The sequence below is a fragment of the Camelus ferus genome, chromosome 15 (genome assembly GCF_009834535.1).
Source record: "Camelus ferus isolate YT-003-E chromosome 15, BCGSAC_Cfer_1.0, whole genome shotgun sequence".
Taxonomy (NCBI): Eukaryota; Metazoa; Chordata; class Mammalia; order Artiodactyla; family Camelidae; genus Camelus; species Camelus ferus.
The window spans coordinates 47,958,081-48,030,169 of record NC_045710.1 but is presented as its reverse complement, the minus strand read 5'-3'; the positions used below and the strand labels follow the sequence as shown (position 1 = coordinate 48,030,169).

General features: G+C 43.6%; 1 long non-coding RNA gene across 4 annotated transcripts; it reads left to right on the top strand.

Moving 5' to 3' along the window:
• The first annotated feature begins 13,891 nt into the window (after positions 1–13,891).
• Positions 13,892–48,683, top strand: LOC116669008. 4 transcript variants are annotated; one of them, XR_004326375.1, is made up of 7 exons: positions 13,892–17,010; positions 24,426–24,560; positions 25,099–25,195; positions 25,713–27,097; positions 46,621–46,756; positions 47,028–47,099; positions 47,949–48,683. It is a non-coding gene; the product is annotated as an uncharacterized LOC116669008 (long non-coding RNA). The 4 variants fall into 4 exon arrangements; XR_004326374.1 differs by having other exon boundaries at positions 47,028–47,221; XR_004326376.1 differs by lacking the exon at positions 13,892–17,010 and adding an exon at positions 17,064–17,154 and having other exon boundaries at positions 47,028–47,221.
• Positions 48,684–72,089: the final 23,406 nt, after the last annotated feature.

Here is a 72,089-nt window from a genome sequence, read left to right as displayed (position 1 = left end):
TCTAATCAAAGCACAGGGTTCCTTTAAAAAAAGAAATTGTGTGACTAAAGAAGTTGGGGGAATATTGAAACACCCTTAATATGAGGAATATTTATTTTGAGAGGCTTGTGTATTGGAATTCCTTTACTTGAAAGCCACCTCCTTCGGCATGAGCATCCTGCCTTGTGTCTTACGTGGGAGAGACCCTGCTCTGGGCCAGTCCGGGTGCGTCCCTCCTCCAAGGAGAGGATTCTGAGCAGTCAGTGGAATGCCCACCTGGAGCTTGCATTACTCCATCTCCCTTCAGGTCCATCGCAGGTCCCAGAGCCCAGGCGTTCCCTGCCCAGAGGGACTGAGCTTCCTTCTAGCACATGTACAGGTCTCAGGCCTCTTCTTGACACCTCTTTCATCTTCCTGGGGCCAACCAGGCTTCCGGTGTGCTCACTGGGAGGCCCCAAGGGTGCCGAGGGATGTCTTGTGGGCTCTGGCTGTGGACCTCATTTGTACTGTATGCTGGGGTTCTCTGTTCATGCATGTGAAGCTTTCCCGGTGCAGGATGGAGCCGGAGTGGGCAGAGATGGGGACAGGCGTCAGGCTGGGGGTGGGGGTAGGGAGTCAGGAGCATCTGTGCCCCAGCCCCAGACCCCCAGACACCAGGGCCAGGCCTGCCTATATAAATGACCCTGTGAGTTTTCAGAAGAAATACATTTCAAGCTCCAACTCAAAATTCACCTTAACGCAAATGAAACAGTCCATTTTTTAACTTGTGTGGTGTGTTTTACATCCTAACAGAGAGACTCTTTCTGACAACCCCTATAATATTTAGTCTGTACCGTGGAGTTGAGAACTTAATTCTATCCTGTCATTTACAGCGAGCTGTTGTTTTATTTGCCTTTTATTTTATTTTGTCTCCAACCAGACTGTAAGTCCCTAGAGATAGAAATTAAGACTTAGGCCTCTGTGGTAGGTACCTACTCAGTCTGGTAGAATTTTGAATATAAAGTAGATAATAAATACTTGTTGCTTGACGGATAAACCTGTAATACCTTATAAATATGTTAAACAAGACTTAGGCTAACAGTTTTAAAACCTGGAATTGTTGAGGAAAGAAGCAGTTTCTCAGGGATGAAAGAACATGCTGTAAAATTAGCAAAGGGAGAGTAAAGGAGAAGAAGTCATTTGAGTGTCTGGCTTCGCTTGGGGACTGAACCTGCACACAGGCCTTGTGCAGCCCGTGCCCCTTCCCCAGGTCCCACCATCACCTGGGAGTCTTTAAAACTGATCCTGGGGAGGGTCTCGAAGACAGGGCCGATTGCAACTGTGAAAAACAGCGGTAAGCGAGGGATCTGAAGAGCTCTGTTGTTTCACAGAAAACAACTTATTTGTGCCCCGATCAACAGTAAATAAACAGAACAGGTCTGCATGTGATTGAGAGGATTACGTGTTAGAGAATCGGCTTTTGCCATTAAGGTACAGTCAGCAGTAACTCCCGCTGCCCTTCTGCTCTGATACTACCACGTTTTCCCATAAAAATATCAACAAAAGTCAGTTCATTCTTCTCCAGATCAGCGTCTCTTATTTTTCTAGGGTCTAGAGCATGGGCTTTGCGACAATTCAAGACATTGATTTGTCTTCTAATGCAGCATGGTTTGATCTGACTGTAGACTAGACTCCTTGCCAGCTGCCTGTACACAGGGGTCTGCTCTGGGAATGGGGCCACGCTGCCCATGGAGCAGGGGTCTCAGGGTGTGGTCCGGGGGCCGTGGGGAGCCGGAAGTCCCTCAGAAGGCTTGCAGAGTCTGTGCTTTTTTTTTTTTTTTTTTTGGATAATACTAATACATTATTTGTTTTCTCATCTCATTCTTTCATGAGCATACAGTGGAGTTTTCCAGGGGCCACAGTGATGGGATGACATTATCGCTATGATGGATAATGGACTGTGTACTTCTGGGGTCTTCAGGATTTCTCAGTCTTAATTTCTAACATAGCCAATACCTATAGATATAACCTACATCAACAGAGGCTCTCTGGGGTCCTTAATTTTTAAGCAACATAAAAAGGATCCCAAGATTAAGAAGTTTGAGGAGCATGGCCTTAAAGACAAAAATAACTACCTATATTTCTAGTCCATCCTCAAGTGGAAAGGAGCCAAAGTTTAGTAGAAAGTCACAGAGATGATTAAAAGTTAGAGATGTGGATTTATAAGAAGTGGAAGGAGTGCGGATTGATAGCTCAGCTCAGAGAAGCTGGAGAGATGCCCCAATAATGATCGTCCGGTATGTGAAGGGTTGATGTACAGAACAAGAAGAAATTGGCTTGAACTGCACTATGCGAGATTTAAACTAGAGATAAAGAGGGATTCTCTGACAGGGGTTGTTAAACAGCAGAGTGGGTGCCTGGCAGGCTTGTGGAATCTCCTGCTCTGGAGGTCTTTAAAAACCGGATAGATTTCTGTCTGTCTGGGATGATTTAAATGTGACCATGCCAGAAAGCTCAGGGCATGGAACAGATGATGTCTTGGGCTCCCCTTCCAGCCCCTTGGTTCTATAATTAACTTGATGAAAGGAGCCTTAGCGATTTGCAGTGAAGGGTTGAGACAGGAATGTGCTTGCTGATCCTGGGATAGGTCATGAGTGGGAAAGCCAGTGGCTTGCTTCATGGCTGGTGGTGATCCCAAATCCCCCAGGACATGATTGATGTCTGGAGAAGTCCATTTCAGGTCAGATTGGGGACGGGGCCCCCAGCTCCCTGCCCAGTCCTCCTCATTATCATTTGCTAGGTTGATTTCAGTCAGCTCGAGTGGGACCTGCAAATTTTCAAATAGTAGACAGAGGTATTTAGAATGCTTATGATTCTAAAGGGAAAAATACAATCCTTAATTTTTTAGAAGGACAGTGTGAGAGAGAGTAAAGCTATTCACAGACATACTCTCAATTTTACTGTGTGTGGGGTGCTTTTTTTTTTTCTTACAGAAGTAGCAGAACTTTATTGCTTCCAGTTTTCAAAGACTTTTTGCATTTTAGAGATTAGAGTTTGAAGTTTACCTGTACTGGGTCAGTGATCGAGAGAATCAACCAGATTCCAAGGCAGTTTGTTTCCTTTGCTTATCACTTGAATTTCCGTGAACAATGCACCTGGGTCAGAACAAGGGGAAGGAAAGAATGCAGATTTGCTGGGGTTACTGTGGGATTCTGACATCAGGGACAACACAGCAGAAATTAGTAGAGCCATCTGGGATAATGAGCTGGATTAGAGAATATAAATGAGATTTTATCTAAATGTAGACCTCCACTCACCGTGGTCTATGTTGATACTTAAAAAATATTCGGATCACGCATTATCTTGGCTTGGGTTGATTGATTGAAAGCAGAGAAAGAAGACAGAGCTGGGAAGACCCCCTTGGGTACTTGGAGAGACTGTGGGGGTAGTTTGATCAGATACCTTTAAGGAAAACAACGCTGGCAGATAGCAGATAACCCCATTGTGGGAAATGATTACCAGGCTCTGTCTATCTCCCAGAGATTCTAAGAGGCTACTGACCTCTCCTCTGACAAAGCCTTCCAGTGTTGAATGAGGTGGGAAGACCAGGCCTGGGGCAACAGGGTAAATACGCATGCTGTCCCAGACAAGAGGAAATGGGACAGTATCACGGAGCCTGTGAGACAGTAAACCTCTTTGAATGTTAAGACCCATCATGCAAATTCTCAATTAAAAGAAGGTATCTTCCAACCTTATTTTATGCCTCACATCTGTGCCCCTTGATGTTGAAAGAAAGGTAGGGGGTAAGGGGGAAGGAGGAAAGAAATTCCTGTTTTCAGAAGGCATAGAATTAGCGTAGGTAAAGTATTATTCCAAAAGATATCTAGTGAAATATCACAGATGAGAATTTTAAACAAGCTTGTTAATGTTCTCATTCGTCCAACTTCCTTTGCAGCTAAGCTAGCTAAAATAAAGAAGGTAAGGTCAATGTAACATTGCAAATCAACTATACTTCAATTAAAAAACAAAGGCAAGGGCATGCCCCTGGGTAAAAGTTTATCACCTTTGTGGATTAAGAAAGAAAAATTTTCTTTTCAAACCCGGGAAACTTGTGACCATGAAAGATCTAAATAAGACTAGAAAAGGGAAATGTTACTGCTTTGCTTGCTTTTCTTCTTTCTTTTTCTTCCTTCCTTTCTTTTTTTTAAAGCCCCATGCTAAGGCAGTCAAAAACAGCCCCCAGTAGAGGCTGTGTGTGTTTAATGCGTTTGGTGCATCATAGTTTGACGCTTTGACCTTCCCTTCATTTATCCGAGCTGTTGTTCAAGCAGTTGCATCTGCCTGCTGCGCTCTTCACTCTGCTTTTCCCATCTGTCTTCCAGCCAGAGTTATACTCGTTTTCTAAGACTCAGTTCTCATCTACCGTGGCCTCCATTCCTGCGCAGAGCCCAAGATGGTACCCGCTCCCTCACAGCTGTATCCTAAGACTAAGTACTATCACCTTGCACCAGCATCATTTGTGTGCATGTCCATGTTTGTCACTTAACTGTGTGCTCCCACAGAGCGGGGGCCAGGTTAGTTTCAAATCGGAGTCTTAACACCTAGTAGTTGCTCAGTTAATGTTTCCTCCTGCGTCAGATTTGACTGAACACATCTTTTCCAGAAAAGAAACAAGATCCAGATGCTACTAATAGATTTCACTTCTGGAAGTAGATTTATTAGACCATTCAGCCAAACGACATAACGTGTACATTCAAAAACAGAAGTAACGGGAAAACCTATTTCTACATACATATTTATTCAATGTATTGTAATTCAGTCGTACAGCAGCTAAAAAAATGCATGTACATGCTTGCACATGTATGTGTATATATTTACATGCAAATGCAGACAATTCATTTCCACATTTTAGTTTTTCAGCCATAAACCACATAAAATCAAGAAGAACTAGAATAAAACATTTTAAAATGTCAGATTAAAACCCTTGGTGAATAACAGTCTGAGTTTCTTACGGGAAACAAACTAAGGAAGAATAGAAAAACAAGTGAAATGATTACTCTGTGTCTTCCTAACACAATTTCTTATTTTTGTAAAAATACTGTGCTTTGAAAGGCTGATATATTTTCTAACATTTTATACTAACGGTTTCCTGCTGAAAAAATGTGCAAAGATGACATCTAAAAAGTAATATATTCCCTGTTTTTATTTTTCCTCTGTCCTTATGCGGGGAAAGTTAACAAATTATTTTCAAGGGAGGAACATGACATTTCCACAGATGGTTACTTTCTAGTACAAATGCAAATTACAGAGAAAATAACTTTTTTTCCCCATGGAAAATAGTCTCTGTAGTTGTACAAAGCCTACTTTAAAATGATAAGAAACATGAAAAACGTGAATAATTATTGTTGGAGGAGATACAATTGTGTTTAATACAATTGTGTTTAAGTTTCTGCATTTGCCTTATATTTATTCTCTGCTTCTCTGATTCCACCACCAAATTTCTTTTTCAAATCAGGTTTCAAACTTGAATTAATTTTTGCTCAGTGTGAATTTAGATGTGGGAGAGTGTGTGCAAGTGTGTTTTACACCACATTTTTTTAAAGCTTCCTTTGAGAGATTTGTTTTTGAAAAGTTCACTGTACTTGATTACATAGGTTTTTTTTTTTCCTTGTTGAGGGCAGAAATCAGCCATCCCAATTCCTGTTTTAATATACGGAACCAGAAACCCAGAGTAAGTCTCAAGCTGGCAGTGACAGAACTCAGACTGCATCTTGAGGTTATTTCTTGTATTCCACTTTTAAAAATCTGACATTGATTTGCTTATTTTTCAGCAAAATCATGCCCTATGTAGAAACCGTATTGATCACAATGTTAGTGAAAAGTGCAGAACCTGTGATCTAAAAAACATAGGCTCTAGAAAGATTGGCTTAAAAGCATTTCTGTTTTATCCTTCAGTTTTCTAGAAGGTCTTGGAAAGAAGCACTGTCAACCTTGGTAGGAGCAGGATTCTTAGTGTAGAACAGACTCCAAGTTTGGTTAGACCACAGTGAAGGGTGTTGAAACCCATTAGCAATTAAGAGCATGGCTCTGTGCTGATGTGCTTTATGGTATATTTCATGCTGCTCATGCACAGTAGGTAATACACATGGATTCAGCATAAATTTAATTTTGCACATTAAGTAAAGTGCAAAAGATAAATTATGCCTGAAGAGGAGCCACCAGCTGCTGTAGCCACTTCAACTAATGTACCCCGGAGGTGCCTGAGCACATCAGTTGTGTTGAACCACTAATGCATCCTGGATATCTGCGTGGATACATTTGCTGTGTGAGAGCCTCCTGGCTCTCCAGGAGGGGCCGGGGAAGGGAACTGGTCCAGTGTCCTGGGGCTGAGCTGCCCCCTACCCCAGCTCTGGGCTCCTGAGCGTGCTTTGCCATGCCTGGCCTCGTTCAAGGGCTCAGTGGAAGGGATCTTCCCACGACCTGGGGAAGTGAGACGGTACAGGAGGGACCCCCAGGCATCCCTCCCCTGGCTTAGCTGAAGGACCCAGAGTCCATGTGAAATGGGCATTCCACCGAGGATTCAGAAACCGGAAAGGATGCTTTACTGCAAAGGTGGCTGAATCAGAGCTGCTGGGGGAACACTTACTTCGGAATTTCTTGGCATCCTTGGACCTCATTTCTCAACCTTAACGTTCACTTTATGGTCCTTTTTTTTTTTTCATATTTAATATATCTACATCCCATACGGGGACTTGAAACAGAACACTCCGAGGGCTTTAAGGAAGAAAACAGATCTCCACTCACTCTGTGGCAGGATTCATTCCTGTGGCCGCGAGTGTCGATGACATACTTTAAGTTATTTGAGATGAGTAAGCAGCTACGAGTTCCACTGGAAATGGGGCTCCGATGGTTTTCAGCCAAACCCTGATAATGGAAGTTTCATCCTCTTGGCCGTCCCCTCCCGGGGCCCCCGTGACTGCACCTGTTCCAGGCTCGCGCTGTTTCCCACAAGGTGGGGAGGACGGCGGCGGCGGTGGCTGTCCTCGTGTCCTCTTGCCCATAGAAAGCACCCTGCTAGGACTGGCTTTCTCTTAACAGTCTGTTTACCATACCCTTTCCTGGGCTGCATGGACTTGGTGGGCGGCAGCTTAGAAGAGGAAACTGGAACTCACGGAGCCCTGGGACTAGGGCAGCCTACCACCAGGCCGACCCCAGGCTAAGTCTTTTACCTGCATCATCTAAGTTCTCATGGAAACCCTCTTATTTTCATTTTACAGAGGACCAACCCTGTCATTTTACAGAGGACCAACCCTGACCTTTTGAAACTGACTTACTTACCCAAGGGCAGTTGCTACGGATAAAAGGCAGAGCCAGTGTTCAAAGGCAGATAGCTGGGTTTAGAACCTGTGTGCTTTAGGCATTTTAATACACAGCCTCTGTGTGGTGATTTTTTTTCTTTTCCTTGCCAGATAGCATAGGGTTTCTTCAATTTATTTGTTTGTTTTTAAAAACAACGTAGATCACTCTGCCTTTAAATGGAAATTTTCTCTTGAAAGGAAACTAAAGATGTTCTTCATGTAGGAAGTCAATTCATGGTGCATGATCTCATGCTCCAGGGGAAGATTCTGAGATAGGCGGAGAGAGACGCTCCTGTTACTGCTAGTGAGCTGACTGATTTACGGAGATCAGCCTCACTTTGGAGGCTTTGATGCTCCTTCCAGAAGAACAGAAGTCTCAAGAAGAATGGATTGTTGCGCCTTCTTCGAGATCCTTCCTTGGACCCAGTTAGAGGGGAGGGACCTAGGAGGGACCCTTCTGCTACTGACCAGGGTCCTCGGACACTTTAATCAATAGAAATTGATAAGAGGCCAGACAAGGAATTCAGGGAAGGCTTTCCTGGGACTCGTGCTGCAGCACAAGGGAGTGAAAACAAGTAATGGTCTCCCTTGCTCCCTTCCTGGGGAGGTGAGCTGGTCCTTTAAATGAGGTGAGGGTGGGGGGTGGATGGGTGGGTCAGGCCAGAGGGGTGGCTTAGGTGAGGTGGTCTGCCCGCCCCCTTGGTGGTGCAGCATGCAGGGATCACACACGGGACCCTGCTTTTGCTCCCAGCACCTCAGAAGTGTTGGTCATTTCGTGCCCATTTTGTATCTTACTGTTCATAACTGCCCCGACTGCACATGCGTCTATTATTTTTAGCCCCTTATGGTTTCTTTGTATTCTGTTGCTGGAGGAGATGTTCGTTCTGGTGCAAGTGGCAGCGCTCTGGTAGAGGGGCCCGGGGCCCGGCCTGTCTCGCTTCTAGTGGTGCACAGGAGTCTGTCTGCTCCGGCTGTGAGAGACTTTTGTAAACTTCTCTTCCCATTTCTACAGGCAATGACATCACATTGGTAGCCTGAAACTGCCCATGGTAGGAGCCTTCATACCACAGAAATTTTTTAGCTTTTTTATTTTTTCACTTTTTTAGAGAATAAGTTATGAGACATTTACCAGGACACCGCTGAGCACATGCCCAATGGCCTCATGGGCCTTTATAAAGGACTGTTCCGGATACCTGGTAATTCTTCTTCCACTAGGTCTATAGTCCAGAACTGTTTTTTGTTTGTTTTGTTTTGTTTTATTGAGTTACAGTCATTTTACAATATTGTGTCAAATTCCAGTGTAGAGCACAATTTTTCAGTAATACATGAACATACGTATATTCATTGTCACTTTTTTTGTTTTGTTTTGTTTTATTGAGTTACAGTCATTTTACAATATTGTGTCAAATTCCAGTGTAGAGCACAATTTTTCAGTAATACATGAACATACGTATATTCATTGTCACTTTTTTTTCCCTGTGAGCAGTCCAGAACTGTTAATGAGAGAAACAATTTTCATCAGCAGCACAAAACTCTTTGTAACATATAAAGCATTATTCACGTGTTCAGTTTTGGCAATGTTGAAATTAGACATTATTTACCAGGGCAAACAGAAGATGTTGCGATATTAATAACACGATTTACAGCTAACCCGGAAGTGGATCTATAGTAGTAGAATGCTCCAGTCCTTTTCCTAAGTGCATCTGCGTCCTACACAGGAAAGAGAAGATACTAAGAACTTTAATGAAAAAAGATACATATCCTTTGGCAGAGATTACTGCTGTGGACAGAAATGCTCTTCACTATTGACTATTTCTACTTTGGATCTAGTTTGCATCCAGTAGGGTCACAGTGGCTGTGAACTGGGCCTTAGATTCTTAGGGTTCCACTTAACTTCACCTAAAATTACCTCATGGGGCCCAGATACATCATTCAACCCATCCGCTTTTGAGCCGGTCCTACCTGTATTTTATTTAGTGTTCTGTAGTTGCAGGCAGCAGATCCTAATTTAAACAGAAAAGAAATTTACTGGATGATTCTTAAATGGTTCGAAGAACTGATGGGGAGGTAGGAGAACTGGGCTCTGAGAAGAATGGGAACCAAGGCGGTACCACGCACCAGCCAGTTTCCTGGCGGTGCACGAGCACTGGAAAGGAACCAGGCACAGCCACTTCCCTTTCCTAGGACTGCACCCTCTGCCCAAGAGCCAGTGTTGCAGGCAGCTCGGAGGGAGAGGCACAGAGCACCTGCACGCAAACGGGCTAGGCGATTCCCCGGGGATGAATCAGGATGCATTCCCAAAGTGCCGAAAAGCAGGTGCAGTGTGGTCAACCTCTGCCTACCCCCGTGATCACACAGCAGTCAATGGAGAAGATTAGAAACCACTGTCTACTTCACAGACGATTAATTTACAAAAGGTTTTGAACTTCTGTGATGAAGTTCTGAGAACCTGCCACTCATGAGTCATATCATCTTGAACAGGCTGTTTGCTTTTACCTTGAAACTTAAGAGTCTCAGAGTCAAATCTGCGCTGCTTTTATGGAAGTCTCGAGCTTATGTTCGATCCATTCCTGGCTCCACTGATGTCTTTACCCTAAAGCGTTTTCTTTTCTGCTTTCTGCCTATTTCTAATTTATGTTCTGTAGCTATATTTTATATATGCTCCGAAGCTGCCTAGAATTCTTTTTTTTGCAACAAGGCAGTGTATCAGTAAATAGATTAATGCAGTCAGTTCTTAGGAGTCTTTCCTAATTTTAATATCTTATTGTTCTCATTCAGAAAGTTGGATATTCAAGTAAACAGAATATGTCCTCTTAAAATCAAATATAAAAAAATCAAATACAATATCAGAGTCACCTTGTCTTGATTGGTACTTACTCAAAACACAGAGTTGCTTTTTAAATCTCTTCCTTAAATTCCACACGCAGAGCAAAGCAATACCGTCGAAGTAAGAGGAATGGTAATTATTTCCCCGGAGAATAATAATTTTGCAATAAATTTCAAAAACAGCACGATTTAGCAAATTAAGCTTAGAGCCAAGGATATTAAATAGAGTTAACTTTGTAGAAGTAAATTCTGATACCACAGGCTTCAAACATGGGTTTGTGTTCATTTTGAAAACAGCTCGTGGAGGGGCCCTTGCTGTTTTGGTGTGGGATGCTGGACTTTGTTTTTAAAGGCTGGAGGAGTGAAGCCTTTTTCACACCAGGCAGGACAGTTGCTCTGTCTACACGCGCACTTTGTTCTGCTGTGGCTAGACCGCTGAGCCAGCGATATTGACAGCAGCATCCCCTTCAAAGGAGACTTGTACTTGGCAGCCACGAGTCTGTGCTTGGGCAACTCCACATGGAAACACGACTTCTTTGATCCTATATTTAGTATTGATATTGTTTATGTTTAAATGTTAAAAATAACTGTTTAAAGCCACATGCTGTATAGTTAATAATAAAAGTACATTCTCTCAACTTCTAGAAGCGTTCGCAAGAAATCTTGGGCCACCTTCCCACCTTCTGTAGCCATACACCAAGCTACATCGTCTGAGAGGGCTTGAGCTGAGTGATCATTTGTTATGAAGACCTTTCCTTTTAACTCTCTCCTCAACGTATGTGCTCGAGCCCACTGAATTGCTACTTGGGCGTTCCTTTTTTTCTTGGACCAGTCTTTTCTGAAGAGAATCAAAGCATCAATCTTAAAAAAAAAGAAAAAAGAGAGAAAAAAGAAAAGAAAAACACACACACATACCCTATCTATCTATCTATCCTCTGTCTACCTGTCCATCCATCCAGCTAATAAATACTGTCTTTTTCTCTGCTTTCATTTGGAGGAACAGTTCACAAATGGAAACACAGAAGCTGGGCCTCTCTTGCTTGAGTTAGAAGCATTCCTCCCAAAGTGCTGGGGCTGATCTGTTGTCAGACGGCACTGCACTCTCTCATTAATATTAACCATTTCCTCCAAAAGGTCGTACTCTTTGACTCACTCTGTTTTAAGAAGCCATTATTTTTTACAGTGGTTGCTAAGTCACCATCAAAGAATTCCGAGATCTTTGAAACACGAACAGATAGGGAATCGACATTCTCAGTTCCTTGGTCTTTGCAGGTAGTGTGCAGTCATTTTTGAAAGAAGTGGAGAAATTGCGGTTGGGTCCATCTATCTAAGTTGAAATACATTCTACCCTAGAAATTAAATGCATTTTGCTGAAGAGTTAACCATGCCGTTATCAACGTTGCTCTGCTACAGCGCAGGTGATTACTATTGAAGCCTATCTAAATAACTAAGTGTATCTGTGTGCGTGTGTGTGTTGATAAAGAAAGCATGTGTTCTAATTATAGCTAAGATATTTCTATAGAAGAAAACTGAAACTATATGTTACCACCTCAGTCTAATCAAGTTGAGAACTTAAGTTTCTTCTCAATCTGTTTACTGGTTGATAGGCTAGCTGGCTGCTAGATAAGGATGGAAAAATCTCTTACTGCTTTGTGTTTGTTTTGGTTTGTTTTTTTTGTTTGTTTTTTGGGTTTTTTTTGTGAAGTCAAAAAGGTGACTGTATAGCTTAGTAATTGGAGTTGAACTACTCAAAAAAGTGTCTGGTCAACTGCTTTCTTTGATTGCTACTGGTGAATCAGATCTCTTCAGTCTAACCTTGGCTTCCAAATCCAAAATCACTCCAAACTTGCTTCCACAGTGCCACGTGTGGCAAATCTGTGGTCTTGCAAACCACCTGAAAAGAATTATTTTCCCTGCACACAAAAAATAATTGTCAGTTCTTTAAAGTTCAGATTGTAGAGGTTTTGAATAATTAAAACTTTTTCTATGCCTCGGTAGCACTCCCAAAGGTTAAATACGTTTCTGTTCTTGCATCTACAGGATAATTATGGGAAAGCGAGTGAGTTTCTTCTCTGAAAATACATGGAAACCAAGTAGTTATTTGTGCCTGCAAATCCTTTTGGGTAAAGAACCAGCAAGATAATAAATTGTTTTTGCTAAAAACAGGAAGTTTGGCAAAGATGCAAAAGTACAGCTAAACTTTGGCCAGGCAACCCAAAACATTGTGTTCTTCTTTGGAAGTATTTCCAGCAAGAAAAAAAGTGTGGAGTGCCTTGAATACATAGTTTCAGAAACAGTGAAGGCATCTGGCAATAGGAACTGCTTGCCAAGCTTGTGGTTGTGCTGTGCTTGCGGATGCGAGGATGTGCCAGTTTTCAATGACTTATGTCATGTGCAGCTGGAAACCCACGCATCGATAAGACCTTGAATGCTGCAAAGTCCAAAAAGATTCTAGAAACGGTGCCCCCTTCTCGCTCTCTTCATCCAAGCTGTAGAAAATCTCAAAGAAAAGAAATTTCTTGGAGTTTAGATAGAAAAAAAGCCAACCTTCAATTTCTCAGGGAAACCTGATCAAGGCAGGAGTGTTCAATCCGTTGAAACATTCTGGAAGTTGTTAGTTTTTTTTTTTTTTTTTAATTCCCCCTCCCTTTCCTCAAATTCCTCATCCTCACACTTGCCAGCTTTATTAATATGACTGTGATTATGTGGCATCTGTTTTGGACAGACCCGATAGGATTGTAATTTCTACTTTAGATCATCAGTCTGGAAAGACTTCAAAATGTGGGCCAGAAAAAATAAAGAAATTAACCCAAGACGTCTGGAAAGGAGAGCATTGTGCTCTGTCAGCTGGAGCCGCAGGGGACCCTGGGGCGTCCTGACTGGAGGAGGATGGGCTGCAGAAACGGCGCCCCGGGCGGACGGGTTGGCGGGGCCCCTTCCAGCTGGCAGCGACAATGGGAGCCTTTTGTTCTACACTGGGTGATTTGGCTTGTGGTTCTGATTTTAGGATTCTAGGAGAGGAACTCCGCACTTGAGTTCTTACCACTTATTTGGGACTGGAGGCAATGATCCAGCTCCCTTAGTTGCTTATGTGAGTGGTGGGAGCAGGAGGCAGAGTGTCCCATGAGGGTCCGCAAATGGAGCCTGTGCCTCAGGCTCGGGACCTTGGGGACGCCTGTGCTGGGGCAGCCGGGGCAGGCCCGAGGCAAATAGCCCCTGCCTTCTTTCTTCTGAGATGGGCTTGCTCTGGTCCCTGTTCTCTCTGTGATGGCTGGTTTTACCTTTGAGGCACCTATTGATTTTAATTGGAAACTGTTATCACATCTGTATCTATATGTGATCAACACATGTTGGCCGACAGTGTGATTCCTCTACCCAGGAGCCAGGTGGAAATGCCTTTGGTTTTCTCAGCATGAATTTATTCTTTTTAGGGACAAGTGCTACCAGCTCTGAGATTGTTATATTAAAAAAAAATCTATTTTTAAAATTTTAGTATAACAACTTACTATAACAAATAAAGGCTGTATATTTATATATAATATAAATAATATAATAATAAAGTCTTCACCATATATTTATATTTACCTATTCATAGATATACTGTATATAAATACATAATCTTTGTTTGTTGAATATAAAATAATTGGATTTTTTTAGGGATCTTGGAGACAGAAAAAGAAACAAATAAGAACACCCTTTAATTTACTGCTTAGACATAACCTTTATTTGCATTTTGATGTAATTCTTTTCCATCTTTTTTCTATGATTTTGTTTCGAATTATAAAATTGGGATGCTATTACACACTGCAAGCATTTTACCGTACATTATTTTTAAATATTTTCCCACTTCATTAAGCATAAAGATTTTATTTTAAAGGGCTTCATAACGTTCCATTCTATGAATATTCTCATTGGAGTTAAAGTTTTCCCTTTTTTTTTTTTTTTTCAACATCATGATGAATATCTTTGTCTGCATTTGTATTTTCTTAGGATAGAATTATTGGATTTTAAGGAAGTCTTTTTGAGAATTCTTGAGAGGTGATGGTTATTCTTTGAAATTATGAGGGATTTGCTTTTCTTAGAAAGGGAGAGATCTTACCACAACCAGGGAATACTGGCGAGAGCAGACTGGGTGCTGAAGTGACTTCTGGCAGAACTAGTGAGTCAAACAAACCACAAACAAAACAAACACACACACAAACAAATAAAATAAACACACTGTATATACACACTAGCTATACTATACATCAGTGATATAGTATGTATGTATATGTGTGTGTATATGTATACGTTTATGTATTTGTGTATACTAAACAAGGAGAGGGAGGAAGAAAACTCTGCTTCTCTCCCACCCTACTCACCTTGGATTGCTTTTGATCTCTAAGAGGGAGGGAGGGAGGGAGGTGGGAAGACAGGGGAACAGCTTTAGGGCAAGCTTGGTGATTCTTTGGGCACAAGGAACACTGCATGGGAGACCTGAGGAGCAGAGCGGAGGAGATGGCCTTTCTCCCCACTTCTGCATGGGCCCTGGCTCCATGCTGGCCCTCGAGGACTGAGAGCTTGGGTGGCTCCAGCAGGCAGCACCCTGCCTACACATGACTGCTTTCTTGGGTAGTACACGGTGAAAACTTTGAAGCTCCCTCGGGTGGAGTTCCTAGAAAGAAGGGTGCGTGAGCGGCAGGGAGCACGTGGAACAGATGCCCGCGGTCATGCTCCTGGCGGACGGGCTCGCCAGCGCTTGTGAGATGCCCCTGGGGCGGTGGGGGTCTTGGAACCGAAATCTGTTCGAGTGGCTGCAGGGATTGGACTTCGTATTTGAGCAACCAGGGCTTTTTTTTTTTTTGGCCAGTGAGAGGTGTGTTTAACTGCTGCTCCTGTGACTTTATCTGTGTCCACAACTTGGCCAAGCTGAGGGTTGTTGGCTTTCATATATGGAATACTCCATTCATCAAGATGAAGAAAATAGAGTGGAAACCGAAAAAAGAGGGGAAATGGTGATTAAAGGGGAAAACATGAAGCCGTGCAAATCTCAAGTTTTCAGAAACTGGAGCTTAGAGCTGAGAAGGAGGCTCAGACTTGCAGAACGTACAGGCTGGAAGGAACAGCAAGGTCCTCTTCCACTTCAACGCCCTCATTTTACAGAGGAGGCATCCGAGGCCCTGGGGGAGTTGCCACTTCCTCCAAGTCACGCAGCGAGTCTGTTGTGAGCCAGCGCACAGGTCTGCTGACACTTCACCCGGAGCCCCGTCCTCTGCCTGCCGCTGCCTCTCTGGTCAAGGACCTGCAGCCTGTAGGTGCTGTTAACGAGGGGGCAGTGCTCACGAGTTGTTGGTCCGTTTGGGCTCCTCTGACAGAGCACCATGGAGTGGGGAGCTTTATTTCTCACAGTTCCGGAGGATGGAAGTCCAAGATCAGGCACCAGCGTGGTTCCGGTGAAGGCCCTCTTCCCGCTGGCAGAGTGCCAACGTCTCCTCGTATCCCCGCTGGCAGAGTGAGAGATGGTGGATGCAAGCTCTCTCTACAGTCTTCTTATCAGGGCACTAATCCCATTCGTGAAGGTGCGTCTTCACGACCTTATTTACTCCTGGTCACTCCCAGAGGCCTCCCCTCCAAATACCGTCACACCGTGAGTTTGCGGTGGGCGCGGAGGGTAGCATCGCACACAGAAGGCACACAGGTGTTGGGACAGTGTTCTCCGGTCCTGGCTGCTTTAGAATCTCCTGGGAGCTTTGTGCAGCCCCGATGCCCAGGCTGCCGCTCAGATTGGTGACATGAGCATCTCTGACAGTGAGACCCTGGCATCAGTATCCCCCGGGGTCCAGCTCCCCCGGGGATGGCAGGCAGGGTCAGGGCCCCTGTGCGAGAGGGGTGGCACGTCGCCGTGTCACCACAGGGCCGGGGTCCTGGTGTTCACCTGGCATCAGGAGCCGTACTGCCCGCACCCCTGGCCCGCTTGTTACCTGGTGACGACTGGATGTGAAGTCAGGGTCTAGCCTGGCCGGTTTCTGAAGCTCCTCCCAGTTTGAGAACCTGAGAGTCTAAGTAAAAGGAAATAGACATCGTGCTTGAATAGCCTTAACGAAGCCCACCATTTCAATTCCTTGCGATTCTTCTTGGCTCTTTATTGCCTCCCACAGAGATTCCCATGAGCTCTTCATAATTTCTTAAAGAAAAAGAGATGAAAACGCATCAGGTTGCCTTGAAATCACTGGAGAGCTGCACAGGGCCCCGGTGTTTGGGGTGATGACTGAGGAGGCTGCGGGGACTGACTCAGGCTGTGTGCTCCTGCGCCCCGTTCCCCGCCCCCACCCCTCGGGGCCCCTTCACACTCCCCACAACCTCCCAGGACCTAGCGGTGGAAACACCAGCGTAATGCTTATGAAGTCACGCCCCACGAGGTTTGGTCTTGGAGCAGCGTTACGGCTGAAAGAACACAGTCCATGCAATCAGAAGTCATTTCGAAATAAATCAAGTCCTCTACTTAACTCCTCAGATGCCCCGGGGTGAACAGCAAGAGGGCCCCCAAGGCTCCCCGACTCCCCTTTCTTCCCTGAATATGCCCCCCGCCCCCACGCAGGCCGCCAGGCTTTCCAAAGTCTCCGCCAAGGCCCCCCGGCCTCTGCCTCCCACACTCCTTTTCTCCTGCTCGTTTTCACCCAGATCTCCATCTGGAAGCCCCAGAGTCTCCCCTCTCGTCTCCCAGAGGCAGGGCTGACCTCAGAGGGCGGAAGGAGGCGAACACTGAAGCTTAGAACGCTGGATGCAGAATGAGAGCAAAGGGGAGAGAAAGGCGGGGACCCCCCCCCCCCCGGGCTGGCAGCGGTGACCGAGGCTGCTGGAGCTGGAACAGGCTGTTGCTGGGAGTCAGGTGCCCGCTGCCGGGATGGGGGTTGCGGAGGGAGCGAGGGAGTGTGGGCCTGGGCTGCTGGAAGCCAAGACCGGCTTGGGTCACCTCTTGAGGCTCTTCCCTTGCGCTTTTCACGGACGGAGGGGATACCGGGCAGCGTCTCAGGTCGGGCTCTCTCCTCGTGGAGCGTGCGGGTCGCAAACGCGGCGGGTGTGAACTGTGAAACCCGAGCTCCATCAGGCCCGCCGACTGCGGCACTTTGAGAACATGTCAGAAACAGGCCGAGGGAACTTGATTAAGGTTTCCTTGGAGTTTTCCTGAACGCAGGGCAGAGAACTCTCTTCTAGGGGGTTTATTTATTGCCCCAGTTTTCTTCTTCTTTGTCTGGAGCCCGTGGGGTCAAGGCTGAGGGACTGGAGGGAAAGCCCTGGCCACGTGATGTCATTTTACGGGCAGGGTGTCCCAGTCTCCTCCTCTGTGGATGTGGAGGAGATTCTGTAGTGTGAGGGGAGGCCAGGCTCTGAAGACAGCCTGGAGCCCTCTTTGGGGTCACACAGCACGTGGGGAGCTGGGTGGAGAGTCATGAAACAGACTTTACATAGAGGAGAAGGAACTACTGACTCGTGGGCAGGAGGGTACATACCCTATTCTGATGCGGAAAAGGGGAACGGAGCCATCACTGCCGACTGCATCCACCGTGTGTTTGTACCAGTTTTGCTCTGCCCAGGATTCGTTTTCTCTCCACCCCACTGACAGCAGCCTCGGCATCAGGGCAGAAATTCCAAAGCTTGGAAAGCCACTCACGGAGGCCCCAAGCCAGTGACCACAGGGACTTAGGGGAACGGGAAAAAAATTTCTCCTACAAAAACCTGTTCTCTACTTGGCAAGTCGCTGAGTGAAATCGGGGAAGAGACGGGTTTTGGAGCCAGATTTCCTTGGGCTTACATGATGCATTAACTTTGTGAGTTCAAGCCTCTACGTTTTTGCATCTGTACAAAATGCGTATTAATAATTTTCCCTACTTCATCCAGTCATTGGAGGATTAAATGAGATCACATTTGTGGCGTCTCTGGCACGGTGCCTGGCTTGTAGTAGATGCATAATAAATGCCACGTTTCTCTCCTTCCTCAGGTGCACAAACCCAGAATAATACTTCAAGGGAGTTTTTTCAAAGGATCAATTACTTTTGTTCTGCAGGACCGGTTCCTAGCTGGCAAAAATGAGTGTACAGGGTTGAGTTCTTTTTAAAATATGGGTGAATGTGTAACCTCTAAGCAAATAAAGTGGTGTTGGGTGTCTTCATGGTAGAGAGCTAAGGAAGTGGAAAGCTCGCTCCTGCCCTCTCCACATCTACAGTGAGGCTGGGAAGACAAGGTACATGCAACTGTCAACATTCCCAGATGAGGAATTAAGACATTCGTCCTGTCCCTGGCTTGCTTGGTTATTAAGGCTTCTAAACACACCGCCAGCCACCCTCAGGCAGCTGGTTCCCACAGTCCTCTTGCGTGGGACCGAGTGCAGCCTCTGTGTCCCCGGGTGACTCACCGCTGTAGCTCTGCTCTGGGCACCCCACACCACCACCGCTGTGGGCTCTGCTCTGGGCCCCCGTCTGCTCGCAAGTTTGCTAGAGCTGATCCCTGAGGAAGCTGGGGCTGAGGACGCCATCCAGCCTGGGCGCCAGCTCTTCCCCAGAGAGCTGCCATTTCCCTCCTGCCCCAAGTAGATCCATGGGGCACCTGTTTCCAGCCACCTTAGACAGTAACGTTCGTGATGACCAGCGTGGACTTTGGAGCCAGAATGCGTGGGTTCACGTTCTATTTCCACTGCCTTCTAACTATGACTTTGTGAAAATTCCTAGTGAAGTTTCAGTTTCTATGTCTGGAAAGTTAGTACCCATCTCGTTCTGAGGACTAATGAGAGGACTTAAATTTAGCATGCTCATAGCGGGCCACCAGGAAGTGTTTGCTGTTCTTAGCTCACGATGGCAGTTTTAGGTGGGAAATGTGTGCTGCACTTACCTTTTCTTTGTCGTATTTCCCCCAAGGCTGGGCCACTGGTCCTCTCTCACCTCCTCCTCAACTCTCTCTTTGGGTCCCAGGATGGGACACACAATCTTCAGTTCAGCCCTGCATTTGAGAAGGCAGCTTCCCTCCTCGTGGGATTTCTGTCTTTCATACCAAGACTTTGCCATAGTTTTCAAATCCCTGTGCTAGTCTGAGACTCTTAATCCTGGCCTCTAGTAAGACACTCCAACTGCGCAGAAGCGGTTCTTCAAATAGCCTGGGGCCTTTCACACAGCTCAGGGGCCAGGGGTCTGCTCGACACCTTTGAAGTCCAAGAAAGGATGTTAAGATCAGGCACCCTTGAGATCCTTATTAAAACCAACAGTGGAAGCCATTTTCACAAGAATGATGCAAATGATAAATTCTCCTTGGCATCCAGAGAAGGGACTTCCAATTCTGCGCAAGGAGGGTACCCTCGTAACAGTACTAGGGTTTGAACTTCATCAGTGATGGTCTCAAAGGAGTCACTCTCGGTTTTTCCAACCATAAAATGGTGATGCTCTGGAAGGGTCATCCTGACTAGAGAAATCAAATACAGGCTTCAGGGCAGCCCCAGATGGGGAAGAAGAGGGGGTGGGGGTAGGTAGAGCCTGGGTATTCCACGGGGGGCTAGAAATGTCTTGTCAGTCAGAGAAAGGGAGGAGAGCCCTGGGCAAACAAAGAGGGCAAAGTGGAGAAGATGGTGAGGAAATCAGAGGAGTAAGAGGAGAGAGGGGAAGAGGGAAGGAACATGAGAAACCGAGGCGGCCATTTAAGATAGTGAAGGCAGGTGCACACAGACTGCAGAAGAAAACACGCTCAGGTCTCTAAGATTATGCACCTTCAACTGCAAAGCACAGTGAGCATCTTGAAAGCATCTTGTCTCAAGTGTGTGATACTTAGAAGTAGATTTTAACACTAAACAAGAAAATGTAAGTGAGAGATGGTGGGGCCTGGAAATGACCTCACAGGCATGCAGTCTAGACCCTTTCTCTCCGGACACACAGACTTGAATTTGATGAAAATGAGAGTTTGTTTGATTCTCTACTATGATCTCATCCTTGACCCATGGTGGCACTTCTTGGAATGACTTCCAAAGGTTTCCCTCTGCCATATTGTAAGGTAACACCGATTTGCTTTAGGAAAGTGATTTAAAAATATATCATTGATCTAGGGAAATCTTTTAAGGTCTATGACATTCTGTGGCTCAGCAAGGTCAATTTTTGTTCCAAAGTCTTCAAAGAAAACCCTTCTTGCTATAGGTTTGATTGATTTATTTTAAATAGCAGTATTATTCCTTCTTGTACTCTGTAAGCCATCTTGGTTTTAAATTTAATTCTCTAAGATCTCCAAACTCATTTGACTCATAAGAAAGAGCATCAGTCTCTCTTCTGTAATTCCTTTTCATGGCCTAAGTCCTTCCGGTGCTCCAACAGTCCTGTTAATAAGGTGGCACTGCAGCAGGGTGTGATCGGGCACTTGCGTGGGGCCTTGTAAGAGGCTACCCTGAAACTCAGCCTAGTATCTGGCCTCTGGGATGATCTTAAACCTAATGGATAAATATTGAATACAAACAACTAAGAAATCATTAGACCACTTGCTTAAGCAACAGCAGATTAGTAAATTGAGGACAGTGATGCTAAGTGATGGATTTGATACTCTAGAGTTCGACCTCCGTCAGGGTTCCTGGGCCTGGGCCTGAACAGCCCTCCGTGGTCCCTCTTCATGTTCCCTCGTTCATCTCTGCCCACAAACTGGGCATCTTGCACGCAGGGAGCTCCTCACAGACGTCTGTCCTGTACCAGTTGTGTGAGAGACCAAAGCTCCAGCCCCTACGATGATGACCTTGTCATCTTGACTTACTTACCCCATAACCGGAGCTCCTCCTGACTAGAAGAGGTAAAACCAACACTGTATATTGTCCACGTGGTTCTGGATCTGTCATCAGACCTGCGGGGATTCAGTGTGTGTGTTTGTTACTGTGAGCTGAGGTGATGGGGAGGATTGGATGACATCGTGTGTGAAAGGGCTTGAAAAGCTGTAAAATGCAAAATCAGGGTAAGAACTGCCTCTAAGCTGAATGGAGTTAGAGGCATGAGTGCTACCAGAGGCCCATACACCACCTTTCTGCTTTCGTAACGACTTGAAAGGCCTGGTTTGAATTGAGAATATTGGGGTTCTTTGGACTTCCTTGGCCCCTTCCCACACCTCTTCCCTTCTTTTTCCAGCCCGTCTCCCCGTCCTACCGCCAAGGACTTTGTGTGGGCATCTTAGTTCACTGGCTCAAGCTCTCAACCTCCCCTCCAAGCAGCTGTGCCCTGGCTAACTCCACGGCCCAGGGATGTGCCAGGACTCAGAAGAGGGAATCAGAGTGGTTCTGTGTTTTGATGCTTTTGCTGAACCATGGGGGTTTTTTTCCTTTCCTTTTCTCTTTTTTCCCTCCTCCCCCTCTCTCCTTTCCCCTCTCTTTCCTTTGAAAGTGATTGAAATTTGTCAAAATGCAAGAGCCACTGGTCTGGGTTCCAAGAATTCGATCATTGTCCTTATAGCATTTTTCCTAGCACAGATGACCATGTACCAAAAATATTTAATGGCTGAAGAATGGATTTTTGTCCTTGTGATTTTTTTTTTTTATATTTCTGGAATTCCCCAAACAAGTTTCTATCCTCTGACCCTTTCCTTCTTTTCCTGGGTTTTGTTTCTATTTTAAACAAGCTGCAGTTGAGTAATACAGTTGAGACTTGTTTTAGTCTCAATGCAAAATACTATCCACTGGTGTGTGAGTAACAGTACTCCTGCTATCAGTGATTATATTTAGTTAATAAAGGGCCCTGAGAATACACACAAGATCTTGGGGATGCAATTTTAAATTTACCTGGAGACTGCTTATTCCCTTATCAAATATTTAAGTGGCTTCCTCTCCATAGCGTGATGGCTTAAGATCCAAAAGGTACAGGAAGACATTAGTGTAAGAAAGTATTGATCTAATGCAGTTGAACCGTTGACGACTACAGAGGAAATTACCACCACCGTTAGCGAGAGTTGGAAGACTGGTTTTAAACTGGAGGTCACAACTTCAAAAATGAAAGATCATTTGGAATTGATGCTTTTAGAGGTTTTGCCCTAGTCATAACAGTCCCTTGCCTCCTTACACGGTATTTGGATATACATACTATAAAAATAAGGCCTAACTTGGAATAGCACAAGCCTCCCGAGGCATGACTCTCCAGGTCTCCTATGGAAGCTCTGTGCAGATTCATGCCCGTGGTTCTGAGTGGGTGAGTGTGGAGCATCGTGGGTCTGAGGAGGAGCATCGGGGGCCAGGCTCACCCAGGACTAGATGAGATCCTATGTGAGAGTCACTGGATCCCTAGATGATGATGTTTAAAAGGAGGAGCTGTCGTATCTCTCAGCAAATATTGTGGTCCAGCCTTACAAGAGTCAAAAAAGGCCAACATGAAATCAGAGCTGGCTTACAGGTTTACTCACCCAGGCTCCCCACCAACTGATTGATGTTAGAAGTTCCACCAACAGGGCTCAATCCACTAAACTTAAGGCTTTAATATCTATCAGTTCCATTTATCTTTTCTGGTCGAAAGTCTGGGAACCAAGATGGACATTTTGATGCCACTCCTTTGTTGCAGCTGTTTGTCACCAAGGGCCGCTCATGACACCGATACTAAGCGCTGACTCTTACAGAGTAATTACTATGTTTGACCCTATGCTAAGTCCTCCACAGGCATTTCCTCATTTAATCCTTACAGTTTATAGTAACCCTATGAGATACTGTTATTATATTTATTACACGAGAGAGAAAGTCGAGGACAGAGATGTTAAATAATTTACCCAAGATGACAAAGCTGTGAGATGGTGAGGCCAGGATTCAATGTGGACAGTGGGGTCCAACAAAACTCCCCCTCCGCCGTCTTCATCCCTCTGAACATCTAATTTACAGAATTCTTAGTGAGGACTTTAATTTCTACATGTTTGGGAGTATAGATCTGAGCTGATCTTCTGTAGACGCTGTGGGATCAGAGACCCAGCTAACATCTGTTTTACACGCCTTAATAAAGAGCCAGAAAAGAGTGAGAATTCTATTGACTTCTGGGAGGCAATATAACAGAGTTCTGGGGGCCCTGAGTTTGAGATCCTAGGGAACAAAAGGATCCCCCAAATTGTCTGTACTCCAAAGAGTGTGAGAAAAGGAAACAATTGCCCCATCTGTGTAAGAATTCAGAACCCCACTGCCGGGCTGGTAAAAGGCAGTGATTGATGCAGGCAGAGATGTCTGTCCTTTACCAATGACCATGGCTGTTGGTTGCATCAGGGCCTGGAACAGCTCCAGAAGCAGGCTGGTCCTTGGCGCTGATCCGCCAGCTCACCCCCACCTCCCCTACAACCTGGAGCTTTTGGATTGAATGTCCCAGGAACCGCCGTCATATTGGCCTGAAGTTTCCAGTTCTACAAATCTGATCTCTCCCCAAGGCTTACCTTGATGTTGATTCCAAGTCTAGTGTACGGGGCTGACGATGATGTAAGAGACAAATGCTTGAAAACTGAACTTGGATCCTTTTCAGGGCTGTGGCAGAGTCTTAGGGGCTGAGTGGGTGGTGAGGGGAAAACTCAAGCCAGGAATATACCAGATTCTCTGGGACGTGTTCCTGCAAACTTGAATGCGCACACTGCCGCAATGGAGCGTCATAAGCTCCCCTTCCAAAATCATTGCCGAATGCAAACTGTGGTTTCCCCAAATGCAAAATGTGGGATAATGACCTTAAATGCTTTGCTGAACCTTAGAGGGACAGTGGTAACAAACATGTTTGCAAACTCTGATTATTCATGATATATTGCAACCGTGAGTTTCAAAGAATTAAAATGTAATTCATTTAAATGATGTAAATAAAAATCATTGTATTGCACTTAAAATACTGAACTAGATTTTACACCATCTTTTAAAAATGTATGACTATCATGGTAATGCTTATTAAAAATGATCTTTTTCATGCTTTTTATGATGTTCATTGACCCTTTGCCTTGACTCTAGCCCAAGGGTGCCCAGATTTTGACTTTCACAGGCTGGTCAAACAAAATGTGAATAACAACAAAAACGAAAACAACAGGTACAGTAAATATAGTAATAACAAGAGGGGACTGACATAAGATTTGGAACTTTAAAACTTTTAATTTATTTTCTAATTGCATCAGTAGTAGCTAAGTGCATTCTTTTTATTTAAAAAATGTAAACAATGTTGCGTTATTTTCAGGTGTACAGCATAGTGATTCTGTTATTGTAAATCAACTATACTTCCATTTAAAAAAGAGGCAAAATTAGGGTTTAAAAAGGCAAATCTACAAGAAAGGATAAATGGAAACCTTATCATGTTTTTACTACAGGTCAGTGAAAATTTCATCAAGGATGAGCCTGGTGCCAGAATCTGATTTGGAGAACCTGTGCCTGAATCTAACCTCAAAAACAAAAGAACTCTTCTTCCGAATCGCTCTTCTGAAGGAAACAAGGGAAGATGGCAGGTCAGGGTGGCGGATTTCTCTTGTCTGCTGAGGTGCTTGCTGGCCCCACCTCCTGCTCCCATAGGAGGCGCCAAAGGGGAGAGTTAGCTGTGGGCCAGTCTGCGTACACTGCCTGGGACTGCCTGCTGGCACCAGCGAGCTCTGGCTGCTTGTTGCTCTCAAGAACTGCTGGCTTCTGAGTGTGGGGCTGCTTCCTAAATTGTGGCTGGTGTCCCTGGGAGTGTAGCAGATGAACTTATGAGGTGGCAAACAGACAAACCTTCTTCATTTGTATGTATGTCCAATATAATATATATAATATTCAGTATAAACTTCTTCAATATATAATACTACATGTTAGTTTAATATTCATTACAGAAAAAGAAAATCCAAAGATATTTAATATCTAATGGAAGAGACATGGGTTGATTGAAAGAAAAATATTTGAAATTGGATCTGCACATACCGACATAGAAAAAAAATCAACCAAGTCAAAGTAAAGGAGGTTCTCTCATGATTTCCTCAGCCTTTTTTGAATCCCAGTCTCCTCATCTTTCAGACGGACTCGGTAATACCTCCCTCACTGGAATGTCACGACGAGCAGATGATGCAGACCTTAGAAAGGGCCGGGCACACACAGGATGTGAATAAATGAGGTTTTTCACCTTCTTCTCTTCTACCCCAAGAGTCCCTTCTCTAGGTCCTAATCCAGAGTCACATTCTCACAGAGTTAAAAAATTCTGTTAATCAGACCCTAAGGTATTAACTGCCAACAATTCTATCTGCATTAAAATTGTGCAAGTTCTAAAAACTCTTGAATCTTCTACAGGAAAACCAATGAATCTTTTAGTGATGGAATTTCAGGCCCAGAGATGAAATTCTTGAGGAGGGAGATATTTCTAGAGGCAGAAAAAGAACACTATGCAGATTTTTTGTTAGGCCTGAATGGAGCACAGGAGAATCCATGCTTGCAGTATTTCAATGAACAGTTGTCACTTCCTCTGGGCCCAGGTATTTACTCTCTGACCTACAAGGCCAAGGCAGAAATCTATTAAGATCTGAAAAGAAGTATTTGTTGGAAAAAAATGAAACCAGCTATAGCTACTCATCTAGAAATAATCCAGGGGCTGTGCGAGCTCCTGGTTCAGTTTTGAACTGGGCTTTATTTTCCAGTGGACTGGAATGTGCAAAGAAGCCTGGCTTGCAGGAATCTCCCACGGGCCTCCCCGAGATCCTTTGTGAAAATGTAAGTTATACTCATTCTCACTTGGAGTGAGAGCGTTGTATATTGTCTGGAAACAATTAGAGGTATTTTTCCATTTTGATCTGACAACCTCAGACACATAGGCAATTGTGGGGGTGGGGTGGGGGTGGTTCGAAGTTCTACTGTTAACTATTTAAACAGTTAAAGTATTAAAACTGATTAAGTCGAATATGCTTGGAGCCCCAAAGGGTGGGTGCTGATGGAACAGGGAGGCTCAGAAAGGTTTAAAAGTCACCAGGAAGAAAAATCTTGGAGCTCTGGAAAATATTTTGTCACTGCTAATGATTTTCCAAGACCCTCCAGGAAAATAGTGTGACAATACAAGGCCATTGGGGGGAAGGCTTGAGCTGACATCAGAGGCTGCCTGGGGACCTGGGAGACTGCAGGTGAGCCCGGCATCACCTGGTTTAAGGTGTGACACCAGTACTATGACCCTGGACCAGACTGCAAAGAAAGAGGCTGCAGAGTGATAGGTCTTTTTGTCAAGGTGTGCCAGTCTCCTGGAGACTGCATTTGGATTGTTAAAAAGAGAATTTATGGTGGTTTACCTGTTGCTTTGTTTTGAAAGAAGGCTGGAGTGGAAAGAGGTCAGGGAGGGGTCAGGGCAGCCCGAAAAGTTGCTTGAGGGACGTGGCCAGTGTGGACAAGGGATCGGTAGAACCCGGGGCTACCTCAGCAGGCCAGGTTTGTGAAAACCCTTTTCAACTTTATTTCAAAACTGAAGTTAGAGGCAAATGTTCCCACCTCTCGGCTATTTGTCAATGAAGTCCAAATTGCCAGGTGCCATGGAGGACGACTGTGTCAACAGAACAAGGCTTTGCATCTGCCAAATGGTAGTCAGCAAAGGACCTCTCACGTTTGTGTTTTCACATCTCTGGTCTAGTGGATCCTTGCGGCAAACCTGGAGGGAAGTGGAAAGGTGTCGCCATTTCAAAGGTGGAAACATGGGGGCGCAGAGAGGATGGGGTGCAGAGCTGGTGAGCGGTAGAGTGAGGGTGCACGGCTGGTCCTCCGACTGCACTCGGTCCCTGTGCCCACACTGCGTGTGGCTGCCAGGCTGCCTCAGCGGAGAGCCTGGGCTGTGCAGTGAGCTCGTGGGGGCAGGGCGAGGTGGGGCCCGTAGGACACAGCCGTCCCTTCCTTTCCCTGCCTGCCTTTCTTCTTTCCCTTCTTCCTCTGCATGTGTCTGCAGCCTCCCGATTATAAAGGAGCAAGAAGGACAAGCGATCAGGGAGCAGAAGCAGAATACAAAAGCTATGGTGTGAGATGCCCAGGGTCCTAAAGTTCATACTGGGTAAGACAGCTCTTCAGAACACACTTTCTAAAATAGTAAAATTCAACAGAACATCCCTGCAGATCCATCAGTAGATCAGGTCAGGAAGAGGAAGGCATCTCATTTTTCCCCACTGAGCATCACTTAAGACCTTAAGGATCCTTGAAAATATACCCTCTTCTTTAAAAATACCAGCTTTTTTTTTTTCAAGGAGAGGTTGAATATTTTTCTTATGCAATAAGAAGCCAAGTAGCATTAAAGACTTGAACTGTTTCTGTGCTGAAGAAAGCTGGTTAGTCTTTTCTTAGAAGATGAATTTATGTCTAATCACAAATCTCTTAACTTTGATCAGAGACGAACCTTACCGTCGATAATATTTGTGCCTGTGGTTTGGGGGTCAGGTTGACAATAGACCGCTCCCATCCGTGATTCTGGAGCTGGCAGCCCCACCCCCGCCGGCCTCTGTGGAAAGCGGGGCAGTGGTAAGCAGAGTGGGCTTCCAAGGAGAGGAAAAGCAGGAGTGCCCGAGACCAGGTGCTGGAGCTCGGTGATTAGCAGGACCTTTTGGTCCCTGATTCTGCATCTCTTTATCCTCATCTCATGTACAACTTGAATTATTGTGTTTAACACATTTTCTCATTTCCTTGACAAATTTAGAGGAGGTAAGAGACTGGCTCACAGAAAAGAAGTAAGAGTTGAGAGACTAACAACAAAAGCAGCATAAAACCCCCAGGACACAGGCATGAGAACTACAGATATTCATCATCCAGGGCCGTTTGTCTAGCCGCAAATACTACCACCCACCCCAATAGGCTTTGAAGTCAACACAGTCCTCCTACCCTGTGTAATATTTGAACTTCCAAAGGAGGAGTCAGATTCGATTCAGCACACACTACTTGAGAAAACGGGAAACATATAGTATTACTGAAAATTATTTTTATCTAAATGACAATGAATCTGTTTAACAATAAGCAATAGGCTCTATTGTTTTTTAAATTGTGAAAAATACATATAAAATTTACCCTTTTAACTGTTTATAAGTGCACAGTTCAGTAGCATTAGGCATTTTCCCATTGTTGTGCAGCAGATCACCAGAACTTTTTCAGCTTGCACAACTGAAACTCTTAAACTCCGTAAACAACTTCTCATTTTCCCTTCCCCCCAGGCCCTAGTAACCACCATTATATTTTCTGCTTCTCTGAATTGGACTGCTCTAGCTACCTCATATAAGTGTTTTCATACTGTATTTGTCTTTTGTGACTAGCATTTCACATAGCAGAATGTCCTCGGGTTCATCCATGTTGTAGCATGTGACAAAGTTTCCTTCCTTTTTAAGGCTGAGTAATATTCCACTCTGTGTACAGAGCACATTTTCTTTATCCATTCATCTGCCGATGGACACTTGGGTTGTTTCTTGGCTCTTGTGAACAGCTCTGCTATGAATGTGGGTGTGTGGGTATCTCTTTGAGATCCTACTTCATTGTTTTTCAAAGAAGTAATCCTTCTGCTACTCAGAAAATAGGACTTAGCAAAAATAACTTTAAAACGAGTGCCTTTTTATTTAAATTATTTACAGAGAGCTGAGTTTTCTTTACAATAAGTGCTTCTGTGCAGGACCCTAGTAGCTGGGTTCGGGATGTTCCAGGACTGCCCATCTTCATCTCCGTCTCTGAACGAGCATCTCATTCTCAACCAGGGCTGATCCGTTTTTTTCCTCCAGAAGTTTTGCGGGCATTCTTTCCTTTCCACGTGCCTCTGCTTCCACCCCATGACCTTCTTTTCCCTAAACAGAGAAAAGTCCTGACCTGTCCGGGGCCCACCCCCGTCCTCACCTGGAGGGGATCCACCCCCCACCTCACCTCATTGGTTATCATTATTATGTCATCCAGATCAATCGATGGGCACTCGCGCTGTTGTAACTGTCGCTTTGATCATTCGTTACACTTTGTTAGTCCTCATCAGACCCAGGCCCCACTAATCGGAAACAGCGGCCTTCCAAAAGCAAGGCAACCCGGTGACCAGGGGCAATTACCACATTGTTTGGTTTTTAAATTAGTCCCTTCTTGATGCTCTGATCACCGTCGGGGGCTGGGGACTCAGAGACCCAGGGGGTGCCTGCTGCTCGTGCCTCCCGCAGCCGGCCCGGAGTCCTGCAACACCCTGCCGCTGGTTCCCCATGGAGGGCGACCCCAGTGAGCTGAAGAACACGGTCCATGATGGAGAGGCTCAGCCTCCTCAGGAAAGGGAGTCCCTGCCGGGCTTTCTCACCCACGGGTGTTGACACAGAGGGCGGTCCCTGCCACACTGCCTTCCTCTGGAAGGAGCTCTGGGACCTGATCGTCAGGACCCAGCCACACAACAGCAGGGCTCATGGCTCAGCAGAAGCCCATTCCCTTCTGGCCTCCACCCAGCAGGGGTGCCAGATCGGGGTGAGGAGGGCAGAGGCAGCCCTTCCTTGGGTTTCCACAGAACCGAGGAGGAGCTCCAGCCTCCAGCTCAAATGCCTGGCCCAGCCCTACAGAGGGGTGTGAGAGGGCCATTTGGCAGGACATTAAAGGTCAACCTATGCATTTTCCAGCACATCATTGTCTTTAATATCAGTGTTTTCCCAAACTTCATGCATTTCAGTACTACTTCTATGTTTTGCCGTGCACAATGCCTCTTTTTTATTTTAAAAGAATTATTTAAAAGGAACTATTTATACTTTGAACAGAAAGCAAGCATTTAAAATTTTTTTTAATTGAATTGTAGTCGGTTTACAATGTTGTGTTAGTTTCTGGTGTACAGCATAGGGATTCAGTTATACATATATATATATGTATGACTGTATATATAGATATTCTTTTCATATTCTTTTTCATTGTAGGCTATTCCAAGGTATTGAACATAGTTCCCTGTGCTATACAGTAGAACCTTGCTGTTCATTGAAAAGCAAGTATTTCTTGTCTACTTTTCAGCAATGATGTTTAAAAATGTCATTTATTCCCACACCGATGAACACCTGCCCCACCGGTTAGCCCACAGATGAATACCCCTCACCCCCCTGCTGGTCCAGCTATAGCTTCTGTCATGACTGGGGTAGGGCAGCTTGGTGGCCTCTGAACAGTACAAGTTGGATCTGGCGGATTACTATTGCTAATGAGCAATGGCAGTGTATCCCTTTTAAGTTAAGGGTTTCTGTTATGTAGGTATGGGAATGCCTCGTCTTGGAGGAATGACTCTGATGGTTCACTGACAGGCTGTGTGGAACAGAATGGGAGTGCTGGGCGCCGGGCATTTACTGAACTCCTCTTGGCCCATATGGGGCAATGTCCTGTCTTCTCATGCCTGCTGGGTACCCACCAGACCTGATGTCCTTTCTGCTCATCCTCTCCCTATAGACTCCACCCACTCTCTTCTGGGACACGCATCAACTCTTAAACTTTTATATTGGCCAGAAGATTGGCATTCTTCTGTAATAAAGCTTCTACTCCCAAGAGGTCCACTTGGGGAACTTCCACCTGTGTCCCAGCACATCCCAAGTCTGCTGTCTTAGATTTCACGTGGTGCAAGTGTGGCCCAAATTGGAGCATTTCTTAAGCTCGTAGGTGGAGAGATTTAAGTTCCTTAAGGGCACATTTCATAGGCAGTGCGTACGAAGAAATACATCAAGCTCCTGCTTTCCGTCTTCCCTCTCAAAAGCTGCAGTTATCAGGAGGGACACAGCTCAAGCATGCCTTTTGATTTAAGGTAAAAAGGAGATATTTTGCTTTTCAGTAGGGCAGAATATATCTTAATGTAGTAATTGAATTTAGTTCTATTTAGTCTAGTTTGATGGGGGTAGGTCCAGAGTGGGGAGGGAGGAATTGACATCGTTTAATACTTAACAGATGGACAGAAAACATAAAGTTTAGGAGATAAGAATGTCAGAAGGTTACCAGCGGCTGTGGGTATATAGTATAATGGAATTTATTGGAAAAGTTAGGCCTATGTTTGTTAATACATGTCTCTTTTTTATATTTTAGATTTACAAATTATTAAGAGGGAGAGCTGTCTTTTTGGCTAAATCTTGAGTAGACTGCTGTGTTCCAAAAAGGTATCTTTGTGTTTCATGTGAGCTGTGCCTTATCATGCAAGAAGATGCTTCTGCTGTTGAATGGTAGAGAGTTCGTGGCAGTGTGGTAGTAAGTCGCTAGCATATTAACTCTGTGAAGTAGCAGTCCTTGCCTTCTATTCTCAAATTTGGCTTTCTGAAGATCATTAAACAATTATAGGAGGGAGAGTAAACTCCTGGACGTGTGCGTTAATTTTCATGTCATGAGACATGAAACTCTACTTCTAAGGGAGCTCATTAGGCAAGGGCTACCTTTATACTCTGGAAAGCATACATTGCCACTGCAAGTAGAGGAAATTACCCCGCTGGAAGTTTCTAATAGAAGCCTCTTGGTACCAGCTCCTCTTGCATTGTATCTTTTACCTAATGTGGAATCAGGTCAAAATGACTGCAGGTGTTGAGGGATGATGTGAGCCTGACAGGAGGAGCTTAGCATTTGGAACCTTCACAGAGTCTGATGCAGTGACTTCCTCAGGGATGCTGGTCAGCGCTTAACCCAGGGATTCAGCCTCCCCAACTTCCCGGTGGAGATTCAATTGCTTAACTGTTTAGCAGGGGTTCTTTTAAAAGCAGCGAGTTAGTTATTGCCTGAAAAGAGGACTGAAGATATACTAGGTGTGATTACAGGTAAACTTAGGAAGCCTACTTCTATGCACACCTCCTGTAAAAACCATTAGATAATTCTTTGGGTCAAAAGGACAATGCATTAGGATAAATAAGGAGGAAATAAGAGAAGTCACCGAATAGAAAGTGGAACTCTTGACAGGAACTCCATGTGAGGTAGGATGGATTGGTTCTAAGGTTACATGGGGTTGCCAAAGGAAAATAGATTTGTGGGGAGGGCAGTAGGAGGGGAAGGATGGTAGGCTATTGATGAGAACCTGGCTAAACAATTGAAGCTCCAGGAACTTAAATATAAAACCAAACATGATATTTCCTTAAAGCATCAGCTTTTTCTGTCTTGGAAGCAAGTCATATTCAATCAACAATTATTTGTTCGGAGTCTGATACCCATTTATTAACTACATTACAGTTTGGGAGACAAACTAAAGGGTGAGAAGTAAGGCGTCCCAGACCGCAAGGAATTCGTAAACTCATCAGGGGAGCCAAGGGTTAGACAGAGCACGAGACTTGAAGAGAGAAATACAATCAAGCAATGTAATCAAGGGCAAGTGCTAAGTTTTGTGGGAAAGGGCGCATCTGCGAAGGCCGGGGCTCTTACTAACAGAAACTTTGCGGCTAATTGTCAAAGGTTTTACAGGGAGGTGCTGTCTGACTGAGGTCTTGAAGGCTTTTATTGCTCACCAGTTTCAGATGGAAAATTCTTCCACTGTAAGCCATTTCCGTCTCAGGTCAAGATTGTTATTTCTCACTCTTTCTTTGCAGATTCTTCAATGACTTTCCCCTTAAATACTGGTATCCTTCAAGTTTTGTACGTGACTGTCCTTTTCTACTCACAAAACCGAACACTAACAATGTGATGGGTTGAAAACTCAAATGAGACCCAGAAGTGAAAAGGTGCCACAAAAAATATGAGTCCGGTAGATAGGAGACAGTAAGGAGAAAAATGTAAAAGAAGAGTTTTTGCCTGCATAAAGGCATTCAAATTTAAGTTAAAAAATATATATATAATATAAATATATATAAATATATATATATATATATATGTATATATGTACAGAGTTCTTGCTCAGTCACCTCTACTCGCTGGAATTTGGTTTGTCAGTGCGTGCTCTATGATCCATTTACTGACTTCTAAACTTTGCTAAGCCTGAGCTCTTCTGAGTTTCAGTTTGATTGCTCTGAGTAGATCATAGTCACCTGCATGGGAGTCACCATGCATGGAATATCTTAAAACAGGGGTTGACCCTTTTGGGCCAAACCCAACCCCTGCTTCCACCCCATTCCGCTGGAACACAGCCACATTCCTTTACACACTGTCCATGGCGGCCTTGACCCTGTAGAGGCAGAGCTGAGCAGCAGTGACAGAGAGCACTCAGCCAGCGAAGCCTCACATATTTACTGCTTGACCTTTTATAGGAAAAGTTTGCCAAACCCTGCCTCATACCAACATGTTCCCTAATGAACTCATCCTTTTCTCCTCCACACCAAGCATCTATTTGCTCTGGAGTCCTCTGGTTCCTTCCTCTCCCTTATCTCCTTCATCTAAGATGTCCTGAGACCTTACGTTATTCGTACCTCCTGCCGCTCTGCATTTCTCCCACTCCCATTTCTCCCGCTCAGCCCTCCCCCATTCTCACCCCTCTTAGAGCTTGCATCTCTGCATGAACGCCAGATTACTTTGATCATGTTACTTCCTTGCCTAGAATCCTCCAGTGATGCCCGTTTCCTCCTGGATAAAACACTTCTTCCCAGTGATGCAACGATGCAATCCCCTGTCTCATTTATGTCCCCTCCTACATGTTTAGCATCATCTCTTCCATTCTCTCACTTGCTCAAGTCTGTCTGGCTAATAGATTTATCATTGCTTTGAATGAGCTATCCTCTCCCTCCTGCCTCTGAGAGATGCACATCCTGTTTTCCTTTCATCTCTTGGCTTCATAGCTAAGAAACTTAATTGTCAAAATTCAACTTCAGCATCAGTTCCTTTGTAGCACTGTCCCATCCCTGGCCTTTCCTCCCTCTGCGCTGCACCCTGGGCCCATCAGAGTTAGGGCCCCCTTCTTCTGAGTCTGTAGTGTGTCCCGAATAACTGTGTTAGAATACACATCAAACTGCGTGTAGTTCTAGTTGTGTTTGGCTCGCTCTCTCTTTACTCTAGGTGTGAACTCCCTGAGGGGCGCTATCTTATCCATTTCTATCCTTAGCAGCTATCATAATGCTTGCCAAATATTAGGTGCTCAGTGAGTGTTCAGTGAAGCAGATTACAAGTCAGTAAGTCTTTAATAAACAATGACTAATCCCTTGCTGGTACACAGAACATTTGCTGGAGGACCACCAGCCTTGGGCATAGGTTGTAAATACAGGTCTATGGTTGATTAAATGATGGGTTAACTCAGAAGCGCAGAGAGCCTTTTGAAATGCAAATCACACCATGTTATTGCCATTCTTAAGACATCCCATGGCTTCCTGCTGCACTTAGAATAAAACTCAAGCTGTCTGATTTGGCGGTCTAACCTCTCACTACCGACCTATCTCCAGTTTCTCTAGAGCACCACTCTTTTTTGCCTTGGGGTCTTTGCTCCGGCTTCCCATTTTCCTGGAAGGCTCCTTTCCTCTTCCTCTGCCCAAGTCTTATTCCTCCTGCCTGTCACAGCCCTGAGGTGACATCCTCTGAGGGGCTTCTCTGATCTAGGGTTTTCTGTTCCTTGAGCCTGGTGGATGCTCAATAAATATTTAGTGCATAAGTGAAAGTTATAAATGACTTTATTTATGAAGTCTTTGAGTATAGTTTTTTCTTCCAGTTTTATTGAGATATAATTGCCATACAGCACTGCGTAAATTTAATACATGCAGCATAATGATTTGACTCACATATGTCATGAAATGATTATCACCATAAATTTAGTGAACATCCATCATCTCATACAGACACAACATTAAAGAAATAGAAAAAAATATTTTCCTGGTGATGAGAGCTCTTAGGATTTACTTTCTTAGCAGCTTTCATAGATAACATACAGCAGTGTTAATTGTATTTTTCCTGTTGTACATTACATCCCTAGAACTTACTTATCTTACAACCGGAAGTTTGTGCCTTTTAACTGCCCTCATCCAATTCTCCCTTCCCCCACCCCTCGCCTCTGGTGACCACAAATCTGATCTCTTTTTCTGGGTATAGCTTTCATTTGCGGAGAAAAAGTTTTCTAGAAGTGGGACTTACGATTCAAAAAGCTTATACTTTTTATATATGTTTGCAGGATTTTGACATGTACTAGGGAAGTTTTGGCAATTTATATCACCCCCAGCAGTAATAATGGATGTGAATTTATCCTTTAATGTTAATTTTGTCAGGTTAAGTGGGTGAAAGCTGCATCTTGCTATTGATGTTATTTGTACTTCTTTGATAACTAGTGAATTTTTCTTATGCCATGAGGCATCTGTACTTCTTTTCTCGTATGTGTGTATGTGTGTATATATCCATTGCCTGTTCCTAGTATCCACTGTTGAGAAACTTAGCCATTTGAAATTTTTAACCTTAATATTGTTTTCTAACAAAGATACTTAACATGTGTATGTAGTTCAATATATTATTTTTTTCCTGTGAAATTTCTGCCTTTAATGTCATTATGAAATGTACTTTCCCCTAAAGATTATATGGATATTTTCTTATAATATCTTAATGGTTTCATATATATATAATATTTAGCATATGTGATATACTATATTATATATATTTAAATACTTTCAAAAATGATTTTTAGTATAGGTAGAGATGTCATTTTAATTTTTCCACTGTTTTTACAGTGTATCAAAATTGTTTATTGAATAATTAATCCTTGCCTTAGTGATTGGAAATATCTTGTTTCTGACATAACAAGTATGTTTTCATAAATACAAGTATATTCAGGCTATCTCCCTCCCTCAGCCCCCATGACCTGAAAGCCAAGGAGACGGCAGAGGCTAACTCTGTTTGCAGCACCATCCTCTCCAGAGACACAGCCAACAAAGGCATCATCCAGCTCAGGTCATGGTCAATGAAACAGAGGGAGTGACTTGTGTTTTTGCCATCTAGAGACTGTGAGTGAAATTAATACACAGGATTACATTTGAAACCCACATTTGGCATTAGATTTATTTTCCAATCAGAAAGGGGAACCGCACTTGCAAAATATTTGGGCCAGTTAGTACGCGTGAGTCCAAAGACAGCACAGAAAACTTGGTGCTGAGGCACATAATAGTAATGGAGCTCACAGAAGGAGGTTGGCTAAATTGTGGGAAAAGTGACTTCTGCAAGGCCAAGTCTTACTGTGTAAAATCCATGCTGCTCAATCCCATCTCCCACCCTCAGCCCCAAACCTCTCTTTTGAACACTCACATTAGTGTTCTGGCTTCTTGCCCGAGAACTTGAAAATGAAAGGATGAAAAGTGAGCTTGATGTTCCTTGCTCGGCACGAGTAAGTCCCCTTTCTCCTTCAACACAGGCCGAGGAGTTCCGTTGGGGATTAAAGAGTAAGAACCCAGTGTTTGTAACAGAGTGACTTGAGGGCAGCATCACAAGGATTTAGTGGGCGCCATAACAAGAGGGGCCCCCTTTGGCCCCCGGGGTCTGTTCCCCAGACTTCAGCCATGCTGTTTTCACATATGGGAAAATCAGGTAGAGTTTTCTTTCCAACCTTAACATCCTCTGGTTAAACCATATGCTTGCATTTCTCAGCCACTTCTGTCCAAATATGTTTTCCTAATGAGGCATTATATTCCTATGAAGTCAAGCTGTTTTTCCTCAAAAAGAGTATTTTGTTTAAAAAAAAAAACCCACAAACTATTAGTGTGTGGACAATAACATCATTATTATTTTTTTTTTTAGTCTGTGATGATACTTTCAAATATTGGCAGCCACCAATTATAAATTTATTTGTGTTCCCCAAACACATTTTTTGGAACATGTTTCCCCATAGAATTGATTACATGCAATAGGTTTCCAGGCTAGCTCCTACAATTGTGCCTAATTAAGTGAAAAAAAAAAGTTTATAATAATACTGTTGCAATGGTCCAAGAAAAATAAAACTGAAAGCTTTAGAAATTACTAAGATGAAATGAGTGTGACAGAAGAAACAAAGCCCAAAAAGATTACAGGGGGAAAAAAAAACCCAGTAATTAAATACATGGGGAAAAAACCCCAAAAGTCACGGATACAGAGAACAGATTGGTGGTTGCCAGAGGAGATGGGGGTTGGGTAAAATGGGTGAAGAGGATTAAGAAGGACAAAATTCCACTTATAAAATAAATAAGTCACACAGATGTAATGTACAGCATGGGGAGTATGGTCAATAATATTGTATTAACTTTGTAAGGTGACAGGTGACAACTAAGCTTATTGGGGTGACCACTTCACCATGTACACCCACGTGGACTCACTATGTTGGACACCCAAAACTCAAATAGTACTGAATGTCAATTTTGCCGGTATTAAAACAAGCAAAAACAAAAATTCAAGGAGTTATCTCACATATGGATAGTAAAGAAAAAGTGAGTAAATTGGAGAAAAAGTTTTCATATTGAGTTATAGGGAAAATCCATAGGGGGTTATGGGGAAAATCTGAGGGGGTTTCCAGGCACTTTATGGGACTGAGAAATAAGCGGCGAGGTTCTTTATTAGATTACATTCCTCTCAAAATGAACAGATTTTCTTTTCCTTGGTGCTGCTCATTGCTAATGTTGGGCTTCCTTTGGAGGCTGGCAAAGGCCAAGCTGATAGGAAGGAAAAAACTGCAGAGCAGTGGTTTCCCTGAGACAAGAGGAGAGAGTGGGTTTCTCGCAGTCTCATCTCACTAAAGGGAGAACAGTGTCCCTTCCCATTCCCTCTACACATTTCCCCCAGGTGGCCTCTTCCGCACCCATAGCTTTACTTACGACTGTAAACCGGTAACTCCCAAACTTCTCCCTCGAGCTCACATCATCTTTCTGCACTTCAGATCCACCTGCTGCCTCCCCTCCAGTCGTCACACAGATGAACTAAATGATGTTTGTCCAACAGCGCACACCCACTCCCCTAGGAGTTCTTTCCCAATCCCACTCACCCCTAGAAAACAAAACAGGGCCCTCCTCTTAATCCGTAGCACCCCTCCCATCACCTCCCCAGACACGTGGGCAGGAAGTGCTGTATGGGATCACTTCTCCCCGGACCCTACATGTAATCAGCCCTCACATCCTCTCCAATGTTTTCACCCGTGTGTCCCAGCTTTGCTCCCTCAGTCCCATCCCCAGCGCTACGGCAGAACTTCAGTCATTATAACTGCTCTCTCCGCCTGCTGTCTTGCCCCTGCAGTCCATTTTCCAGACTGCCAACCAAGGGATCATTGCTCTGCTCCAAATCCTTCAGAGCTGCTCGCAGGGAGACCACCTGCCTCAAAAGCAGTGCAGGGGTCAGGGGCGGTGGTGCAAGAGCTTGCTGGTTGAAATGCAGATTCCTGGGTCCTGGCCTGGGCCAACGGAATCTGAATCTTTGGAGGAAGAGGAGCAGGCAAGTCCTAGAAATCTGCATTTTGAGCAAGTTGGGGTGATTTTTCAAAGGCACTTGTGTTTGAAAGCCACTGGTTTCAGAGGAGACATCAGTTCCCTTAAGCAGGGTGAGAGCCATCTGCGCTCTTGGCCTGCCCCCCTTTGAGCCTCAGCCCTTCCACCCGGCCGGCCCTCTCTCCTGCACACGGTGCTGACTCTGAGATTCCTCTGCCCGTGGCTTTGCGCGGCCTGGAATGCCCCTCTGGCCCCCCCTTTCCCTGGCGAGCATCGTTCACCTTTCAAATCCCAGCAGAAGCTGGCAGACCGAAGGAGAAGAAGGGTAATAACTTGTCCCACGGTTTCTGAGCGTGCTCATGGCAATTCTTAGGGTGCATTTTAATAGCCATTTTCTTCGTCTCCTTTGGTTACCATGAAAGGAATCACCAAGAAATCCTCTCTTTCTCGATCCTCATTTAAGAATAGAACCAACTGTCCCATTAAAAAAATAGGACATAAAAATAACACGTGCCCCCACTGACATTTACACCAGGCCCACATCTGAGCTGCATGGAAACAGGCTTTAAAAAAAAAAAAAAAAAGGCTTCATAAAGGAAAGACCCTCAAAAAGCAAGAATAATCATTATTATTTGTTCTAAAACCCAAATGTATATTTTCCATCCTTTTTATTTACAATATAAAGTGCTTTTCTCAGTAAATCAACAAATATGAGTATTCATGTCACCAAGTGCTCATGATTAAAAATAATTACTTTAATGGTAGCTGGCCCGATGCCAAACACGATCAGGTTTTGCATTTCAAGCATGATCATGGATAATTTACATCTCCTTTTGCACCAATACCCCACTACTCTTAATGGATTCTATTTTAGTTTTTATGAATTAATAGAAATTTAGTGCCTAATTCCCTGTATTATAGCCCACTGTTAGCTTTTAGAATCCACAGAACTATCTTTTTTTTTTTTAAAGCAGGATGGCTCAACATCACATAATTCTTCAAGTTACTTATTTAAAATGTTTAGCTGTCTACTTTCCATGAATTCAGAGTGGAGGGACAGGAATGGGACAAAACAGAGGAAACAGAAGAGCGGGGCTCATGCCTCCCAGGGGGGCCCTTACTTACTCAGGAGAATCTCTGTGGCTAAGTCGGCAGGTCGTCTGTCTCCTTCACAAACAAAGCACAGGAGCCCACGAACGTCCCGGTCACAGCCTGAGGGGCCTGGAGTCTTGACCACACTGGAGGCTACCTCTCAGTGTGACAGAAGACAGGGCCATCTCTTTCCTGTTCTTGCTTTTTCTCATTCCTTCGAGGTTTCATAGGTTATGAAGATCTGTCAAAACAGGGTTACAAAGCACTGTAGCAAGTTTTTAAATGTTTACATTTAACAAATTAACATTTTGACCAAAAAGTAATATGATTGTATTATTCAGAAGATAATTATAGAATTTATTAACAATATATGTATCAATACATGGTACCCTAAAGGCAGTGTGGCCCAGTAATAGGAAACCAGTTTCAATTTGTATAATTTTTTTCCAATCCTATGTCTCTCTGTGACACTATATGGACAAATGACAGTATAGACTCATCTGAAGATAACGTCAAAAGGAAAGACTTGATGCCCCAGGTGAATGCGAGGCCTTTTGGTCTCCCTGCTAGACAGGCGTAAATATGTGTCGCGCACGTGCACTTTAAGATGTATTCACTGTTGATGAGATCGGGGGGAAAGAGCTGACTGAGCCCAGGGCTTGGCTCAAAAGATGTGGCCGCAGTAAACAAAGAAGATTCAGAAATGTCACCAGGTCAAGAAGAGGCTCTACTGGTGCTGAGGACAGGGAGCAGAAGGGTTAAAAGAGCAAAGATGCTCCAGGCATCTACAAACCTGGGGAGCCCTGTGCTAAACATTCTTGCCATAGCTGGAGTCCCTCTAGCCAATGGCGAGCATGGAGAAGACAGGGCTTTATTTGCTTATTCTGATTTATGTGCTACTTGCACCAGTCTCTTTGACAGTGGGGAGTTGCAACTGGAGCTTGGATAGTGCCTTCATTTGTAATATCTCCTTTGATGATCCTCGTGAAAATTCAAGATAACCTTGGGGGAAAGAACACTGGCACCATTTTGCAGGAAGACCCGATTGCAATTCAAAACATTTTATATAGTAGGAAGAAATGACTGAAGTTGTTCCATCTGCTCTGGGAAGAAAACCAATGCATGTTAGGTCATGACACAGTCATTACAAAAAAAAAAGTTACTCTCTCCCTGAGGATCAGTGGGCTCTCCCACTTTGCCTGGCCTAGAGTGTATCCCTTGGTACGAATAACGGCCTTGAGTAGTGACACTCCTTATTCCCCAGCCTGGCCAAACTGCAGGGGCTGGTGCCCTCCATGCAGTCGGACGGTCGGTACATAGGAAAGAAGCCTGTAGGCATTTGTATAGTTGAAGTGAGATGGATGTGGAGCTCCAAGTCAAAGCCCACCTCCTGTACCTTCTACCAAGTCATCCATACCTTCTACAGAAACCTCTCCACTTTCTGGAAAAGTGACAACACACACAGAAAAGAAAAGAAAGAGAAGAAGGAAGAGAAAGAATTGGGGAGATGTTGGAGAAAGAGAGAGGAAGATACACAGCTACGAGTACAGTATTATCTGGTTACTTTCCTGTGGATTCTCAGACGACCCCTGACCAAGGCATCAGGATGCACATAAGCCACCCATGAAAATAGCCTAAGAAACGTATCTTATGCAATAATAGGACTTAATTTTTATTTATTTACATTTCACCCAATAAACATTTATTTACCATTTACAATGCTATGGGCACCATGCTAGGTGTCAGAGAGACAGCTGGTCCATAAAATAGTCTTTACTTTTTTTTTTCTCTTTTTTCCTTTTTTATTGAGGTATAGTCAGTTTACAATGTTGTGTCAGTTTCTGGTGTACAGCATAATGTTTCAGTCTTATATAGACATACATATATTCCTTTTCATATTCTTTTTCACTATAGGTTACTACAAGATATTGAATATAGTTCCCTGTGCTATACAGAATAAACTTGTTGTTTATCTATTTTATATATAGTAGTTACTATCTGCAAATCTCGATCCTAATTTATCCCTTCCCACCCCCTTTCCCTCCAGTAACCAGAAGTTTGTTTTCTCTGTCTGTGAATCTGTTTCTGTTTTGTAAATGAGTTCATTTGTCTTTTTTTCAGATTCCACATATAAGTGATAGCATATGGTATTTTTCTTTCTCCTTCTGGCTTGCTTCACTTAGAATGACATTCTCTAGGTCCATCCATGTTGCTGCAAATGGCGTTATTTTATTCCTTTTTATGACTGAGTAGTATTCCATAGTATAAATATACCACAACTTCTTTATCCAGTCATCTATCAATGGACATTTAGGTTGCTTCCATGTCTTGGCTATTGTAAATAGTGCTGCTATGAACATTGGAAAGCACTCTTTACTCTTTAAAGAGATGGCAGTTCACTGGGGAAACAGACAGAAAAACAGACCAGGACAGCATAAGTATGGAAAATGTTAGATGTCCAGGTCTGTGCGGGGCAGGGAAAAAGGGATACTGTAGGAGGGGTGGAGCTGTGCAGGGAGGAAGTGGTCCAGCAGAGGCAAAACTCATAACCTTTGTCCAGGAAGACATCACAATCCTACTGGGAGAAGGACTTAATTAATTGATGAGTAAAGCAGTGTTAGATAAGTATATCCTGTGCTCACAAAGTGAAACTGTAATTGAAATGGTCCAGGCAATGAGAAAAGTGGGCTTTAGTCAAAAACCATGACAGGGACATTCAGCGAGGGCCCCTAACCACCACTGCTTTCTCAACAGAGATCCCTGCACTTTTTTCTTCATAGTAATAATGACAACAGTGAAGATGAATGAATGTTACTGGCCTACCACTTTAAATTTATTATCCCATTTAATCCCTACAATTGAAATTTAAGATAGCATAATTGCACCCACTTCAGGAATGTCCTAGCGAGGTCTGCTGCTCTGCCTTACAGCAGAAGTGATGGAGCTGGGACCTGAACACAGGCAGTCAGACACCAGAACCCACAAGCCCTTTTCTCTGGCCTCATCTGATCCTACCCCTGGTGGCTTTTCAGCTAGTCCCTGAAGTCATGAAATAGCACCTGACTCGGTGGCCCGGGGATGAGGACGGAGACAGTGACCATCCCTCCTGCACATGCGCACAGGCGGGTCCTGAGCTCGCTGCTCCTTCGGAGGGGAAGAGTGGCCCTGGGTGACCTGACGGTGCATGGACAATAATTCTACTCTCCGGCCCCCTTCCCTGTCACCCCAAACAAGGGTGGTTTTATGGTTTATACAGTGTGCAAGTGTGTGTGCGCGCGAGCGTGTGTGTGTGAATGGGGGACGCAGGGGGTGAGCCCACAATGGGACGTGCTCTCAGAGCCGGTTCAGCTGCTGCCTACACACCCCTCCCCGCTCACACTGGGCTGGAGAGCCCGGCTGTCCGTAGTCCTCGAGCTCTGCCTACTCAGAGCACCTTTCCCTGGTTTACCACAATTCAGCTTCACATTCCCCACACACCTCTGCCTCCTTCTCTCCCCTGCCTTTTGGCCTGGTTGCTTCAAAGCTGGTGGTGCATTGCTGATCCAAAGCTCAGCTTTCAGCTTACTTTGGAGAATGAAAAACAAAAGAAACAAAGAGAAACCACAAACTCACTTTGTAAGTGAGGCCCTTCTGAATATCCAGTTGGGTTGTGAGCAACCTAGAACGTATTATTCAGATCTATGACTTACGTAGGCCAGTGTCAATAGCCTCGGGCGTAAAACGGTTAACTTTTATGATGAGTGAGGCATCCCATTTAAGGTGATGGTTCAACATGCTTTCTTGTGGTTCGGGTCAATTTTCGATTGAGAAAAAGACACAAAGATTGGGGTAGCAACTGAACCTCATTCCTCTGGGGTAAAAGAAGCCCGTGGGATCACGCAGACTTTGGAGGTGTGCCAATGCTGCCAATTTCCGCAGAATTTCAATGTCCCTTTGGGTCCTTTGCAACTTGGAGAAGGTGCTCTGGTGCCTTGCTTAGGGCTCTGTGGTCTGAAGAGGCAAGTATATCGAATATAGGGTTAATTGGAAGAGACTGATCATGCTTCATTTTTCATAGTCTTACTAACCTATTAGTAACTACAATCATTAATCTCTTTTAAAGTGTATTTAATTAGAATAAGATTCAAAGATACAGTAAGTTCTACTGATTGGTAAGCTATTTGCTGATTGTTCATTTGCTCTTATTCATTGTTGATAGTATTAATTGTTGTTTTCTATAAACCAATGTAGAGAATGTCTTTCAACCCATCATTCATACCTAAACAGAATCAAAAGCTTTTCCAGAGGTATTTCTCTTAAACTCCAATTGATGGCAACTGCTTCTTACAGGTTCAGACACTACTTCCTGACCCTGGTCGTATAAAAGGAATCTAAAGTCCATATATTGTCTTGCTCAAAGTCATACTGCATTTGGCGTTGGCTGTTGCCTTGCTTCTATGACTTTTCCTGAACAACTCATATGTGGCTACCCAACCCTAATCCCTATCCTCAGGTCTCCTGTTTGTCTGACAGTTCCTGACAAGGGTCACCTGCTGACCTTTGGCTCTGGTTGTGGATCTGGCATCTGGACCCCTCCCCTCTCCTGCAGAGATGGTAACTGATTATCTGAGGGGCTCTGGCCATGGTCATCTGGAAGCTTACACCCTTGATGGACTGTCATCTGTTACAGTTTCCCTTCTCCCATCCTGAGAATTCCAGGTTTCCTGATGTCCACACTGGGTGTGACAGAGATAGAAAATACATCAGTGACGTGATGTGACTGATCGGCTTGGACTTGTGCTGTCTGTTTGTGAATTAAAATGGAGTGATTCTCCACCTGCCCACCTCATCTTTTGCCCTTGGAAAAATCTAACTTAATTACACTGATGAATATACATTACATGTTCCTGGAGTAATCATTTTTACAGCCTTCTTTGGGAAGTCTCTTTACCCTGCTTTAATTTTCTTGATAACATTTACAACTACCTGACACTGAGTTTTATATTTATTTATCTGTTTATTCTCTGTTCCTACCATTAGAAGTGAGTTCCATGAGGGCAGGCATTATACCTTTGGTGCTTAGCAGTGTCTGGCACATTAGCTGAAAGGCTACACACACACACATGTGCATTTGTGTGCACGCACACACGTATATATTTATGTATAATGGGATTCTGTGGCATAGTGGTTAAGGGCATGGATTCTGGATTCAGACCGCCCAGGCTTGACCCTGGTTTTAACTCTTACCATCTGTTCAAAATTTCTTGCAAGTTACTTAATTTGTGACTCAAATTTCGCCTCTTTACAATGGGGATGGTAGCAGTGCCCTTTAAGAGCATTCAAAGGATCATTGTGAAGATGAAGTAAATAGTAGCTCTGTGACAGTAGTGATCTGCTGATAGTAAGCACACCGCCAGTGCTGTGTATTACTAGTCAGAATGTGGTTACAGATGACAGAGAACTCAGCTCAAGTTGACTTAAAGGATAAAGGAAGTTTATCAGCTCACGTAACTGGTTCATAATTGGTTCAGAGGCAAAATGTGATCCAAGTGTATACTGGTGAAGACTCTGCTCGTGTTTTTCTATAGTTCACTCCATTCTACTCTCCTCCCTTTGGAGACTTCATTCTTCAGGGCAAGAAGGTGTTGTAGTAATTTTTGACTTTACAGACACATTAAGCATTACCAAAAGGAAGAGAGATTCTCTTTAGGCAGCGTCTATGGAAGAAGGCTAGGAGGTTCTTGCCTACAAGCAGTAACTCTGACAGTCTCCTGACACCTCCCTGGGAAAACTGTGCCACAAGCCCATCCTGACCCAATCACTGTGGCCTCTGGGACTGAATACACTGATTGGCATAAACTAATCACCTATAACTTCTTGGACTGGAGGTGGGGTCCGCTTGCACTGAAGGAATACATATTGGAGCACTACTGATAAAAGGAATGGAAAATGGATGCCAAAAATAGCAAACACATTTTACTGATGAATAAACTACAGAGAACTTCTTCAATCCCACTGATGCTATAAAACAGGTATCAGAAGAAATTTCATCAACATCACCATCACCTTCCCAAAACATTTATTTGGTGAAACGGGTTACCTGATGTGCTGCAATGGGCAGAGTGTTCTTCCGAGCTCCTGGTTTGCTAAAAAATCTTTTTCACTCCAATCCCTCCCTATTTAACAGTCCCTCCGCCAAAAAATATATTCTGTTGTTTTATATTTTCTGGAATCTTTTGGATGTATTTGTGCACAATATGAATGAGAAGCCTGAATCCCTTAGAATCTTGGATTGTAGTCTTGATTTTGTAAAATAAAAGCATCTTTTACAGTCACATTGTCTCACATAAAATAAACAATAGTAGTGAGTGAATGTAAAGTGGGAAGATAACTGTTACGTGATTTTTTTTTCTTGTAAATCTTATGTGACTGTCAGTTGGCAGAGGATATTGTAATATAACCCTCACTTAATCAGGGCAACAAAGGTTCCTGAGACAGTATCAAGCATCTTGCTTTGGAGTATGTCCAGGCTATTTCTTCTTCTTGCTTTTCGTGGTGGTTGTTTTAATGATTTGCACAAAAGACACTACTTGCATTGTAACCTTCTGTGTAAAACACTATTATTGACAGCTGAGGATTAAGTTTTAATTGAAGTAAGATTTCGAATGGTCTATTATCTGGGATGCCTATGTAAAGATCACAGACATCCTCGAGCAGGCAATGAAACAGATAAATATGTTGAAAAGACAGCTAACAGCTCCATTTCGCTCACCCACGGTTGCCAAACTTGACACACACAATTTCTCCCAGACTGATGGAAAAGGGAACACAAAATGTAGCCAGATTGAGGTACTGTATGTTTCTCAGATGGTGTTTCCTTGGGCTAAAAATCAGGTATCTCATATGCCCAGATACGGTTCTCAGAGAGCTGTGGATGGGCTTTTTGCCCAAACTCATCATATTTTTAATGTTTTAGTTTGGAACTTCCTTGAGAACAAGGCTAATGGTGAGTCTTCCATCTCTATAACATCTCGGATGAAATGAGCACTGATTTTTCTCCAGCACAAAGACAGAGTGGACAGTACCCGTAATGAAACCCAAACTAACCCTTATGGGAGGAGTGAGAAGGGAATACAACAAGTATTTAACAAACAATAACAATTTGAGGCTGTTATTGTAAAGAATAGGAGGTAGAAGTTTTGCTGTAAACATGACTCCAGTGATTTTTTTTTTTTTTTTTTAGTCTCTAGATTTTTAAAGGTCTTCACTGAACAGTTTTGCCAGGAGAACATGCCAAAGGGCTGATGACTCTGAATTTGAGTTGGTTCTCAAAAGTGATTCAATAACCTGGATTCCAACGGCCTGAATACAAAACCCAGGTAAGCGTTCAATTGCCATTTCAGGCAGGGTGGGGACTAGACCACAGCCGCGGTGCGGTCCATTTGTATTGGAAGCCACCCCCCTTTTCCACGTGTGTCCCACTTCCTGATCCTTGTTCAGCCAGCCGCCTGCTTCGTCTGGGCTAAACTGAACCCAAAACATACAGAGAGGCCGTGTCAGAAAGAGAAGCCAACGAGGGAAACCTCTAGTGGACATGGACTGAGCTGGAAGTAACCTGCTGCTTCTCAACACCGTTCTTTTTTTATTTAGGACACAGGAAACGCACAGGAGTTGAGAATACGGAGGAGGAGGTGGGAGCGTGTGGTGCCTCTCGGCTCCAGGGTGGGTTTCAGTGGAATCACCCCGGCAGCCAGGGATGCTCTTGTTGCTGTCATCATCCCCGTGCTCCTTCCCTGGTCCAGACCTTTTGTTTCCCACCCTCGCCCAGATGAGCCGCGCTGGAGGTAAAGTTTGGTGTATCAAAACACAGCCATTTCCAAACAGCCTCTGCCAGTGAGTGAAGCCAGCGACAGACCTCCACTTTTACTTTCCAGAGGAGGGCACGGTGAAAAGGGTAGTAGACAAAGAGATGTTATAAATAGGCACCCTCTCATGCTAAAATGCTATGAACCACAAGTGACAAGGAAAAGTCTCCACTTGGCATCATTTTCAAAGAGCTCTGATTATCTGGTAGGAGGGCTGGCAGCAGGGCTGGGATACACCGCTTTGCCCAGGGGCGGTGGGACTGGGTGTGTAGACATAAGAGAGAGAAAAAATGTTTCATTTTCTTTTTTTCTATTTGCTCTCTTGGAGGAAGCTTACCCAGCCTCTAATGCAATCGGTTTCACCACTTTCTTGGGAAGACACCACTGCCTCTCCCCCTCTCTAGGCCACACCACCCTCGCTGGGAATGTGGCTCTGCTCCCCGAGCTCAGCAGTGCCCCGGGAGGCCCCCAGGAAAGTTCTCAAGGACTTAGTTGACTAGAAGAGTCCGAATCTTGCAGCCAAGAGTCAGTGCAGAGCAGAGAAAGGCTTCAAATGAACAGAGGGAGTGAGGCCAACACCAGGACTACAAACCAGAGAGGCACTTCCTTCAGCCCAGGCCCCCTCTCCAGACTCTCCTAATCCGAGTTGGTGGCACTTTTCCCCATTACAGCAACTCTCTCCTCCTTTTGTACTGTTTACCTGCAGGCTTTCTCTAGCCAGACTGTGCACCTTTGGAGGAAGGAGGTCCAGTCCTATTTATTGTATGTTCTCCAAACCTGGAATCACAACAGTACTGGTGATGATGGTGATGGTGATGGTGACGATGGACGTGAACACTCGTAGAGCGCTAACCACGTGCCAGCCATTGTTCTAAGCAGTTCACATGTTTTCACTTGTTAATCTTTACAACAATCCTATGAGGCAGCTTCTGTTATTTCACTCATTTCACAAATGATAAAACCAAGACCTATGATGGTTAAATAGTGCTCGAAAGACTGAGTAACAAGAACACACAGTCTTGGAATGCTGGGACCGCTGGTGGACAAACTCAGCATTTTGACTCTGTCCTTTCTCTGGCAGGGAGTCAACAATTTTTTTCATGAATGAATGAATGCATGGACTGGGGAAGGAATCTGAAACAAATGCCATCTACAAATGGTATAGATAGTTTTTTTTTTTTTGTCCCTGAAATAAACAGAGACCATATCTTGTTCTCAAATCTTAGTCTAACAAAAAATTGATTTCTTGATTAATGACTTTGTTGAACTTTTTAACAAGTGTGTCCCCCACATATGATTTTGATGCAGATGGCTTTTGGCTCAGGCTTCAGGAAACATTGCCTGGAATGAGTAAGTTAAGTGGAAACACTGGTTTTCTACAGAGCTCATCATTCTTAATCATCAGCCTGAAGGATGTCAACTGAATGGGGAGCATATTTTGTAGGGGTTGGTAACGAAGACCCAGAGTCAAACTGGTTGGTCAGACTACTGTCTCACAGCCACAAGGACATGCCCCAAGAGAGCCTCCTTGACTGGAGAATCTAGTCCACGTGCTTTTGGTACCAGAAAAGTTCAATACGTAAAAGTATTCAGAGAGCAGATGAACACTATTGATGATCAAACTCGCTCGGTCAAGGTGCCATTGGTCTGGGTTCTGCCTCTTCACAAATGGCGTCTCCGTACAATGAAATGGCGCTCCAAGGCTTCTGCCAGCTGAGCAGCGCTCGTGCTTTAGTCTGAGTGGTTAGATAATCATCCAGCTCCCAGAGGGCCCAGAAGAAAATTAGCCACATTTGAAAAGCACCCAAGACTTCAGACTCACAGCTCTGTTTTTCCTATTTGTTTTCTTCCCAGAGGATGTGCAGGGAACACATCAGTGAGGTCAGTGTTCTTCACCGAGGCCTGGAAACAAACCAGCCAAGGGTTGTCAGTCAGGAGCAGGGAGAACTGGGAGAGAAGGGTTGGTGAGCTATGTGAGCTCTGCATAAAGAAGCTGAGACCAAGGAAATTTGCACGTTGATTTCTTGAGATGCTGGGAGGTGGGTAGGATTTCTGGTGTAAATATTTCCTAGAAAACCAAGAGTGCAATTTGCTTCCTGCTCAAACAGACAAAATGCCACTGAGCTCCAGTGTGTATGAGGTAAAGCAAACAAGCAGAATGTGAGCTTTCTTATTCTTATTCCATGTGTGCATCACCAGCGCTCTTGGCCCATTCACACACGCTCCTACAGTTATTCCTAAATGACCCTGTTGTGTTGAAAGCTTGCTAAGGTTCTGGTAAGATGTTGAAATGAAATCTGTGCTGCCTAGGGGAAAAACACTGAGTGTGAGTTTTGAAACCCAAATTTTAAATGTGGATGGTGTGTGTGCGTGCAGTTCTGTGCTGATGGGTTGGAACAACAGCAATATCTGAGCTATGGAATCGCCAGGGGGATTATTGCAAAATGCAGATGTGTGTGTGGGAATCTTTGGTGAACGACACGCACATCTACACATCAGCAGAATTTGTCCTCTTCTCACTCCCAAGTCCTCACCCACGAGGTGGGCTGACTGGATATGGTGATAGAGGATCAAAGGAGTTTGAGGGGTGGCCATCCTCTGACCTCACCGAGGCAGACAAACACAGAGACAGAACAACATGCAGTGGGTGACAGGCAGACTTTTCTAACAAGACACAGATGTAAACAACTGAAATTGTGCCCAACTTTGCCCCCTTGATTAGTGGTGGCTTCATCCTTTTTTTCCTGCAAAACTGATATTCCTACATCTTATGAAAATCAGTAGGCTTCTTAACAAAGGATTTCCACATCGTTGACATTTGGGGACCAGAGAGTCCAGCCCCTCTAGTTAGGAATGCTAAAAGGTGAGGCTGGGTGGCCTGTTCAGAAATCACACTCAGTTAGTTGATTGCAGAACCAGAAAGTTGAGAATAAGGTCCTAGACTGACACCTTCTACACATGGCTCTTGCCCTGCTCATCATCTAATCACAGAAATACGCAGGATCTGCGTCCCCGGTTACTTACCCATGACGTGTTTATTGGGATGATGTGACTTCTGACTTGCAGCTCCTACATCCTCAGCCTCTGGCCTGGAAGAGAGCAAACGGTCAGAAAACATTTCTTACAGTATTTGCTGCATGTGATGAATGAGTGAGTGAGAGAGTCTTGTCTATCAATGATCTTTTCAGACTTGCAGTATATTTTTACATCAGTGTGTTCTTTTTTCATCTCAACTGTGATTTTTAAAAAATACAAACTGTCATTTAAGGTTCTGTTTTTTTACACAGACTGCAATCAGCAACAGCATTGCCAGTGACACCACCATGGGGACTCATCCTTAATGCCAGCAGAGCCACCATTCAAAGCTATTCACATCCCGTTTTCCATTCCAAGGGTCAGCTTCTCAGGAGGGCCAACTACAAATGGCAAATAAATATAAATATTTATACAGAGACCTTAGAATCCACTTCCTCCAAAGGCAGTCTTTCTGATTGGATTCTTATTTGTGGCGGTGGCTAAAATCAACCACCACAAATGGTGTGAGATCTTCTGTCCTTCTCGTGCTATACACACACACGTGCACACACAGCACAAAACACGCCTGTGTGCTGTCTATTCCTTCTGCTTTCCGTTTCCTCTCTCCTTAAAACCGATGCATTACGTGAACAGTTGTTTCCAGCTGCTGCTTCAGCATCTCCGGCTGATGGTTACATGCCAGCGCTGGCCACCCACCATCCAGGGCCTGCCCTGTTCTCCTCACTAGTGGATGGGTGTGCAAAGGCACGGATTTAAGACAGAAAGCTAATGAATGCAGTGTTTCTTCCTTTGAGCTCAGAGAAGTCCCACCAGGACGGTGGACTGGCGGGAACGGAGGTGCGCCCCATCACTCCCTCACTCTCTTCCTGGTTAATCCAGCTGATTCTGAATTGAACTGGGAAGTCTTTAGCTGCCCCGGTAACTCTCTTTTGATTTGCTATTGGCCCAGGGCATGGGATGTGCTGCTCCCAAGCGAGCGAAATAAAATTGTGGAGAAAACTGTATGGAGGGTGGGCCCAAGGAGAGGAGGATTGCCCTCTCCCCTCTCCTCCCACCAGCCCACGTGCTGCTCTGTGCTGGCAGCATGTGTGCCGGGGTGTCTGGGGGGGGCACTGATGCAAAAGGGAGGGAGACCTGAGCTTACCTTTAATTTGTCGATATTTGTTAATACCGTTTTGGTCAGAATTGCGTGATTGTTGGAAAGTAATTTTGTGGCCTCCTTTACTAAGACGATGCCTTTTGTCTAATCTGAGTTAGGCGGACTATCTGATGATGCCCTTGTAAATCCTCCACGATGTTGATCAGAAAATCCAACAGAACCAAACCAAACCAAACCCACAATCCCTATGGATACCAAGAAAAGTAACCCGAGAGTTGTTTGAAATGCTAGAAATATTTTCAAACAACTCAGTCTCTGTATCTATATGTAATATACTGTACGATTATACGTGTGTCTGCAACCCTGAAAAGATCTGCTCATCCCTGTGGTGATACCACATCAGTTGTTACTTATCTGTCAACAACCGAGTGTTCTCAATATCCCAGCGCAGGTTCTGATATAGAAAGCAGAGTGCAGAAAGGGAGAAATATGTGGTCAGGGGCCCGGCAGGTCTGATGTGGTGCAGCTCGGAATGCAGGGCTGCTGAGGCCTCGTGAAATCTGAGAGCTGTTTCTACCCAGCTTCCTTGAAGTGCTTCCTCTGAATCATCTCATGGGATCCTTGGCCCAAAAAGAGATGGCCTTGACTCCCACCTACCTCTGCTTTGAAAATGTAAACCTAAGGGGTCCCGGACGGCCCGGCTCTGGGAGCCTGCTTTTGGGTTTTCTTACTTTCTTTCGATGCCAGGCGTGATAAAAGAAACGGTAAGAGGACTCCGGGTGCTTCGATAGGCTGGCACGTTCAGGCTGGGACAGGCACTTTGTGAAACCCTCCACCCGCCCCTCTGAAGCACCATCTCCGCCCTCAGCAGAGGCCTCAGTTCGGCTCCAGGTGCACGACTTGAGCTTATTTCATTTCTGGTCTTGGCTCCTTCTTGGCCCACAGAGTATATATGAGGCAATCGTCGCGCCCTGTCAGGATGAGCCAGTGCCCTAGAGAACATTTCCTAACCCAGCTCCACCCTCCCTGAGAATGAGTCTAACCCTAGAAAGTTCCGTGAAGAGGCCCCAAAGGAGTCTTGTAAAACTGCTCAGAGAGAAGGGACGCTAACCTGCTGATGGAAGGCCACAAGGAAAGACGTGATAGAGGGGAGACACTCCCTCCTCTATCTTGATGGAGGATGTAAACATACTGAGTGCCTTTTAAATAAAAATACATATTCTCCACGCCTCCTTTCCTAGCCCCCGCCCCAGGCACGCACATTCTTTTACACACACACATACACACCCCAACTACCATGACCACCACCGTAACCACATGCAGCCTAATCAGACAGAACCAGACTAGAACCCTGCTGTGCCATTTCAGAGCTGGTGGCCCTAGGTGTGTTATTTGACTTCACATCCCTCAGATGATAAGAAATTGAAACAGCTCCCCGCTTTGGGAGGTTGTAGGGGTGAGGAAAGGAGGTTTCTCACCTGGGATCTTGCCCAGCGCCTGGCGCTCTGTAAAGGTATCAGTCCACCTCCCCTGCTTCTCCTCGAGTGAGTCCTGGACCCCGTCTTCACAACCTCTCAGTTTTGGGGGCCTTCACACTCATAAACCATCCTCATTTCCGCACATCGGAGGGCATCGCGCCTTCTGGGACCATGATACTCACCCTACACCCCTCAAATGCCAGCTAGACGTTCTGCCCCTGACAGCTAGACACCTGAGAAGTGTTCCTCCCTTCTCCCCGCCATCTCTCCTGCTTCATTTAAAAAATTCCCAGATGAAAATGGCACGTAGCTGGAAGCACTTTCCTCTGCAAGACAGCTTTCCCTCTGGATCTCTGCACAGCCAGTCTAAACGGAGTCTTCACAGATTGAAACTGAGGGCCACCGAGAAGCCCTCCCAGCCACCGCTCAGCTGCTTTTCTCGTTGGGGATCTAGGGTCTGTGTTCCCTGAACGAAGATCCTTTTGACTTCCACAAATTAGAATAACACCTATTTCAAATATATTATTTGATGAAAGCAGATGTCAGCAGATACTGCCTATGTAATTGATATTTGATTTATTCAAGATTTATGCATGCTGTGCCTTAGATTTATTAATGATAATCCCCGGCTCTTGTGTTTAATATAGTGGAACCAAAACATAATTTGCTGGGATCAGTCAGAAATGCATCAAAGTGATTAACTCTACATGCAAACCATTATCCAGTGACATCCCTACTGTGCACAGTGCAAAAGGAGGCAATAATACAGTAATTGGCTTCACTTATGCAAGTGAGATATTTGCTGTGATTGCTAGTAAAATTTGGTCCCTTTAATCTCTGCTTCTGCATCTCTATATCCCTTGTCATCCTTTGATGCTCTTTTTTTCAGGCAGGATTCTCCTGAACCGAGCAGGCGTGCGCGCACACGCATACGTGACATCCCACCCCAGCAATTATGTGTGAAGGAAGGCACAGACTCTCACTAAATCAGACAGGAGAGTAGCTGCCCTTCTTAGGAGGCCTCCTGGTGGGGCACTGCATCCAGCGGGTATGTGGAGCCACCTGGTCTCCCCTGGGGAAAAGCCAGAAATCATATCCCGGCAGGCATTGCTCTCCATCCACATCAGTCACCTTTATCAACACCCGGTCAGGCTGCAAATCTGTTGCTATCTTGGAGTGGACATTTGGTGCTATGCAAACAATCACTAAGATAACTTTTTTAGTGGGGAGATGCCTATTCACTTATGTTTGTTCCCTTTTTTTGTTTTGTTTCAGCTAATTAAAACATAGTTGGATGGGCAACCCTTTATTATAAGACTATACCCTTCCCATTTTTTTTTGTTTGTTTTAAAATACCTACCCTATTGTGAATTGCTAGTGATAGTAGATGAGAGCAGTTTTTATTTAAAAAAACTCAAAAGTAAAAACAATACACACATGGCAAAATGTTCAAAATCTATGAAAATGTGTGACCTGAAAAACAGACATCTCCCTTCTCTGTTCTGTTCTGTCTCCAGTCCCTCTCCCCAAGGTAATCATTGTAATAGAATCTAGGGCAGCCTCTAGAAAATGCAAACCCAGTATACCTACATGTTCACGCACCACGTGGTTTTCATTTAGCACTGTGTCTCAGGGATGTGTTCCGGTTTGCACCTGGAGAGCTACCTGATCATTTTCTGTGGCTACCTATGATCATTTTTAATTGTTTAAAGAGCTGCCTGGCTTGGCAGTGCTCTACAGTAAGCCTGCTACTTGGAAATCGTTGGAAAAAAAAAAATTCCACCCTCGGAACTGGGGCTGCAGTTTAGAATGAACTAGCATCTTGTGAGGCTCTACAGCGAGATGGAAACACACACCACATCCCACATGTTACAGCAAAACTTGTAAATGGCCCTTGATTGCTCTGCTGCCCGAAATGTGCCGTCTGTCTTCAGGGCGTCTGGTGGAACGTATCAGTGCATCAGCCTGGCATCTTGATGGGCGAGGGCACTTCTGACTCCTGCACCTCATACCAGGTTTCTGTCAGGGTTTCAGCCTGTTCACTAACACACTGGCGAACACTGCTTACACCACCTTCTTCCCGACTCTAACGTGATTCACAGCTAATTTGAAATGAAGTCCCAGGATGCTTTTTTTTTTTTTCTCTTGGCTCTTTCATGGAACACCACCAATCATTTTGTTTCAGTTTCTCTTTTGCTCCCTAAGCAATATTAGGGGTATCTTTAGAATACACAGGGACAGCTCACAAGGGGCATTCTTTTGCATTTTTAATGCCATTAGGGAATTTCTCCAAGAATCAAATGGGTATCTTTTGACGTTTTCTAGCTCAGCTTTTTCAATCATTGTCAACAATACCCCGAGTTCTGAATGGCGTTCTGCGTGGGCTAGGCCAGCCGACACACTTCCCGGGCCTTGGTCACTAAGAGCACTCTGCTCAGCAAACTCGCCTCGCTCCCGAGTGTGGACACAGCGGTCGCCTGTCTGGACTCACTTCTCTCAGCTGCTGCAGAAGCTATTCCTGCTTCAGCAATGCAAGTGATCTATATTTCCTGTCCTCAAAGTGCATTGATTCCTGCTTCCGAGTGCCGTGGACAATGACGAGCTATGTCCTTGCTGGGCAGCAGGCACCAGACACGGTTCAGCTGGACTCACTTCCAAAGGCTGCCACGGCTCAGCCCAGCCCGAAGGCCCTACGCCTGAAGTCTGAGTAAAATCAGCACAGGGTTAAAAGAAGCCTGAGGGAGTGATTTCCAAATGTGAAGTATGGCTGCCAGTCTTCAGAGTGTAAATCTTCAGATTCTCAGGAGATGAGGGGACCGTCACTGGCACAGACTAGTGGGCAGTTGGAAAGCTGATAACTATCATGGTGAGCTGATTCTTGAGCAAGGCTCATCTGGGTGCAAATCCCAACTACATTTGCTTCTTCTAGCTAAGAGGCCACAGGAATGACACTGAACCACTCTGGCCCTCAGTTTCTTCTTCTGGGGGAAAAAATCTACCTTGGGTGTTACAGAGAGAACTAGGAAAATGTGGATGAGCAAATGTATGCTGGGAAAGGACACGTGATGCTAGCAGAGTGCTTGGAGCCAATATATGATGGACAGTAATATCAATAATAGTAATATTTATTACTATTCAACAAAGTCCCAACAATCAGGCCACTAGCAACTCTCCCTGGGAAAAGCTATGAGGACTTCAAAAAGCTAAACAATGCTCTGAAGGACATCTGAAGTCTCCCAGGTCATCACCTGCTCACCATCTACTGATGTGATCTTTAGGCTCGCTACCCCCAGACTCTCCTATGCCTCCTGTGAGCCACTGATAGTGACAATCCCAAAGGGGTTGTTTTGCTAGTGTTTATTAAATGCAGGCCCAACGCCTAGACCCAAGGAGTATAATAAGAAGGAGATGCATGGAGACCCTGAAGCAGCAAATGTTTAATTAACTTCAGAGTACCACGGCGAAGGCTGGCCAAGGCTACTTGAATTTTGAAAAGCATTAGCTCCCCTCCTGGGAGTGAGTCCTTCTCTTCCAGATAGCACTGTTCATGTTCAAGTCATTGAAATGACACATGCTGCTGAATGTGGGTGCTTTAGGCTCATGAAACCTCCTTTACCTCTGAGCCACTCTTAAACTTCAGGCAAGCTGGTAATTTGGGGATTATTCGTAACATTCTATTGCATCTGCACAATACCAGGATATCAGGATAAAAGGATGCTCAAGGTTCTTCTGGGCCACCAACTCACAGATATTTGTAGAAGGGATCTTAGAAATCCTTAGTGTCTTGGCTGTCAAACTTATTTGGGGTGGGTGCAGGACAGGTTTTAGCAAATAAATTCCTGTGCATGATACCAAAAACTGCAACTGATAAATGTACAGCTACTCTCATTGGAGGGGGAGAAGAGAATTCCCCTTTGGGCAACGCTGGGACCTGGAATACCTCTGAAAACCTCATCTGCTTAATTTAATTTTCACACAATAGAAGAGGACAATAAGGCAGTGCTATCTTAAAGCCTGGTTTCCTGAGCTCAGCATCTGCCCCACCTGGGAACCTGTTAGTAATTCAGATTCTCAGGTCCATCTGAGACTTACTGGTGGTGGAGACCAGGCATTTGTGCTTTTATAATCCTTTGAGATGATGCTGACGCATGCTCAATCAAGTTTGAGAACCTGTCTTCTAAGAGCTTTATGGTGAATCCTGCAGGCTTCTTGAATACAAGTCAGCTTTGGTAGATGGCAAGGCTGGCCCCCCACAAAGCCCACTGAGATTCCAGGGTGTACACGCTGCCTTCAAATAGTTCTCTTCTATTCAATACATTTTAGTAGTGCTGCAGAGAACTACAAGTCTATCGTAATTTGGACCCCAAACAGTGGTTCTTTTAGACAAATGACTTATAATCAAGAGGTGTTAATCCCCACAACAGATTAATTTAAATGGATTTGGCCAGTAGCCCAAACTGTTGCAAGCAGATTACACCCAACTATAAACTCTTCCACCGAAATTATAATTTGTCAGTCTTAAAAAATGAGCACACCTTGAAATTAGAGTGACTTAGTTTTCAAGCCACATTTCCCATGTACTATCTCATTTGTACTATCTCAGCACCCTCTCCTGGCACCCTAGAACTTCCTCCTTCTCATTTCTCAGGGGTGAAAAATGAAGAACAGAGAGTTTAAGTAAGTTTTGCTAGGCTGCATGCCTCCACAGTGAAACCATAAATATTCAAGTCATGTTCTGCTAATACCTAGTCTGTTATTTTTTCTGATGTTCCAGGAAATACATTAGTCAACTCCCTCAGATGCAAATTTTCAACCAGATCAGTTTCCTCTGTGGAACTTCATCTTTTTCTCTCTCCTGTTATTTATAACTGATAGAAAAAAAAAAAAAAACATCATGAAGGGCTTGACATTGTTGAATCCTCACTTCAGTAGTTAGTTAGGGAGCTCTCTACCCCATCCTTGTGACAGGTGAGATGTGAGGTGTCATAACTAAGGCCACTGTTCCCTTCTGATCCTCTCAGGGGGCATCTGTTTCTAGTTGTAACTGACCGAACACTCCCTTTGCAGGAAAACTAATAACATCTTAACATATGGTCTTGAATCTGGGCCGCCTAATGACCTTGCATGGAGATTAATTGAAGGTGTTAATGGCATCGTTCCCAGCCAGGAATGTCAAAACACTGGCCTGGCCTCCTCTGTACATGTTTTAAGAGGATTTGCTATTGATACCAAACTGGATTAACTTTAAATATAAAGAAAAATACTGTAACTTCAGCAGCCACCTGTGAAGCAAGTCTCTGTAGCTAGGGAGTCTGGAGTAGTGCTCCAAGCACGGTGCAGGGTAATGAATTTGACATCCCATTCTGACTCCCTGGGAAAAATTCCCAGGGTACAATCTTCTTAAGTGGGGGTATTATGGAAAGCAAAATTCTGTTGAGGGTGAAAGATTCACCCTATGACCTTCTGTAAGACTGTGCGTGGAAAATGCCGTTAGAGACTAGAGTTGAATTATGGGTGCTCCGTGCTATTATCACCCCCCTCCCCCATCTCAGCCGGCAGGAGAAACGGGCAAAAGACTGGTGGAAAGAACTATCGTTAGAACTATATTTCCTCAAATTTTTACACAGAAATGTATTCAACTTTCAGGAAGCTTCAAGCTGATCATAATTATCTCCTGCCTCGATCCTGTGGTACAATCGTCCCTTCTCTCTACGGGTTCTATTTTTTTTTTTTTTCTGTTTTAACTACCCTAGCACTTGTGTGCTTATGTATGTGTGTGTTTATTATAATTCACCTGAAAGACTTCTTGAGGAATATAAATTATAAAGACGTAAGAGTAAACATAGAATAACCTCCTTTCATGCATATATTTACAAACCCGTAAACTCTAAGGAAGAGTGAACTGGATTTTAAAAACATTGAGGATTACTTTTTCTGGGCTTTTCTTTGCCCAGTTTATTCAGTGATTTTGGCCAAAAGAACCACATGAAATATGTCAAAACCAGATCAGCTGCTGGCTGCACAACTGACTAGAAAGTAAAAATTACTGACTCAAACCGAGCACCACCAATTCAATCATGCCTTAGGGAACAGACCCTTGAAATTACAATTTCACCAGTCTTTTTTGAGGAATTACTCAGTGCCTAGTTCTTGGAGTATTCCTTCTCGGTACATACAAGTCTCCTACATCATTGTACAGATTAGTGTGTATTTTCTCTGTTCCCACTTGTCCTGACTGTGAGCTGCTTGAGGGTAGACTTGTGTCTTTTTAAAATTTAATTTAATTTTTTGTCGACGTGCAATTGATTTACAATGCTGCATTAGTTTCAGGTATAGAGCAAAGTGATTCACTTATATATACCCATTCTTTTTCAGATTCTTATTGTAGGTTATTATAAGATATTGAATATAGTTCCCTATGCGATGCAATAGGCCCTGGTTGGTTATCTGTTTTATAGTGGACTTGTGTCTTATTTATCTTTTTAATACCCAAAGTTTCCAGCAATGACTGGCATACAATAGGCACATAAATAGGTCTATATTTTTGTGGAAGAACAATTGTGTGAGGTATGCACAAAAGGTCTTAGACACCATCCTGACTGCAAAGAGGCTGCCATACTTCTGTGGTGTTGGGACTTCCTATCTTGAAACAAGCAGAATGGAATGCGTCGCACATTTAGTCTCACAAACTCACTGAAGCCAGCGAGGTAGTTTTATTTAGGTCACCCAATAACACACATTTGCACTTACTGAGAAACATTCTGCAGCATATGAAAAAAATTCTAAATGCTTAATTAATCATTTCTACAAACTTAGCACATTTTGTGCTTATGTACTTGTGCCAACAAGATTCCACATGTGCGTTTTGATGTTCTCCTAAATAAAATTTTCCAAATTCTTAAAAAAAAAATGGCTTAACCCACTATATTCAGATGAAAGAAGCAGAGCATGGAGTGGACCAGCTTTATCTAATTTTCCAAATTGAATACAATGAAAAACAAATAAATGGATGATGAAAAGCAATGTATGTCTGATTGTCTTGGCTTTCCTGTTGGTCAAGCCACTCAGGGAATTCAGCTGGGCAGGCTGAGGTTCTGTGTGCACTTGGCTGTCAGGGTCAGGCAGAGTGGCACGCCATCCACCGGGCAGACCACAGCCAGGAGAGCCACAGAAACCAAAAATGAAGGAACGCCCAGCTGAACTGTCATGGGCATGCCGGACGCAAGTATCCGTGAGCTGCGAAACACAGGCAGACTTGTGGAGAGACGGTGTGGCCCTCAGTACTGCAAACGCACTAGATACTGCTTCCCCTCGCTAAAATCAAGCAATGGAGAGATCCCTCAGTAGAAAAAGCAATTCGTGGTAGGGAATGAAGTTCCTTACTTTTTTTTTCCTCATCCTCTCCCTCCCCATCCTTTCGAGTCTCCCTTGGGTCCAATTTGGGAATTCTTGCAAAGGCCAAAGTCCAGCAGTTTAACAGCTACTAAACACCACCGTAAAGTGAAGATGCAGCCCTTGAGGTGGGCTCTCGGCAACATCAGAGCAACATGGCGAACTGCACAACTCTTTGGCTGACAGGAACTAATGTGAGAGGTGAAGGGAGGGGGTGTGGATAAACCAGATTGCGACTTGGAGATGACGACCCGTGGAGCATACGAACCCCTTCCGGTATTGCTATTTAGTACCTGTGAAGTCGACCATTATGCATTATTAAATTCATGTATTATTGAATCATGAATCCTTGTTCCCTGATAAGAAATGGAGATGATTTCTTAGTTTAAATTAAAGCCCTGCCTCCTTATTTAAATAAAACTGCATTACTGGCTGCCTAGCATGCTAATCAGAAAACTGCATTAAGCAGGTAGGACTATATGAATTAAAAAATAATGAAACAAGACTTTTCAGCCAGACATTGTTCCCTCGCCTGCTTTTCATGACAGCGGATTTCCTACTTGGAGTTGATAAGACAACGGCAAATGAAGATAACAACATGAGAGGGAAATCATTCACTCTAATGGGCTCCACCTGTGCAGACTTCGGCTCATTTACATGGCTGCAGAAAAATTAGAAATCATGCGGCAATTAGTCTGTTCTAGATTATGCAGTGTGTCAACTGATACCACTCAGGAGAGCACTAGTGCTAAAATGGTTTCAGAAGATAAATCTGCCCTCCTACACAAACAGTTTTAATTACCTGGAAAACGGCACTGCCTATTGAGAAATCTCCATTGTGAACCTGGGCTGCTCTCCTGCTATTGGAATCAGATGTTGGGAAATTCCAATGTTTATGTAATTGACTCATATAATATTTGATGACTTGTTGAAACTGAAATTGGGCCTTTTGGTCGGCTCCCCAGTTGTTCATCAAAGGCCCCTTTAATGTCTCTTTCAGAGTTGGTCAGGGGAAGGGAAGTTACGATTTTTTTTAAATGCTTCTGTTCACTGGTACCCTTTGCTTTTTGAACCTTAGCTCTTATAAGTCTATACACATCTGATAATTTATCATAAAATAATTTCAAATGGGAAGCCTGAGTCAAGAGATCAAGCAACTATGAACAACTCCTTATGAGTAAAATGTTAAGACCATTAAGGCTTTGGATTCATACTCAAGATAGTGGGATAAAATTTTCTATTCATTTTGGCCTTGAAATATATTTATAACTTTCTTAAAAGCCACAGAACGGTCTAGAGAAATAATATTTACAAAGGATCCTTTAAAGATTTTACTCTTATTTGCTTATAGAAATGCTTATATACTTGCACCCACTTTATTTATTTAGTCATTCTTTGTTTTATTACAGATGTTTTATTGGATTTGGGGCTAATGCAGCAAGGTCATGGTTAACGGAGGCAGCCTGTAAAAGACAGTTTTGGCCCTTGGGTGGGTGTAACTTCTTGGGATATTGGTAGAATGTTTGTATTCTGCCTGCACTTTTAGGGAAGACAGGATCAAGGGCGCTTTTGGAAAACAGCAGGCAAGAACTTAGCGTTGTCCACTAGAGTTTGCCTCCAAAGCAAACCTAAAAAACAGCTTCCGGTTGGTGGATGGGCGTAAGAATGGGTTATGCCTGAGAAGGCAGACCATGTGCACCTTCAGTGACAAGAGCAGGATCAATCTTATCTACAGATAAAGAAGGCAATCCCCTAATACGGATGGGATTTCAGCCAGGGGAACCAAACTTGCTCTCCGAGACTAAGTTCAAGATTCCAATCCTGACTAAAAGTACAGAAAATCCAGGGACAACTCACATGGAACTTGAGTGTTCTGGTTTCCACTTTTTGTCCCAGAAGCTTTAGCCTAGTGAGGGTTTCCTCAACAAAAGACTTGCAAAGACTAGCAGCTTAACAAATGTTGCTATAGCGCCTTCCTAAAGAATAAAATGAAATTAGTATGCTAAGGCCCTGAGATGCCCTGCAGTAAAAAAAATTTGCTGAACCCAGCATTGTCCAGATTTATCTGGAATAAGTTAAGTACTCCTCCCCACCCTTCTGTAATGGAGCACTCAGCCACACCCGGTATCCCAGAGAATAACTTTGGGTCACACCGCTGCGGTGTGGGAGTGAATGGTCCAAGCAGGCTTTGCCCATGGACACGAGGACACAAGGACGTTAGGGCCACAGTTTATGACGCTAGCGAGCACAGAGCCCGACTTCACTGGCTGCAGGGATTTCTTTGGCTTCTTTCAAAGGCCCTTTCCTCCCATCCCAACTCCTACATGCACCGCATATACACACACAGGCACACACATACACACCCAGACCCAGACCCAGACCCATGCAAACCCAGCCCAGCAGCTCTATCAGAGTCTGACACAGTTTTGCAGCTGAGGTTCCTTTCGTGAACCACTAAAGACAGAAAATGTTTTGAGTGACAAATTTCTCATCCTCTCAAGGCTGGTCCCTAATCAGTACGATTCTAGATGCCTAGGGGAGGAGTTAACTCATCACATCCAAAGAATAGCTTACGGCCTGAGGGTGTAATTCTCTCCTAGAACCAGAGCACAGAGACACCCTAGCAATATTTTTAGGATAATCTATTTTTTTTTCTAATATCTTTTCTTCCTTTTCACCTCCCCTGAAAGAGAATGTAAACAGAATCAAAGAATGATGAACTTTTTAATCCGGGAGGGACCTGAGAGATGGTGGAGTTCCTGGTCCTCCTTTTCCAGGTGAGGACAGGAAGACCCAGAGGGATGGCCCAAGTCGGCCCAGGACGCAACAGGACTGTATTCCAGGTCTACGGACCCGGGGCTGGAGTTTGTTCTGCCACATGCCTGTGCTCTGTGGGGGCAGAGCCAAGAGGCTGGGCTCTGCCATCACCCAGGGCCCTTCAGCGGAGGAGAGGGCAGGCCCCACTCAAGAGTCTTAGCCACAGATGTGTGAGTTCATCACCTGAGAAAAGTAGGTCGCTCAGCACCTGTCGCTCAGAGAGCTGCTGACAGCACTGAAAACAAGCGACAGAAAGTCCTCGGGGGAGCTATGAATGTCCTGGGAAAGGACAGGAATCTGGGTGTAAGGTGAGTGAGTCAGTACGTGGTGGAGTCTCAGTCCCTTCATGGTGTGCGAACTCGTCCCTGAGGTGCGAGGTTCCCTTCCACCACGTCAACGTGTCAGCAGCCATTCTGTGTCTAGAAGGATGTGGACAAAGAGAGGTCCCCTTGGAGAGTGTGAGGGTGCCCGGGGTAGGGGCTCTGAGTTCAGGATGATGACTCCAACTGGTCCCTCCCTTACACAAGGGCTGTCCTCACTGCCAGAGGGGGGAATTCAGCATCAAAGAGCAACAGCAACAAAACAACTAGACTTCCTGCTTCTCTGTGCATCTGTTTGATGGAATATGGAATATTCACTAGAAATAGTGATTCTTAAAGAAAAAAATCTAGAAGTAAATTGGATTGAGAAATATCTTTAAGCAGGCGAACAATGGAAGAAATAAAAAGAAATATCTATGGATTTGATTACATAAAATGTAACAAAATCAAAGGCAAGCTGGTCAAGTGCTTTGTCATCAGTGTAACAGGCACACATTCTAACACCTTGTTCGAGGCGGCAGGGAAGTTGCCCTGCGCTTTTAGAATAGGCAGCACCGGCAGCATCAGCTCTGCATCATCCGTATGGAAGTCTGTTCTCGGCCATCACTGTTCTTTGCTCTTTAAATCTCCTGAGATCACAGATGTGTCCTCCCACAGTTCCTCTGAGCACTGGTGATTACAGTTATGGGATGATCCCCACAGGCTGCAATGATATTTATAGCACATTTCATAATATCAAAGGGTTTCAACTTTTGCCTGCTAACTTTTATCTTCATTTCCCCCGTCACTTCAGTGCAGGCACTTGTGGTGACCTCACCATTTGCATTTAACACCCAGAATGACATCCTGCTTTTGCTTCTTTGTTGCGGGCCCAGTGCCAATGTTTGCATCCCTTCCTTTAGTCATTATAAATCAAAGGGTCTACAGAATACAATCAATAGCAGAGGGGGTACAACAGATGAAGCCACAGCTTTGCAAATACCCTTGATTTCATGAGAAGTCTACGGCAAGAGTTGACTAAGGGAGTTCCCGACATGGTTCCTGGAATTATATGATATATTTCACCATACCAGTTTCCATCAACTAAGCGCACAGTGGAGCCCTCAGAGTATGGGACAAAATTAACACATGGACTGTGAGCTCTGAGCCAAAGGAGGCTCAGCCCTTCATTTTCTTCTCTATCTCTGCTCACTCCCTTGGTGATCTCATCCTGAACTATGGCTCTAAATACCAGAAAGTGTTGACTACTTGGAAATGTATGTCTCCAGCCCAGACTTCTCCCCTGAACTCCAGACTCATATATCCAAATGTCTACTTGACACCTCCACTTGGAAGTCTAATAAACAGCCCAGACTGTCACCTCCCAAACAGAACTCCTGACTTTCTCATGCGTGCATCCCCTCCCCATCTCAGGAAGTGACAGTTTCATTCTTACAGTGGCTCAGTCCTCTCTTTTTCTCATTCCCCTGAGCCCCTACTCTGATAGAGCAGGAAATCCTGTTGGCTATTATCTTCAAAATATGTTGACAATCTGAACTACTTACCACCTACAGGCGAATTCCCTGGTCCAAGCCGCCATCATTAATCACCTCAATGATTTGGGTGGTTTCTAACTCACTTCCCTGTGTTGCCTTTGACATCTACAGCCCAGGCTCATCATAGCAGCCAGAACTTTAACAAAGGCTTTTCCCCAACTCTCAGGGGAAAAGCTCAGATCCTCACAATGGCCAGAAGATTCTATTGGTCTCCCACCCACCCCTTACTTCTTTCACGCGATCTTAAAGTCACCTTTGTTTTTTTTCACTCACTCTCCTCAAGCTCTGCTGGGCAACTTGAATGTGTTTTTGAACATGCCAGTCATGCTTCTGCCTAGGGGATTTTTTCATATTTGCTTTTTCTTTTGCTTGGATCATTCTTCCTCCAGATATCTTCATGGCTAACTCTCTCATCTCTCTTTAAGTGTTGGCCTGAATGGCACCTTCTCAGTTAGCCCTTCACAGACCACACTATTTAAAATATCCTGATATCCTTTATTTATTTCCCTACTTAATTTCTGTCCATAGCACTTATTCTATGTGAAGTTATAACTTTACTTAATTATTTACTGTCAGTTTCTCTGCACTAAAATATAAACACAATAAAGATTTTTGTCTCAATTTTCCACTATGATAAACTTAGTGCCTGGAATTAGTGCCTGGAACATAGGAGACACATGAAAAATATTTGTTGAGTGAATGAATAAAGGAAGGAAAACAGATCTACATGTATTTTTATTTATATAAGATGAGATATTTGGGAGAGAAATATACTTCTGACAAGTCAATGCTGTGCAAGGCAGTTGGTAAGTAAGGTTGACTTCTGTATCACATCTCCAGATTTCAGTGCCTTTATGTAAGTTTATTTTTCACTTGTACAAAGTCCAGGGTGGATGCTCCTGATTGGGCAGGTGTCCTGAATGGCTCTCCTACAAGTAGGAATTCAGAGATCTAGGCTATTCTCATCTGTCATTCTCTACATCCTCAGAATCTTTGACTCACACCAGACAGGAAATAGAGACAGACAGTTAGTTCATGACAGTTTGTATGAGATACTGCATGGGATCAATTGGTAAATGGCATACAAATTTTTGCTCATTTTCCTTTGTCCAAAACTCAGGTACATGGTCTCACCTAGAAGCAAGGATGGTGGGGAAGGAGCTGGGAAGTACACCTTAGCTGCATGTGCAGGAAAGAGTACAGGTAGTTGTTGGTGAACATCAGCAATCTTTATGACACGTTATTAGATCATATACACTGATGAGATAAACATTAAGTCCCTAATAGACCCTGAATAGGCAACTTGTAGAAGAGAAAAATCTAAAACTCTAAGGAAAATATAAAAGAATGTCTAACCTCAGTGTAACAAGTGCCCAAATTTAAATCAGATTACATCTTAGGGAGTTCTTTTCTAGTTTGCTGAGAGTTTATATTATGAATGGTTGTTAAATTTTATCAGTTTTTCTCTGCATTTACCATGATAAATGCTTTTTTCCCCCTTTAGTTTGTTAATATTACTAATTACACTGATTGACTTTTGAATGTTAAAATAACCATGCATTCCCAGGATAAGATACACTTGGTCAGGATGTATTACCCTGTTCGTATATTGTCTGATTCAATTTACTTACGGTTTGTTAAGGATTTTAGTGTCCATGGTTGTTAGAGATATTTGTTGATGAATTTCTTTGATATTAATGTCTTTATTAGGTCTTGGTATCAGGGAAACTGAGAAGTATTCCCTCCTAGTCTGTTTTCAGAAAGAGTTTGTGTATGTTTGGTATTATTTGTTCCTTGAATGTTTGCTAGAATTCATCAGTGAAGCCATCCAAATTTTGAAAGTTTTCTTGGAGATAGTTTTTAATAAGGAATTCAATTTATTAAATAGATATAGATCTATTCAGATTTTTTCCTTCTTCTTATATAAGTTTTGGTACATTGTGTTTTTCTTTTCAAGGAATTTGTCTTTTTTCATCTAAATTCTGGATTTATTGGCATAAAGTGGTTCATAGTATTTGTATATTAGCCTTTTAATGTGAAATACTATCTTAAATCTCCAGTTAGTGAATATGCAATAAGACATATAGTTTTCTTTTTTTTAACAGACTTTTTTTTAGAGCACTTTTAGGATCACAAAAAACTGAGTGGAAAGTACACTCGTACATAGCCTCCCTCACTATGACATTCCCACCAGAACGGTACCTTTGCTAAACTATGAACCTACAATGACACATCATTACCACTTACAGTCCACAGTTTACATTAGGGCTCACTCTTGGTGTTGCCCATTCTATGGGTTGAGATAAATGTATAATGACATGATTATGATATCATGATATTATGATATATGATATTACATCATTATGATATCATAGAGTAGTTTTGCTGTGCTAAAAATCCTCTAGGCTTTACCTATTCATCCCTCCCCCCCACCCTCAAAGTCTGCAACTACTGAATTTTTTTTTTTAACCACTGAAATTTTTACTATCTTCTTAGTTTTTTGTCTTTTCCAGAATGTCATATGGTTGGAATCACATGGTAGGTAGCCTTTTCAGACTGGCTTCTTTCACTTAGTCATATGTACTCAAATTTCCTCCATGTATTTTCATGACTTATTTCATATCTTTTTAGTGCTGAATAATATTCCATTGTCTGCATGTACCACAGTTTATCCATCTACCTACTGAAAGAAATCCTGGTTGCTTCTATATTTGAGAAATTATAAATTAAGCTGCTATTAACATCCATGTCCTGATTTTTGTGTGGATATAGTTTTCAAATCCTATGGGGATATACCAAGAAGCAAGTTTGCTGGACCATATGGTAAGAGCATGATTAATTTTAAAAGAAGTTGCCCCTGTCTTCCAAACTGGCTGTATCATTTTGCATTCCCATCAGCAATAAATGAAACTTCCTGTTGTTCCACATTCTTACCAGGATGTTGTGCTGTTAGTGTTCTGAATTTTGGTCATTCTTTTTGTTTGTTTAATTATTTATTATATAATACTTTGATTGAAGCATAGTTGATTTACAATATTATATTAGTTTCAGGTATACAACATGGTGATTCAATATTTCTATAGATTATACTCCATTTAAAGTTATTATAAAATATTAGCTATATTCCCTGTGCTGTATAATATATCCCTGCTCCTTATTTATTTGATACATAGTAGTTTGCACCTCTTAATCCCCTACACAACTCTTAACCCTCCCCCTTCTCTCTCTCCACTAGTAACTACCAGTTTGTTCTCTATATCTGTAGGTCTGTTTCTGCTTTGTTATATTAATTCATTTGTTTCATTTTTTTAGATTTCACTTACAAGTGATAACATAAAGTATTTGTCTTTCTCTGACATTTCACTAAGCATAATAACCTCTAAGTTCATTCATGCTGTTGCAAATGACAAAACTTCATTCTCTTTTATGGCTGAGTGATACGCTATATATATATATCATTCTCACATCTTTTTTATTCATTCAGCTGTTGATGGACACTTATGTTGCTTCCGTATCTTGGCCATTGTAAATAATGCTGCTAGGAACACTGGGGTGCATGTGTCTTTTCAAATTAGTGTGTTTGTTTTCTTTTCTTCAGATATAAACCCAGGAACAGGACTGCTGGATCATATGGTAATTCTATTTTTAGTTTTTTGAGGAACTTCCATAGTTTTCCATAGTAGCTGCACCAAACTTCATTTCCACCAACAATGTACAAGGGTTCCCTTTTCTCCATCCTTGCCAACATTTGTTATCTGTGGTCTCTTTGATGATGGCCATTCTGACAAGTGTGCGGTGACATCTCACTGTGGTTTGATTTGCATCTCTCTCTAGTAAGTAGTGATGTTGAGCATATTGCATGAGTCTATTGGGCATCCGTATGTCTTCTTTGGAAAATGTCTATTCAGGTCTTCTGCTCATATTTAAAACTAAATAATAAATAGATTTAATAAAGTTTCTTTATTTTTAAGTGTTTTATTCTTTTTGATGTGATTTTAAATAGGATTCTTGCTTTGACTTTCAGATAAAGTGATGAGCATATAGAAAAGCAACAGATTTCTGTATATTGATCTTGTATCCTGCAACTTTATTAAATTCATTTACTGGTCCTAATAGTTTTTTTGGGTTTTTGTTTGTTTGTTTTTTGGTGCAGACTTTAGGGTTTTCTACATAAAGTATCATGAATATGTAAACAAGGACAGCTTTACTGCTTCCCTTCCAATTTCAATGCCATTTCTCTTTCTGGTTTCATTCCTGTGGCCAGAACTTCTAAAACTATGTTATGTAGAAGTGGCAAGAGTGGGCATTCTTGTCTTCTTCCTGGTTTAGAGGAAAACCTTTTAGCTTTTCACCACTGAGTATGATGTTAGCTTTTGGGTTTGTCATAAATGGCCTTTATTATGTTGAGATATGTTCCCTCTATACCAACTTTGAAGAGAGTTTTTATCATGAACTGGATAATGAATTTTGTCAAATGTCAAATTACTTATCTCTGTTTCATTAGGGCTTTCTTCTGGGGTTTTATTTTGTTCTTTTGTTTGGAACCTGTTCCCCTGTCTCCTCATTTTGTGTGGCTTTTGTTTTTTGTTCCTATGAATAAGCTGAAGTAGCTGCCTCTCCTGGTCTTGCAGGAGTGGGCTTGTGGCAGCATCCCCTGTGTAGACTGCTTACACTTGGCAGCTTTGGCAGGCTGGCTGGAGCTGGGGTGGGTGTGGGCCAGGGACTGTCCCCAGGTAGTGCTGTGCCCAAGGCCACCTTGGTGAAGCAGTTAGGGCTCGAGCAAGCTGGGCCTGGGGCAGTCCCTGATGAGCTGTGCACCCAAGGCAGCCTTTTCCAGGCAGCTGAAGTTGGAGTGGGCCTGGGCAGCAGGCAGTCCCTGGGGAGCACCGTGCCAAGGCACCACGGTGGAGTGCCTGGGGCTGTCGTGGATCCTGGCTGGAGGCAGTCCCTGGGCTCAGGCCACCTTGACAGGATGGCTGGAGCTGGAGTGGGAGTATGAGTCAGGAAAAGCCCCAGGGGGACTCAAACAGTGGCACTCACAGACATCTCCACCCTCGGAAGGGCCCCCAGATGTTCCATGTGGCAGGTGCTCTAGTGTTAGTGAATGGATTTCCTTCCCATATAGTCTAAACTGTGGGTTTTCTGCTGTGTCCAGGGTGGGTGAGTCTACCCTTGGGCTCCTTAGCAACATCCCTCCCTACTGCAGGGCACTGCACTGACGGTGGGATTCCCACAGATACTGTGTCTCCATCTTTCCTACCAGTTTCTCTGTGGTCCTTCTGTGTGCAGCAGCTGTTCAGTCAGCCCTCAGGTCTCCTCATGGGGTGCTGTTCCTATGTGTAGGTGTAGATGTGGTATGTCATGGGTGGACATGGGCTCAGGGTCTTCCTATGCCACCATCTTGGACCCCTCCTCAAAATCTCCTTTCCAAGTAAAACAATTCCACGTCTGGTCCAACAATTCTATTTCTAAAATGAATCGGATTCTTCTATGGGGAGAGAAATGTGTTCTTGTTTTGTTTTAATAGAGTCTTGACTTAAAATAGCAGTGAGCATTATATGGTTACCTTTAACTTATTCCAGCTTGAAATAAACTGAGTATCTTCTAGTTCACAGAAAAAAATATCCAGTTTTCATACAGTGCTCTCCTTTGTCATTTATATATGAAAAAATACATTAGATACATATATATTCACTGTTGATATATCTTTCTGATTTATTGCTCATTTATATGTCTCTTTTTCAGACTTCCTTAAGAGCTATTTTGTCCTGATATTGTAATTGATACTTTTCTATCACAAGAAATGCCAAGATGTATGCTAATTTTCATCTTCACAAAAATAAGTCCATCATTATTTTAAAGAATCATGTAAGTGCACATTATACTTTTCAGATTGCTAATTATCTTTTTCATTGTCAAATTCCTTGTGCAGAGTTTCGAAGAGTCTTTCATACTCTCATCTTTAAATTTCTCTCACTGTTTTACATATATTTCATCCATCAAGCTTATGCTTTCTGGTGAAAAATGCATTTAAAATTATACTTTACAAGTGTATATTAAGAATGCCACTAAGATTGCTTATAATGTCCTCTCCCTTAATTTTGGGGTCCTCTGAATTATTGGGAAAGTCATTTCCATCCAAGTGGGACCAAGTAGTTAAATGTTGATAAAATACAAACAGAGAGGTTAGAGAGATTTGTAAAAGCCTATTTTTCTCTTCATCAAAAATTGCTAACTCCTAATTGAACAAATTAGCTCTGCCAGTCTTTACTATTCACCAAGAAATTCCAACCCACAGAACAATAGAACAAATAGACAGACATTCATATACTTCATTTTTTTAACCCTGGTTACCATGATTCAACTACAGAACTAACCCTACTGAATTCTTCATGACATAAAAATATAAAACTTACTTATTAACCACCACAGATAAATGTGATTTACCCTCCTAGCTTTACTGAAAGGATGGTGTATATAACAATAATCTCTGAGTGTACAAATAAACTAGGAAAAAATCTCCTCTAATATTTCTAGTAAAATTGGTACTTCAGGAAGATGTGTTGTGTTTAGCATAATGCCACGTAGACACCCTGCATGGTTGTATCCGTGGGCACATATGCCAAAGTTTTAAAATCATGGAAAATACAGGAGGAACTATAAACACCTTAACTTGCCAGTTAAGACCTATCGTCATCTGACTGCCACCTGTCAAGCCAGCTTTGCTGCCACCACTGCCCTATTTCCATCCTGTATGACAGACACATTGAACTTCCTGTCGGTCCTTAAATCATCTGTCCCATTTCATACCTCTGCGTAGTATGAAATGCGCAGTATTTCACATGCAGTATGAAAGGACACATATGCAGCTCCCTTTGCCTTCAAGGCCCTTTAAATGGACTCACTGTCCATCAGGTAAAATCTTACTCACCGTTCAAATCTCTGCTCCAAGCATTCCTCCTCGTGAAAATCTCCCTTATTAAATAATGCCAAGAAGAAAAAAGAATCTGTCCTCATTTGTTCTCTACTCCTGTTGTTCTTTCCACCAAGTCCACATTATGCCAATTATGTCACTGTGCTTTAATAACCATTATTTTTAATAAAAGGTATTTTTTTATCATTATTCCCCATCACTTACCACCTAGCTTGGCACATATTTATTAATGTATA